This window comes from Pararge aegeria, chromosome 24 (assembly GCF_905163445.1).
Source record: "Pararge aegeria chromosome 24, ilParAegt1.1, whole genome shotgun sequence".
NCBI classification, from domain to species: Eukaryota; Metazoa; Arthropoda; class Insecta; order Lepidoptera; family Nymphalidae; genus Pararge; species Pararge aegeria.
In genome coordinates this window covers 9,365,556-9,437,644 of record NC_053203.1, presented here as the reverse complement: position 1 = coordinate 9,437,644, position 72,089 = coordinate 9,365,556, and the positions used below count along the sequence as shown (strand labels likewise).

The 72,089-nt window shown below is 36.8% G+C and overlaps 1 protein-coding gene across 1 annotated transcript; it reads right to left on the bottom strand.

Moving 5' to 3' along the window:
- Positions 1-53,203: 53,203 nt before the first annotated feature.
- LOC120634554 (serine protease snake-like) lies at positions 53,204-55,726 on the bottom strand. The gene is made up of 2 exons (XM_039905248.1): positions 55,463-55,726; positions 53,204-54,018 (listed from the first exon to the last, which is right to left on the bottom strand). The coding sequence occupies exons 1-2, from the start codon at positions 55,708-55,710 to the stop codon at positions 53,340-53,342; spliced, it is 927 nt and encodes a 308-aa protein (XP_039761182.1). The 5' UTR covers positions 55,711-55,726; the 3' UTR covers positions 53,204-53,339.
- Between the last annotated feature and the right edge of the window lie 16,363 nt (positions 55,727-72,089).

Sequence of the window (72,089 nt, the reverse complement as noted above, 5' to 3'; positions counted from 1 at the left end):
CAATCTAAACTAGGTTATAAAGTGTATTGCTTATGCTTTTAATGGCCGCTCCTATTTAGAAAACTACCTCCATTTATATTGATTTCAATGAACACACTGCCACTTAGGATTCTCTCTAACAATGTTCAGACACGTCGAGGATATGAGTTTGTTGAAGATACAAAGTTGTTTTAACCTATAGCAGCCTAATAGATAGATATTCTATAAACTTTATTGCATACAGTTTATTAAAGTTAGGAAAATACAGCGATATAGTAAAATAGCTGTATTTGCCTGCTTTTTAATAATTTTTTGAAACACAAATCTGTTGTACTAGATGTAGCCTGCGACTGCGTCCGCGTTGAAATTTTGATTTGCCCTGAAATTAGAAGAAAACCCGAGCCCGCGTATGCCCATCTCCAGCAGAACTTTAAAATCAGTTTCATAAATATACGTTATCAGGTCACAATAAGACTGAAATACGTACTCTCAAGTTTATATTATTATCTACATCTGATTTATAAAAGCAAAAATTTAAAACAAAATATTAGAAGTGTGCACCTCAGGGTGACTTAAGCGAATGCCCGCGTCCGAGCTTGAGACAAATTTCGTTAAGATGTAAAGGCGGTCTTATTGCTTAAGTAATGTATTTCATCTGGAAATAGCTCTTAGGGAGATAAATAATTCAAGGCAACATATGCCTATTAATCCTAACTATCCCTACTATATAATATTACTAGCTGTTGCCCGCGACTTCGTCTGCGTTTGATTTTGTTGTTGTTGATATAACATGTGACTGCCAATAAATTATAGACTAATAATTTGAAATAAAATAAAATTGCGACTATAATTAAAGATCTAAGCTATCCTATCTCTTAAGTTGGACCAGACTGCTCACGGTGTACCAATTTAATTTTAAATCGGTTAAGTAGTTTAGGAGTCCATCGCGGACAAACATCGTGACAGGAGATTTATATATATTAAGATAAATGCAAAAGTGTGTTTGTTTGTTTGTCCTTACTTTACGCCCTAACTAAGCAACTAATCGTCTTAATGTTTGGCAAAGAGTTATTTGCAGTGGCGTGCACTTCATACATGCGCAAATGCATTGCCTACCCTAATTTTTTTTTAACTCGTATAGTATTAGGATTTTTCCATTTTATGCCATCTTCCTAGTTTATGCATACCGGCATGATATCGGCTTCTTTTTATCCCAGGTTTTACAAAGGATTTGTCAAAAACCGTAATAAAGGCGGACGATGTTTAAAAAAAAAAAGAGTGCGTGTACTTATGTACACGCGTTAGAAGTTATACTTCTTTGAAATGTATGGAAAAAAAACTAAAATGCAGTAGTAATTTGCCATAAATATTAAAATTAATCAAAAAGATTTTATTTAAATAAAAAAGGTTTTATTAACGCAATAATATTTATTTATTGACACTGTTTGTACTGTTATGAAACACGTGTTCTAAATATAAAAATATTACAATATACAACATGAACATAGTTATCAATTTTCATGCCACCTAGAACTAACTTTACGATGTAGAATGCAGATGTCGGTGTGCGCGCACATCCTAAAAATTTACTCTCAACATTTTTCTCCATCGCGCCAAACTTCAAAAAGCTAAATAGTTTGTCGAGCTTTAAGCTAAAGTCTCAGAAATTACCTATTCGATTTAAAATGCTCTTTCATCGTGAAATCGTCCGTTTACCGAAAAAATGATTGTTAAAAGTCATAAACCTACTTATATATCAGCCGAACACCTTTACCAACTTTCATATATATAATATCAGTGTGTCTAAAACTCTTAATCTCAATTTTTGTTACTGAACAAGAAATTACCGTTGCAATTGTTTAAACCTAATTCCATGTGCTTGTTACAAAGCATCGCACACTTTTCACCCTTAAGAATTCTTTTATCTTTTATTTTCTTTATCAATGGTTCACGTACACTTATTAGGTTCTCTACAATTCCGCGCTGCTTACTTTCATTATTGTAAAGCATTCTATCAACATTTTAAACATCCATCGCTGTATTCGTTCCCACTTTGTAAACTAAAGCCTCAAGATATCCCGCAATAGATGCTGTGTTAGGAGATAGGCTCGCCATGCTTTTTTACAGGAAGGGTACGAGGTATGGAAGCATCTTTCCGGAGTTGATTGTGTTTGCACGGAGCAGTCAATAATGCTTAATTTTCTTCTTCTAACTTTACTCGGGTTAATGCTGAACTGTTAAGGACAAGTCTTAGGTGATCTGTAATGGCGAACATCGGAATGTACACTGGAAAAAAAAAGATTATCGCTACCGACAACATTTTATTAGACATTAGCATAAATAAATAATAAATAAATATACTACGACAACACACACATCGCAATCCAGCCACAGAATAAGCGTAGCTTGTGTTATGGGTATTAAGATAGCTGCTGAATATTTTTATGAATAAAATACACATTAATTAATACACTTATAATATACAGATAAACTGAGCGTTTACACTAAAAAACAATAATGTTCGTCACACAAACATTTTCCAGTTGTGGGAATCGAACCCATGGCCTAGGACTCAGAAAGCAGGGTCGCTGCCCACTGCGCCAGTCTCTGTCCAGAACTCTGTTCCGCGAAGGAGAAGCCGTTGTCTTACAAACTAGGCTATCACAAAAACATTTCCAGCTAATTCTAGTTTGACATAAACAAGCAAATCCTTGATTACATTTCATGGCACATTTGGGAATTTTAAAAGCCTACACATCAAATTACACACTCTATGAATCACCATCTGTCAATTAGATGGACATATAATTGAGAAGAGCGGATAATGGGAACATTGAACCATAAAATACATTACTATCACATTTTAAAATAATCGCATAGGACTGTCATTGCTAGTGATCTATCCCAAAGTGATAGCCTAGTCTAGGGAGGACTTACGACCCTTTAATGGGGTATTTAATCCCACGTGCATTTTATTTTTCTCTAATTCTTTGGTAAGCCGGTTATAAATTCCTTATACACACAAGCGTGGCATCTTTTAGTTACCCTATTGCTAGGAGGTTGTCCTTTGGTACACTTACGACTTCTCTCGTATTGTCCCTTTGTCCTATCTGTCACTTATATACGGATGAAGTGTCCTTGTGCTCGAGCGATTCTAATATATCACAGCAACAAAACATGCCTCAGTCACATTCGCAACCCATAAAGCCTATAGAGGAATTGGCCGGAATTCCGAATATTACCCCCTAAACTATCATTTGCCGATACCCCTGCCCTGCTACCTCTACCCCATTGCGTACGGAAACGAATGAATTGCCAATTTCAGCATCCATTTCTGTTTTCTTATTGGTTTTGGCCAAACATAGCATTACGTAATCGCCTTCTATATTGTTACTTATGTCCAATTCTTCTTTACGGATGCGAATCCTGGACCATCAAAGAGGATCTCAGGAAACGTCGAAAAGCATTCGATATGTGGGTCTATCTACGCATGCTAAAAGTCAGCCGGACTCAAAAGGTTACCAATGAGACGTCTTGCGACTAGTTGGGAGTCAGCGCGAATTTTGGAAGGCTGTCAAAAAGAAAATTTATCTTCAAATTTTATTCTGTATTAGTATGAAGAATATTGTTAATTTTTAGATATATTGGATATTTTTAGTATATGTACGTACTATTATTTTACGTGGTATACTGGCTGAGTTAGTGAGTTGTTATTATTTTAGTTGACATACATCCATCCTCACAAAATTTCGCATTTAAAATATTAGTAGTACGCATGCATTCGATCGTCGTCCCATATGCCTTGCGACTTGCTGTTATTTGTGAAGACGTTCTTTATCTCCGACAACATTTATCAGATCTTCATTAAAATTAGACAATACATGTTTGATAGTATGAACTTTGAAATAAAAAAGGAATTAGTCAAATCAGTTAAAATTTAACGGAGCTATGAAGTAAAATTGATAAAAAATAACATCCCATTTCCCGGTGGAAAATTATTGTTTATCGGGATAAAAAGTATCCTATATGTTGACCCGGAATACCAGCTGCCAGTATACCAAATTTTATTTAAATCCGTTCATTAGTTTTGACGTGATGCCCGGACAGACAGACAGACAGACTGACAAAAATTAAAAAAAAATCTAGTTAGGACTCAGTATCTAGGGATACTGAGTCCAAAATAGATTTTTTTCCCTATCCCTACTAATATTATAAATGTGAATGTAAGTTTGTTTGTTACGCTTTCACGCAAAAACTACTAAACTTATCATGACGAAACTTTGTACACATATTCCTGAAGGTGTTAGAAGTAATATACGATGCTTTTTATCCCGAAATTAAGCTTAGCTATTCTAAATACATAAAGTGCTGCCACATATATCCCTTTCCCCCCGGACCTCGGTATCGAGTAGACGTGCGATCATAGTGTAAATTTTTATATATATTAATATTAAATTAAATTGTGTTCAAAAAATAAATTTAAAATAATAGGAGTGCATAAGTGTTCAGGAGGTCTACTAGGAAGCCACAGGCCCCGTCTCAGCGGCGACGTCAGAGTTAAGAGTGTATGCGCCGCCCCTTCAGGACAGCCATCTTGCTGGAGGGCGTGATTCACTGCTGCGCAAGCGCCTCCTTCATTGAAGCCATCTTGTTCCGAGGCGTGGCCGTTAACGTTGACCTGCGCTGAGCTCATGCAACCCTGGTACCTGACAATTACTAACTGTAACGATTGTGACATTTGAACATCCAGACTTTTGTTATTGTTTGTACAGCGAATGGAGCACATGCGCATTTGATCTCTTAGTTGGGGTATTATAATGCCTGAGCCATACTTTCGACTGATATGATTGGTAATGCTTGTCCCACACTGTCGAGGAGTTCAGATTTGATAAACTAAATTACCTTCTAAGATTATCAAAAGTTAATATAACATAAATTAAAGGATTCAATATGAACAAATCATTCTCTGAATCTAACATTGCGGAAGATTCGCCTAACAAATCGGACTCAACATCAAGTTTTGTCTCATTGCGTAACAAAAGAAAGAGGGAAAAAGAGGACTTTAGTTTTGAATTCTCTGTATTCAAGGAGGAAATGAAAAGCTTGATACACTCTATGGTGTCCACAAATAGTGAAGAAATAAAGAAAATTACACCGACACTAGCAGACATTCAGCAATCAAATCGAAACATAGAAAATTCTATTGCATTTCTCACATCTCAAAATGAAGAATATAAAAAGAAAATTGAATTATTGGAAATGCAAGCGCAGGAAGATAGAAAATACATAACTATTTTGGAAGATAAAATTGAAGACATACAGAAAGGGATGAGGAAAACTAGCTTTGAAGTTAAAAATGTGCCGAGGAATGATAAAGAGACTAAGGAGGATTTGCTTGACATGGTAACTTGCCTGTCCAAAAACATTGATTGTGAAATAAGTAGGTCTGATATAAGAGACATATATAGAGTACGTCCAAGAAAGGAAGGACAAAGGAATACGCCTATAATAATAGAAACAATGTCAACAATAACCAAAAATAACTTCCTTAAAATGAGTAAGTCTTTTAATATAAAAAACAAGACAAAAATCTGTGCGAAACATTTAGGACTACGCCGTGAACCAGACACTCCGGTTTACATATCTGAAAACTTAACAGCGAAGGCCTCCCGACTATTTTTTCTGGGAAGAGGGCTTACAAATTCGGGTCTATATAAATACTGTTGGACGTCTTATGGCAAAGTGTATGTGAGGAAAGACGACAATTCGCGAGTGATTCTGATTACTAACGAGGCCCAAATTCAAAAACTGCAACAAGAAGACTGACTATGCTTAGTGAATACAGTGTCAATCACTCTTATAAATTTACATTGTTACTACATCTATCTGATTGTATATAATCTTAAAACATGCGAGCTAAATACTTTCATACACACATCACTTACTTTACTCACACATATCTCTCAAAGGTCACATTCCATAACTTACAATTACAAATTACTACCAAAAATCACCCTATATAGTTTGCTATACACACCAAACATACTCAAACAATCTTTACCTAAAAAATCTATGTTACTACTCTGGAATATCATAGTTGTAACACATGAATTGCTGCTAAGAAGGACGTATATTACACTACACGAAAAATACTGTAAGCTAATCTTTAATCATACCGTGGTGACGAACACTTGCTTCACACGCATACAGGGAAAAACATTTCAAAATGGATAATACACTATCAACAGTGAATGAAATAGACAAAACTGAAATAGCTACTTCAATAAATTGCGATATCGAAAACTTAAATGAATATATACATATAAATAAAAAAGATTTAACTATTATCACCCAAAATATACGAAGTATATATAAAAACATTGATGACTTACAAGTAACAATATCAAATCTAAGGCATGAAATCGACATATTAATACTAACAGAATGCAGACTTGACGACAGTAAAAACTTACCTCAGTTAAATAACTATATATCATTTGCTACAGCTAATCGTCTCAACCAAAACGATGGGGTAGTAATATTTGTTAAAAGCAATCTTAATCCTAAAATAAAAGAAATTATCTTAGATCAAGCATCATGTGTTCAGATTGATATTTTTAATCATATCATACTAGGTATATATAGGTCACCTTCTAATACTAATACTGATAGATTTACTGAATCACTTAGAATGCACCTTGACATAATCAAAACTTGTAAAAGTATTGTAGTAACTGGAGATATTAATATTAATCTTATCCAGAAACCTAATGAAAGTTCCACAGATCATAAAAATAGACATAATTATCTAAATATGCTATCTACGTTTGGACTTTTACCAGGGCATATATTACCAACTAGAGATAATAGCTGCTTAGACCACTTTATGCTAAAACTGGACAGAAAAAAGATCAATGCTAGTGTAGCTGTCTTTAACACAACCATCACAGACCATCTTATGGTATTTTGTAGTTTAACTAAAATTAAATATGCTAGAGAGACTACTAAGAAGAAAACTTATATTGATTTTGACAAAGCTCTTATAACACTAGCAAATAAAAACCTATCTTCTTTACTGCAATGTGACGACCCGAACAGTTTACTTGAAACTCTAACTACTAAAATCACTGAATCTTTACAAGAAAATACACATACTATGAATTTACCTAAAAAACAAAGAACATTAAAACCATGGATAACTCATGGTATCTTACGCTGTATTCGTCATAGAAATAATTTGCAAAAACAACTAAAACGTAATCCAGATGATAACATACTTAAAATAACATTTAAAAGATATCGCAATTACTGTAACAATTTAATTAAGAAAGTAAAACGTTTACATGATAGGAAATTATTACTTGATAAAAATCCAAAAGTGCTATGGAACAATGTAAGAAATTTAACTAATTCAAAACCCAGTAAAACAACAAATTCCCAATTACTAGACATCGACCCATGTCCTGCAAAGGCAGTTAACTCGGTAAATAACTTCTTTGCTAATGTTGGACCAAACCTTGCTAAAGAAATTGAATCAAACAATCAATTATCACTCCTTCACAAATCAATAGAGATACCTAACGGTAATAATCAATTGTCATCCTTTGTTATCTTAAATACCGATCACGAAGAGGTAACTTCAATTCTCTTGAAGTTAAAATCAGACAGTGCTTCTGGTATTGATAACATCCCTACAAAGTTTTTAAAACGCTCAAAAGACTTAATAGTTCCCATACTCACTTATTTAGCAAATCTTTGTTTTACAAAAGGTGTTTTCCCTTCACTTATGAAGCAATCAATTATTACTCCTGTGTATAAAAATGGGGAAAAAACTCAAATCAATAACTACAGGCCAATTTCAGTATTAACGGGTATGTCTAAAGTAATGGAAAAATTAATTAATAACAGACTAATTCACTACCTAAATAAATTTAACATATTATCTACCTCGCAATATGGCTTTAGACAAGGGAAAAGTACGCAAGATATCATCTTAGATTTAACTTCGCGAATTACTGACCATCTTGACCAGAAAAATAAATGTCTAACTGTCTTTTTGGATCTAAAAAAGGCGTTCGATACAGTTTCTATCCCCATCCTTGTAAAAAAACTACATAACATAGGAATTAGAGGAAACCAGCTTAACCTGATGAAGGACTATCTAAGTAACCGAACTCAGCGCGTAAAAATAGACGGCTCTATCAGTTCTGATCTTGAAATGACCTTTGGTGTTCCACAAGGTAGTGTCTTGGGACCTACCTTGTTTTTAATATACATAAATGACTTATGTGATTTTAAAATAAATTCTGGACATATTTACTCTTATGCAGATGACACTGCTATAGTATTTTATGGGAAAACTTGGATAGAAGTTCATAGCGCTGCCGAAACAGGCTTAAGAAAAATATCAAGTTGGCTTAATGCTCACTTTCTCACACTTAACACTAATAAAACAAACTATATATGTTTCGCAATAAATAATAAAAGTCAACCAATTACATCAAATCTAAAAATACATTACTGTGACGACCAGAGCGTAATTTGTACGTGTCCTACCATTGATAAAATAAACTCAACCAAATACTTAGGCATAATTATTGACCAAAGATTATCCTGGCATTCCCATCTTGAATTAATATCTAGCAGAATTAGAAAATTAATTTGGATCTTTAAAATCTTAAGACATGTTGCAACAAATAAAGTTGTTAAACAAGTCTATACAGCTCTTGCTAAATCCATACTGTCTTACTGCGTTCCAATATGGGGAGGAGCATCAAAAATTAAATTCCTTGAATTAGAACGTAGTCATCGCGCCTTGTTAAAAGTAATGTACTGCAAACCATATCGATTCCCCACAATTGAGCTATACTCCATAGATAACTTGTTGAGTGTGAGAAAGCTATATATATTACAACTATTATTAAGGAGGCATAAAACAGTAACCATAGACATAAACACAAAGACGAAAAGAAGAATAAACATTAGAACAGGTTCAAATATTGTAAAAACTACATTTGCTAAAAAACAATATACTAGACAATCGACTTATATCTACAAGAAGGTAAACAGTTTATTAAATATACACTCACTTAATGCTTACCAGCTTAAAAAGACTCTAACTGAGTGGCTTGGAAAACTAACATATGAAGACACTGAGGCATTACTCGAAGCAAACAAGTAAAATCCCAATCGCAACACAAACACTCACACACACACACACACACACACACACACACACACACAAACACTCACACACACACACACACACACACACACACACACACAGAAACACACACACTCTCTCCCGGTTATTGATTTGATTTTATATATATAAGAATATATACACAGATAATACATATTATATACATTTTACGGAAGGCGGGACACCCTGGCACAAGTAAAATAATTACTTAAAAGGATGTCCCAACAACGGATAAATGTTAAATGTAAAACGTATTTTTTGAATAAAAATTTTTTTCATTTTCATTTTTGAATAAAAATTTTTTCATTTTTTTTCATTTTTTTTTCATATATGAGGCACAAGTCTTTCGAAAAACAAAAACAAAAGCGGACAAAGTCGCGGGCAACAGCTAGGCGATTATAAAGCATCCCCGAATCAAAATTTTCAAAATATATTAAATGTACTATGAAGGTCGTACGGGGCGACTAGCTAATTATAACGGAGACCGGGCATCAGCGTTGTCTGTGCTACTTCTACCATCTATCACCAACCCGTCTGCCCAGCGTGGCGATTATGGGCAGAAAAAGATATTCCAATTGATACTTAATTCGATAAAACTCTAAACTAACTCTCACACACGCAAGCACACAGTAAATTGAAAGGCCGGAGAGTAAAATAAGCTACTTTCTATCCTAGGAAAACTAACAGGGATACGAAAACAGAATAGAATAGAATAGAAAAACTTTATTGCAACACAAAACAATGGGAAAAATACAAGGAAACCAGTAATAGTACTTAGTGCTAGGATGCAAAGGCGGCCTTAACACTAAAAGTGATCTTTTAAAGGCAACCTGACCGTACGAAGCCGATAAAAAAGTGGAAAGTGAGTGCATTAATTGGAAAGTTTATGTTACAAAAAATAAAATAAACTTACATTCATACTACATTTACATATAAAAATACCGATATAAATTTATATATATATTAATAGATATTTACGATATATATTTATGCTATTATAAACTTACATAATACTCAATTACATAGATAAATAATCATTTTTTAAGCAAATCCGGGCCACCGCTAGTCTTCTATATGATGATATCGCCTGTATCGATAACAAGTAATGTACGTTCAACAATTTGACCATTTCGAAGTAGATTCTTTGGGAACGTTGTATCGAAATAGGATTGATGTATAGTCACAATTACCTTTTGTATGCTTTTCGGAACATTTCATTACAGCAAGATCTTTATGATGACACCTGTACCTAACTCTCCTATATTTAAGAGTCGTCTGAAGGACTACTTACTACCTCTCTTTGGGTGTTGGCAGTTGAAATTGTTGCTTTATTACTGTCTGTAAATTATGTATTAAAATGGTACTTAATTACAATTACGTATATTTATTTAAATTATCTATGTATTAGTATCTATACATTTTAGTATTTATGTATATATTACAACACTCTTGGCACTATCCCGTTCTCTTGCTCTAACTCCTTTCTACAAAGGCTGCCTGTAAGAGATTGCTTGCAGCAATAAGGCCGCCTTTGCATGTCTACATTGTTTACTGTTTCATTTCCTATATGTATGTTTACGTGCAATAAAGTGTTTCTTCTTCTTCTTCTCTCCCCACCCACTAACATTAAGGTAAAAGAGACCTAATACAGGTTGTGTTAAAGTTGTAACTCCTTTGAACATTTTTTTACAAACATTCTAATGCAAATGGCAACTTTATGGTTCTTTATGATCTCCTCATTTCTGATTTGACCACGTAAAGATACTCCTAGCATAGTTCTGTCCATCTCCCGCTGAGTGCCTCTGAGTGTTCTTAAAAGCCGAATACCTGCTTTTCATTCTTGGTTTAAACCAAAAACTGAACTGTAGTCTCTACATCGAAATCTTCTATTTCGTAGCTATTTTCTATTACAATTAACAATCAACCTAAAGTAGTATATCAAGTGGTATAAAAACTAATATATTTTGCCAGCCAGCCAATTTGTTCAGCTTGTAGGATCGAATCAGCCAAATCTCGTATCTTATTTCCAGAAATCGAAACCAATCTAACTTGATCCAGCGAACACTTTACAAACAAAGAAAATAGAAATACAATCTTTATAAAAGTAGACATATAATAATTTGTGTGCATACTTAGTACCAACTAATAAATTTAGTCAACATTGTATTGGAAGATAGCCCAGCGGGTACAACTTCGACTTCACTTTCGGGGGGCCGAGTTCGAATCCTAGCACACATTATATATATATTTCTTGTGTGCGTGTGTATGTCACTGAACTCCTTCTATACGGCTGGACCGATTTGAATGAATTTTTTGATATACGTTTGGGTGGCACCCTGGATGGTTTAGATTCACAAATTAGCCCGACAGATGGCGCTGGGGTCCGCTAGTTATGTATATATATTTCTTGTGTGCGTGTGTGTCACTGAACTCCTCCTATACGGCTGGACCGATTTGAATGAATTTTTCGGTATGCGTTTGGGTGGCACCCTGGATGGTTTAGATTTACAAATCAGTCCGACAGATGGCGCTGGGGTCCGCTAGTATATATATATTTCTTGTTTGCGTGTGTATGTCACTGATCTACTCCTAGACGGCTGGACCGATTTGAATGAATTTTTCGGTATTCGTTTGGGTGGCACCCTGGATGGTTTAGATTTACTAATTAGCTAGTAAATATATATGTTTTCACTATGTATATGTAGTATTAGTATGTATAGTATTTTAATTTTTATAAATAGGACATTTGGACATTGCACTATCACGTTTCATTTTATGTTTTTAAACCAAAAGTTGTCTGGAGGAGATCGCTTCAAGCGATAAGGCCGCATTTGTAATATCGTTTGTTTTCTTAACCGAGCTTTCTATAAGTATGTGAAATTATAAACACTTCTTCTTTTAATTCTTCAGTAACTTTTCTTAGTTATGAGCTTTTAAAGCAATTTAAATATCACTTGCTTCGGGAAAACATCTTGAGAAAACCTGCATGCCTGAGAGTTCTCCATAACGTTCTCAAAGGTGTGTGGAGTCCACCAATCCGCACAAATCCGGCGTGTTGGACAACGGCCTTAAGCCCTTCTCATTGTGGAAGGAGAACCCTTTAGGGGCCCGGAATGGGTTGATATGATGGCGATGATTACGATTGCATCAGGATAGCAATATCAAAAAGGTGTATACTTATTTATTTTAATATTCCTGTATTATAAACGATAAAAAAGCTTGGGTGTGAATTGCTCTAGCTTCATAGCTTAATATAAATTTACTGGATGATGGTGATAACAAAAAAAAATACCCGACTAAGTTTGTTGTGGGCTCTTCTTAGACCAGGGCGCGTTTGGAACCCTCGTAGCTTTAGGTTTAAGTTGGCGAACGAAGTTATCACCATCTCCTTACAATTATGTAAACATATATGTATGAACGCTTCATAAGTGCCTGTGATAGGCCTACATGACTAAAGAATTTTGAATTTGAATTTGAATTTATAAAATACTTCACGGAAAAAGCAGATGATCTACTTGAAGGTAAGTGGAAAACCGTACCCTTTAAACGGATCAAAACTTCGCAAGGTATGCTGGGGATACGTCCTGCAACGTGCCGCAATGTGTCCTCAACCTTAGGCGTAGGTGTTAAGTCCCATGTGCCTGTAATTACGCCTTTCCAACCGGTACACAGCAATACTTTTTAGTGGCAATAATAAACATGGTGGTAGTTTTTCCCTATACAAGCTCTATCGCAGCAAAATGTTATACTACTAAAATCGAATCCAAGACCTCGATATCGTTAATATTACATACTAACCTTTTAACCAGCGACTATCACCTGACCAAGATTTTTATTACTCGGCGACTTGGCCATTCTTGTCCATGCACCCACACAATATGTATTGTTCTTGGTACCTACACGATAAATTTCATCAAATGTTACATCTATTTTATAACACACTAATATAGTGTTTTGGTGCCAAGTTAGGCGCCATTTGTCACAATTCGGCGTGCTTGGCCACTTTCTTGGCATGACTCCTTTTCTGCAGTCTAGACTTTTTTGATTGCGTCAATAAACAAAAGTGAAATTTATTACGTAAACAATGGTGTTTTAATAATATTTATAATAATAAATGCTTTTACATACTGGTTTATTTATTTATTACTAAAGTAATTAATAAATTAATAAATTTTCTGACGATTGCGACATTCTATAATATTCGATTACAATTGACAAGTGCTGATCTAACCTTTAATTTTCTACTCTCAATTTATTCTATTTAACAAATTAAAATATTTATCAAATGTGAAAGTTATATTAATGAATTTTAAATAGAATATAAAATGAAATAGTGAATATTAAATGAAATGGCGGAGTCTCTTTCATCAATGAATAATAATAAAAGTTTAACTTAATCGCGCGTAAATGTTTACACGCATACACTTTTTATATCATGAAAATGACATAACATGGTGTGACCTGAGCGATTATGGTGGCGTAAAAAATTGTTATTAAAGATGAAACTTTTTAAGTTAATAGTAGTATGAATAACAAAAAAAAAGAAGTAATTAAAAAATAACGATACCGACTGACGTATTCTATCGTTTTATATTCAGTGTACTTTTATAACTCTAGTTTGCGCCACTGCATTCCCGGGAAGTTTGCGTTGTACTCCTTTTGAGTTAATGTAACGAAATGGGCCTTGAAATTTCCTTCTCACTTCTCTGATCCGCACCGCTAGGATCTGGAATGCCCTTCCATTTTCAAAACATAACATTCCGCCTAAAAAGGTTCACTTCTAAAAGTATTGCTTTGACTTCGCATTGGCTTTAGGGGTCGCTTATTTATGAAGATTCAAATCCAAATAAAATTCTTTATTTGGAAAATTAATGGTAGGTACTGAATACTTTGATATATATACGAGTAGTTGTTATTATTTTGTGTTTCACGCATATTTTGTAATTAAAAATCATAATATTAGGCATAATGTCAGTAAAGGTGTTCAAGACAGTTGTTACAGTCAATTTATAAAGTGGGTAAATAATTAAACTTTGATTAACAACCAATGTTCATGTTGGTGGGTATTATGACATAAATACGACTGCATTATCGATGCACCTCAGTCCCACATGGACTCCAACGATGCATAGATACCTCCCGGTGTCTTTGTCGTTTAACAGTCAGAAGTGGTAGGAATCAAATGTGTAGCCCATGCGGTGACCTTGTTCGATTTGACTGTCAGCTGAAATGACGATTGTTCTTAGTGACTATTGTTTTTCAGACTGTGGCCATCTTTAACGGTTGTCTAATAAGCTTTTGGCAAAAGTGGTGATTGTGCTTTTAATCATACGGTGTCAGCAATGTGTCTGTGTGACCTATTTACGAGAAAGTCTATGTGGCCGTCTACGATAACGTCTGTGTGACCGCGTAATTGCCCGTTTCATATTAGCTTCTCAGTACAATCAGCATTATCAGTACAAACAGAATCGGTGGTAGATTCACAGCTTTAGCTTCTCGATTATAGGCAGTACGTTTGCGGGGTCGCAAACTTTTGTCAGGAGGTTCGAATGTTACACTAAATTTATAATGTGGGTAAATAATTAAACTTTGATTAACAATCAATGTTCATGACATTGTGTTGGTGGGTATTATGATATAAATACGACTGCATTATCGAAGCACCTCAGTCCTACATGGACTCGAGCGATGCAAAGATACCTTCCGGTGTCTTAGTCTTTTAACACAGTATTGCGCACCTGGATTTATATCTGCTGGACCTATATACGCGGGTAGCGGTATAACTTCGGCCGCTACCAGTATGCGGGGTTCGGGGGGAAACAACGCTCCGAGCGGCTACTTACGAATGTTACGGACGTTGCGCGTCTTACCTTCATACGCATAGCGATCACTTTATTATATTTGTCGGATAACCTTTGTGAACTGTGTTACTTAGTATTTCTACAATAAATCTATTACTACAGTGCTACCGAACCTAAATAGCGTGCTTGCTCCACCAATAAATAATTTTGTATATGTAGGTATTTGTAGCTGTTTAGGATTTTTCAGTCTCAGAAGAAATTAACGTACACTCTTCGTTTAACATTTGTCAAGTGTGGCCAATCCCACGCTAAACTTCTTGAATTATTTATTAATTAATTAATATTTTCCAGCGTTGGGGAGTAATGTCTCAGACATGCAAATTAAGTTGAGTTGAGTAAAAGTGAAGTATTCCTAGTGTCAAAGACATTGGTAGGTGCTTGCTTTATTTAAATGTCACGAAATAACGCTTTGTTTAAATCCTCAGGTTATTTACACTTTAACCCGCGAATATATATCGAGTCAAATGACATCAGAAGGTTAATTCACTTAAATTTGTAAATGGATAAACTTTGTTACAGTATAAAAAAAAACTTAAACAAATTGTACCTCATCATATCAACCCATTACCGTCCCACTACAGGGCACGAGTCCACCAATCCGCAAGAAGCCAGCGTGGTGGACTGCGGTCTGAACCCTTCTCATCCCGGGAGAAGACACCTGATGATGATGTTTATGACGAATATTATGTAAAAGACCGAATAATTAAGAAGAATTCAATATATTAGTTTATTTTTATATTTATTTATTAATTATATTATTTACTTTTGATCTATTTGTGTACACTAGTTTATGTATTAGCATGTAGTTATTCGCATGTATGTATTTTAATATTTGTACCACCAGCAGTCTATGCTCCTCTTCTTTTTTCCCTAATTCAAAGGTTGCCTGGCAGAGATCCCTATTAAGCGATAAGGCCGCCTTTTGTATTAAATTCAAATTCAAAATTTCTTAATTCATGTAGGCCTATCACATGGACTTATGAAGCGTTCATACATATTTGTTTACATAATTGTAAGGGAATGGTGATAACTTCGTTCGCCAACTTAAATCTAAAGCTACGAGGGTTCCAAACGCGCCCTGGTCTAAGAAGAGCCGATAACAAACTTAGCCGGGTATTACTACTTCTTTCTATATGTTTCTGTTTTTGTTATATTTTATACATGTTAATGTTGTGGTATACAAATAAAGAGTTTAATAATACATTGTAAAGCGGCGATAGCCCAGTGCGCAGGACTTCGAATCCATTTTCGGAGGGACCGAGTTCGAATCCCAGCACGAAGCTCTAACTTTTCTTAGTTATGAGCGTTTTGAGCAACTAAAATATCACTTGCTTCAACGGTGAAGAAAATTATCTTAAAGAAACCTGCATGCTTGAGAGTTCTCCATAATGTTCTCACGTGGACTACGCCCTTAATCCCTTCTCATTGTGGGAGGAAACCCGTGCCCCGTGGTGGGGCGGTGTTATGATGAAGATGATTCTATATAATGTTACCAGTTGTTGCACGCGTTCTTCTTCTGCTCTTGTAACTTTTTTTTAGATCCCGTGGGAATCCTTTATTATCCTGGGATAGAAAAGCCTCTGTCTTTTCAACTGACTCCATGCATAAATCAAGTGGACTGGTTGTTGAGTTAGAACGTAAAGGTTCCCACCTTTACGTTTACCCAGACAAACACAATTTCGCATTTATAATATTCGTAACGTTACTATGTTTCCAATGCTTCAAAACAATTGAATTCGTGTGAAAGTAGATACTGTAAAACAAAATAAACACCACAACAATTTATCCTATAGCCACCCACGGGAACCATATAAAGTTTCGTGGAAAATTAATTCGAGCATTCACTTGCAATACTTTTTTTTTTTTTTTAAATAAATAAATATACTACGGCAATACACACATCGCTATCTAGCCCCAAAGTAAGCGTAGCTTGTGTTATGGGTACTGAGATAGCTGATGAATATTTTTTTATGAGTATTATCGTAATACACATAAATACTTATAATATACAGATAAACACCCAGCACTGAAAACCATTCATGTTCATCACACAAACATTTTCCAGTTGTGGGAATCCAACCTTGGACTCAGTAAGCAGGGTCGCTGCCCACTGCGCCACTCGGCCATCAACTGTTTATTATTTGACGACAGCTATAGTGCTGATTGTTTTATCCGGTAAGGAAGTCCTGGGTTTGAATCCCGGGTAAGGATAAAAAGTGTTAGTTATTATGTTTTTTATGTTAAAACTTTCAGTACCAGCCCGGAGTCCGGTAATTGTGAGAGCACGTTAAACTCGGTTACCACCGTACCGACAAAGACGTGCCACTAAACGAAATAGCGTCCCGGCACGATGTCACGTAGAAACCGATTAGGGGTATGGATTTAATATACCATACCCCAAACAGATTAGCCCGTTACCATCTTAGATTGCATCATGAACTTACACGCGGTTTAGAAACGTTGAATGTTTACATTTGTATAATAGGCAGTGTATTTGTGCATATATGAATTGCACGCCACTGCATATAGATGATCATAACAGAAGCTGTATAACTCAAGTTGTTTGGTACGTACTGTGACTTGTACTTACCAAGAAAACCTCGTAAATAACTATTTTTCAACTTGACGCGGGAATAGAACCGTGATTCTCGTGATCCCTAGTCGAAGATGCTAACCAATAGACCGACGAGTCAGTTTCAGTCGCGTGTATGAAAAACATCAATCAAATCATATCAAATTCCAGAACCGTAATGAAAATTGGCCGAACAGAACTATTGCTGCGGTTTTAAATATGGACGCCAGTCACACTGTTTATGAACTTATTATTATTTATTTAATTTTTTCCAATTATTTTTATACATTTTTAGTCTCAGTCTCAGTATCAAAAAAATATTTATTTTTAAAGAAATTAATGGTTTTGTTGATATAAATTGCAAATTTTTCATAGAAAAATTAATATTTCCCGCGAAAACGCCAGTCAGGTGGCAAGCACTCGTGACGTCGTAGGTAATTTAGTACTTCGATAAGTCCTTGTAACATAGCTAAATAAATATAAATAAATAAATATACTAGGACAGTACACACATCGCCATCTAGCCCCAAAGTAAGCGTAGCTTGTGTTATGGGTACTAAGACAACTGATGAATAATTTTATGAATAACATACATAAATACTTAAAATATACATATAAACACCCAGACACTGAAAAATATACATGCTCATCACACAGACATTTTCCAGTAGTGGGAATCGAACCCACGGCCTGGGGCTCAAAAAGCAGGATCGCTGCAAACTGCGCCAATCGGCCGTCAATGAATCCCACTAATATTACAAATTAACTAATAGCTCTCAAAGTTTTGTTGAGTCCACCAATCTGCACTGGGTCAGCGTGGTGGACTGTGACTGTGGGACGAGACTCGTGCCGTGTAGTGGTTCGGTAATGGGTTGTTGTGATGATGATAAGGAATGATATATGATTCATGTATAACTAGAAACGTATTTTTTTTATATTCAAAGTAAGATTAGTATTTATTTTCAATAAATAAAACGCTGGATTCAAAATTATGATGACGTCACGTATATACAAACAAATTTTGTACATACCGGTTTAACTTGGAAAATCTCTGCGTACGTATTATATGATATATTTAGTGATAGTATTTTGTGATTTAAGTTTTTTTTATATTGGTGGACTCCAAACAGCTTGAGAACATTATGGAGAACTCTCAGCATGCAGGTTTCCTCACGATGTTTTCCTCCACCGTTGAAGCAAGTGATATTTGAACTTGGTCCCCCGAAAGTGAAGTCGAGCCCTACCCAATGCGCTATCACCGCTTCAATTGTGTAATATACCGCAATCATATATCATTAGATAAATACAATATTTTAGCAATTCTATATTGTTATCATCGTCGGTGTGCAGTGGCGTGCACTGGGTTTCTTACCAGGGTATGCATACAGCAGGAAAATTGCATAAAATGGAAAAAATCCTCCTCTTATACGAGCTATATTTCAATTTTAGGGTATGCAGTGCTTTTGTGCATGTATGAAGTGCACGCCACTGTCGGTGTGATAGTTACCTCCAAAGGGATTTATTAACCGAGTCAATTGCATTTTGGAGAAATGAAATGGATTGGAAGTAACATGACGAGCGTATTGAATTTTGCGTTTGTTATAATTGAACAATAACTAGCGGACCCCAGCGCCATCTGTCGGACTGATTTGTGAATCGAAACCTTCCAGGGTGCCACCCAAACATATACCAAATACATTCAAATCGGTCCAGCCGTTTAGGAGGAGTTTATTTATTTATTTATTTAAGGGACAATCAACAGGTTACAACAACCACTCTTAAAAACTAAACTGTTGAGTTGAAAAAGCATATAAATGTAATATTGTAGACCCACTTAAAGACTGCCACAACTTGCGAATACAAAACTATATTGTCAGTTAGAAGGAGAAAAAACGATTAAAAGAGACATGAGAGTACTTATAAGCAGTAAGATCCATCAGGCTGTGACATAAACATGAGTTCAGTGACATACACACGCACACAAGAAATATATATACATATAAGATAGTAAAGCTCAAGAGTTTGTTGGTTTGTTGTACCATAATTTGGACTTACCAGTCGAATTCGAAAAACCTTTATTGCATTCTATTATCAAATTCTTATGTTACGCTTCGAAGTATATATACAATTCGTGAATAGTCTTTTCTTTTTTAGTTATATTGACGATCACCAGTTACCATCAGGTGTGATTGCAGTCACGGACTCGTCTATACATTTAAAAAAAATTGGTAATTATGTATGCCGTTCAGAAAAAAGAAAAAAAATCTTAAAAAATGCTTTAAAATGTTTTCAGTCTGTAAAAAAACCTACCCCGAAAAGGGTCAAACGCAATAAAAAAATAATTATAAATAATTCGGATATAATTGTAGCATCGGTATTTTCAAACACCGTCAGAAAAATTTAAATTACTCACCTACGTAATTAAGTGAAGTGAAAGTTTAATATGACATATATTTATGTTATATATGTATTTTAATATTTATATATAATATATTAATGTTTATTTATGTAGGTTTATTTTATATCTTTAAAATCTGCACCATCGTACGTACGTACGTTTTACTGATAGCTTCTTACGTACGCTTAGGTTTCCTTTAAGGCACTTAAGTTGCCTTCACAGGCAACCTTAAATAAGGCCGCCTTTGCACAACACTAGGTACTTTTCTTTGTATTGTTTCCTTGTGTTTTGTTGCAATAAAGTTATTCTACCTATCTAAAAAAGACGAATAATTCGAAAAATCCAACTTTTCGGGCAACCTTATTAAAATCTTTTTGTTTAAATTATTTATTTAAAAAAGTAATAATATAAAAGCCGTATACATAAAATCCATTTCTGCGGTAGAATTAATTGGTATTCTGCGGCAAAGGATGACTTTTAAATTTAGAATAGAAGCTCGCGTTCGGAAATGCAAACAAAACTTAAAGTAAATAGGATCCTAACCGCTGAGTGAGACCAGTTTCAGAACTAAAATAATATACTTAAGAGTTGTCAGGTATACTATCTTTGTGTTCAATTTATATACCTTTATTTACATATGCCTCTTTGATCTAGTGGTTAAAATGTTTAACTACGAATCCCGAGGGATCTTCGGGTATTCGAATCCCCGGAGTTAGGAAATATCAACACCCGTGCCTCAGAGAGTAAGTTAAGACGTCCTTCGCGGTAATTATCATAAACTTGTGGCAATAGTCGTTAAGGCCCACCAACTTACATTGGCACAGCGTGGTGAGTCTGAGAGCCCTAACCACTAAGCTACGGCTCTCGTACCGCCGATAAGTATATGACATATAAGCATATGTCAGTTTGATAGCGACTACATCCATGAAAACGCATATATTAAACAATCATAAATACAAAAAAACACACTTTTAAAACAGCATAAACTAAGAAAAACCATAAACAATAGAAACTAAAAATCACAGCGTCGCTTTTTAAATTTCAAACTAGCGTTCGGAAACTTAAACAGAACTGCGGGTAAACAGGATTCTAAACGCTGACTATGTATTTAGTTTAGAGCCAAATCACACTCCTTCAACTAAAATGGGGGGAGAGGGGGGGTGTATCTCCATTTATACGTTGCTTTTGTTTTATCTTTGCAAATAAACCCGCTAAACGGAAACTAATTTCAACTGCTCTTTCTAACAGTAAAATAGTATTTTATACTATACTAGTAAGTAATTTACTTCGTACGCGTTTTTCCATGTTATTAAATCTCTGTTTGGAAAGAATCATATTCCTATCTACCTACTAGTCACTAAGAAAAATGTATCAAAGCATCAAAAGTAGGTAACTTCCATAGGCATTTGAATAATGTTTAGATTTTGACTGTATTTCGTTAGATCATCATCATTCATCAGCATAGGCCTCCCCTTAGATAGGCGAAAATGGTTTTGGAGCATAAACTCACCACGCTGCTCTAATGTAGATGGGTGGGCTTAAACCATTATTATAACACGTTAATAACCGTTAGTACCGGAGTCACTGCCAATTCCCTAATTCCGGATTGGTATTAAGAATTTAAACAAGAAAACCCTCTGGATTCGAACCCAGGACTTCGCGTCGCTTGAATATGCCAATCGCTAAATCAACGAGGCATAAGTAATCGTGTTATACTTACCGACGCACAGTAAATACTCCAACATGTAAGTTGAGCTAAATTTTTTCTCTACAACTTAATCAGGTTAAAAAAAGTCAGGACAATCCGTTTGTCTGTCCGCGCAATGCCGGGCGAGAAGCAAATCGGCGATGAGCTTGCTTGTATCTCTTTCATATTAAAATATAGGGTTGCCGACACCATAGAAATGGTTAAATTATTAATAACAGCCTTAGAAATAAACGTAGTACATTTAATCATTGTTTTTTCCCACTTCAACTGATAACACGATCTTAACAAATTCTACGTTTATTTGTAAGACAATAATAATTAATTATTGTTTAATCCTACTAATCTTTATATATATATATATATATATATATTTCTTGTGTGCGTGTGTATGTCACTGAACTCCTCCTAGACGGCTGGACCGATATGAATGAATATTTCGGTATGCGTTTGGGTGGCGCCCTGGATGGTTTAGATTTACAAATCAGCCCGACAGATGGCGCTGGGGTCAGCTAGTTATGTATATTATCGTCATCATCATCATACCATCCAATTACCGGCCCACTACAGGGTATGAGTCTACTGAGAAAATGATAAGCGGTTAAGGCCGCAGTCCACCACGCTGGCTCAGTGCGGACCGATGGACTCCACACACGTTTGAGAACATTATGTAGAACTCTCTCGCAAGCAGGTTTCCTCACTAGTTTTCTGATGCATAGACGTTGGGGTCCCAAGGTGACCCTAACGTCTATCCCTTCTCCGAACTATCTGCCCCGCCCATTGCCACTCAGCTCCGCCACTCGTTGAGCTGTCATTAACTCTGGTTCTTCTACCACACTCGATATAGGTTGTTCGGTATTCACGTATTGTATGAGTGAGTTTTTATAAGTACGTTACATTACAGTATTAAAAATATGAATCCTGTACATGCCACTAGTCCGCGGTAGAATATGTGATATCCTAAATACAGTTATAACTAGTTAGGAGTCAGATACTCACCCACACCAGGGCCAAATTATGACTTTTACCTAAATATATTCAAATATTTGTGGGTCATAGTAAACCTTGTTTTGATACATATATATAAATAAAAAAAATAAAAAAATAAAAATAGGATGGTCCTTTTACATAATACTTATTATTATTTTTGACCATTCAATAATATCTAGAAATGGGATTTATTAACTGGGTAATTGTTGTGCGACGAAAAAAACAGATATATGTATCGAAATCACTGGCAAAAACTCAATAATATATACTTTCGAGAGTGGCAACCCTAAAAATCGTCCATTGGTCGCTGCGAGTTAGCAGTTTTTCCGTGCGCTGCTCCAGCACGACTCGGATTTATTGTTTTTACTGTTTTTACATTCCCCGTTCCCGGCGTTTTACTGCGCCAGTGAAAGTTTAGCTCGGCGAAAATTCTTGCGAAATAATAATGTTGTTTCGCTTATATTTATTTCGCGTAAATGACTCGAAACGCGGAACCTGTATTTTCATGGAGATTTTCCAGGTTTTCTCTGTCCGTCTAATTTGTATGTTATTGCACATTTTATTGTACGTTCATTATTTTTAACTAGATTATACTACGGTTTGAACATTTGCATTGCGCGTAGAATTTATTTCTATAAAAATATAGTTTTTTTTTTATAATTTACTAAAATTTCTCGTAAATGAGACAGAACGCGAAACCGAATTTCAGCGTAGCTCTTGCTCTTTTTCATCATCATCGTCATCAGTAACCAATTACCGGCACGGGAAGGTTTCCCACAGAAAGGTAGAGTTGCTTCTGACCCTTCTACCCTTCTGAAGAAAGAAGGGTAGAAGGGTCCAAAGGGTTCAGGCCGTAGCCTACCACGCTGGAAAAGTGGTAAACTTCACACGCCCTTGAGACGTTATGAAGAACTCTCAAGCGTGCATGTTTCCTCACGATCTTTTCCTTCACCGTTAATGCAAGTGATATTTAGTTGCTTAAATAAATACGCTCATAGCTCCGCATAGTTAGAGGTGCTTGCCGGGGATAGAACTCGGTCCCCCTGAAAGGAATGCCGGAGCCTTTAGGTTATCACCGTTTGTTAAAAGCTAAAAATTGGTACAAAACACTATTGATAACACTAAGATTGATCATAAAACACGTTGAATATTTTAAACTAATATTTTCGGTTAATCAACATTTCTTAAATATAGTTCGAAATATAGTTTATTTGTCGATATTTCGACCCAGTTGCATGGATCGTGGTTTTTCCCCGACTTCTAACGTCAACCGGACGTGGGCTCGCACCACGTTCTCGGAAGCGTGCGGATTAATCACCGTCCGTAACCCTTTCACTCCAATCGTCGCCTGAGCCGAGGTTCGGCCTCACATGAGGCGCCCTCAGGCCGACGATCCCTTCGCTTCTTCGAGCCCTAGGGTTCAAACTCTTCCTGGCAGAGCCCCATTCCGAGGCTCGCCAACAAGCCCGCGTTACGCTGTTAAAATCATTAGGGTTAATCAGCTACACACAATCCGAAAAAAAAAAAAAAAAAAATGGATCGTGGTCACGACGGGACTGCGTAGGTACGAAATGTCAAGTTGGATGTCACGGGCAGAATCTGACTACCCGCTTTCGTGTTATTTTTGTCGGTATTTCACGAACTGACAACGTCACTTGTAAATTGAAGCTGTACGATGCTTTCTTGGTTTGCATAATTCTACCACTTGGTTCCACACACTTGCTAATTTAAAACCGTCCTCCGCCCGTTCCATCTTTGATTGCATTAACATACCGCAAGTGCAGTTAAAGCCTTACTTTTAGTAGATTAAAAAAAATCAATTTTGTCCACTCTCCATTATTTCTGTTCATTATTTCTGTCTTCCTAACTCGGCGAAACACTCAAATGGCAAAAAAGTATCAGCGTAAATAGAGTTTCTTTTAAAACATAAAATGTTTTTTCAAGAAATATTGCCCTGCCTTTTCCCGGACCGTGAAAATTTTGTTTTTCTTGTCAATTTCATCGGCGACAATCAAGTTGGCGCAATCCAATTGTGTTTGGACATCGTGTTCAGAATCTGTAGCGTTGTGAACTAAATTATTATTTTTCAAGAGACCATTTTCTTTTCTAGAGACTAGTATAGTTTCTATGTTACCCGGCTAAGTTTGTTGTGGACTCTTCTTAGACCAGGGCGCGTTTGGAACCCTCGTAGCTTTAGGTTTAAGTTGGCGAACGAAGTTATCACCAACCCCTTACAATTATGTAAACATATATGTATGAACGCTTCATAAGTGACTGTGATAGGCCTACATAAATAAAAATGTTTTTTTTAGATTTTATGATGTGCCGTGTCGTTGAGTCACTGCTATGGAGGGTAGAGGTAAGGAGAGTCATCTGTGTATATGAAAAAGTGTCGTCAAAATGTATTAAATTAGGATGGCGCCACATTTGCATCAGGGTAACTCTTAAAAGAAGCGCCAAATATAAATATTGTTAGAGTAGGCTTGAAAAATAAACAAGGAAGTATGGAGATACAAGGAAGTAAGGTTATATTTACCACAATATTTTGTACAACGTAAGTTGTTGAAATTCTCAATAATTAACTACTTTAGTCGATAATGACATTAAATTTTGTAACTCGGCATACTTCAATTCATCTACGATTGCTACATTCATACCATACCCTGTGCATCCACCAGCGCCATTGAGGAGGATTTTTGAACTGTTATTTAGCGCAACAACTGGACACTTTTTCAACTTTTCTCCCATAAAAGATGACTCTCCTTACCTCTACCCTCCATAGTCACTACAAACAGACTTGACGTTTTAAAAGTACTTATAAACTTCCTACTTGAATTTTGAATTTTTGTTTGCATTTATAATCCTCACTATCCTAACTAATATTATATTTAATATAAAAGTGTATATCTCCGTTTTACTCTCCGTTTACTTTACTCTCGGGATATTTGGCATTGTATTAGTTGAAATGGCTAAGAGTAATATAGGCCGGTTTTGTCGACCTCCCTGGCGCAACGGTGAGCTCTGCGAATTTAAGTAGGAGGTCCCGGGTTCAGGAACAATTTGGGAATTTATAATTTCTGAAATTTCTCTTGTCTGGTCTGGTGAAAGGCTTTGGCCGTGGCTAGTTGCCACCTTATCGACAATGACGTGCCGCTAAGCGATTTAGTGTTCCGGTGCGATGTCGCGTAGAAACCGATTAGGGGTATAACTATCATTCTCCCTAACAGTTTATCCCGCTACCATCTTAGACTGCATCATCACTTACCACCAGGTGAGGTTACAGTCAAGGCATCACTTGTAGTATAATGTTCTTTATGGATGGTGGTCATGGTCGGTGTCTTATTTCCATTGGCAAAGTTTTTCATACTACCACGCGAGCAAAGCCTCGGTTAGAAGCTAGCGTTAATATATACTGATGTTATTTACCTTTAAAAAATATTAAGTATCTAGGCATTATAAATTGATGGAGTACTGACAAGTAAAAATGGGAACTTCGTAGTTTGACCCGCGTCAAATGTCGGCCAAGAAGCGAGCGTGGGTAAATAAAATATTAACTTGTGACACTGTTACATATTTCAAGAGACTCCATCTTTAGGGTTCATAATAATTTATCTATCTATAACTTTTTGACAGCCGATTGGCGCAGAGGGCAGCGACCCTGCTTTCTGAGTCCAAGGCCGTGGGTTCGATTCAATTGGAAAATGTCTGTATTTAGAACAACGTTTTTCAGTGTCTATTATGTGTAGTATTCATAAAAATATGCATCAGCTATCTTAGTACCCATAACACAAGCAACGCTTACTTTGGGGCTAGATGGCGATGTGTGTATCGTCGTAGTATATTTATTTATTTATTTTATGGTTATAAATAAAATCATAAACAAATACAGCTGAAACGGCATAACGTAGAAGCATAGAATTAAGAACATACAGAAACCGTGTACACGACTTATAGTTTCAAAGATTAGCTGGAACAAGACAGATATACACAGATACACTCCTAAAATTGTTGTTATTTATTTTAAGTACCCTCTACACAATATCATATGCATTTAGTAAAAAAGATGTTATGTTGACAATAAAAAAGGGCACCTTCTTATTTCAGTCAAATGCTAGTTTGATACCACATCCACATGGTCCTACTAACTGAGGAAAATAACCTTGACATACTGACGGACGGACGGACAGAAAAAGTACAATGATTGCATACACATGACACATTTTAAACAACAACAGCAGTGTGTTTGATTGTTTGTTTGTCCTTCTTTCACGCTCTAATTAAGCAACTTATCAATTTGATTTTTGGCATAGAGGCTCTCCAATAAGCTGCTATAGGCTCTTTTACTTACTCCAACACAAAAGGGATACAAATGTTTATGATTTCATAACTAAACAATACTTTATAATATTGATATTAATATGCAACGTGTAAATGGAAACCGAAATATACCTTACAGACTTCAGAGGTACACTATGTACTGTCTCTGAGACTCATCTGTGAAACATAAAATCTAATAGTTTTCAAGTAAACAATTGTCCTAGTTTTGCTACTGAAAGTAAACAGATACAGCCCAAACATCACATGATAAATTTAAATCACCCGCACTCTCACAAAACTGTCACTTTATTACGTACGCGTCGCGTAGCGGAGGTACTATGCGAGTGTCGGTCTTTTATCTTCAATAGGGTTGTCATACGTAAACACTCATATGTTATGTTTCCTTCAACATTATTTCGAAATTCGGCTACACGTCGCGTTGTACAGATAGATAGAAAAACTTTATTGCAAAAAACAAAACAATTGCACGAAGAAATAATGCAAAAAAAAAACAGACGGTGTTGAGGTACAAAGTCGGCTTTATCACTTAACGCAATGCATCCTTCAATAATATTTCGTAATTCTGTTAGAACAGTAACACAGAAAAAGTAATACTATTATTTATCTGTATTTCCTTTATAACTTGCGGGACCCTAAAAACATTAAGCTTACAACTCAATTAGTCGATAAAAAATAATTAGGTTCCAAACTGATTATTATTTATGGCTTATAATATAATCAGTAGGGACACACAATAATCAGTCAAGGCTCGTTTCGGTTAATTCACTTTTAAAGCTACCGGCCATCTTATCTCATAAGTGCTGAGTAATAAATTAACATATTCGGCTTTTTATGATTGAGATGTAATTAGAGTAGCGTCGAGAATCCGTATTATGTGATAAGGAACCAGACAGCCATGAATATAGCCTGCTTATATTTTAACTAGAGCTCGTACTCCGGTTTCTTACTGTCCGATAATACAGGTGTATAGGTGGGGCATCTTATGAGTTATTGGATAGAAGCAGGCGTTAATTGGCGGAATTCCATGATATATTATGAAAATTAAGCTTAATTTGCTTTACTCCGCGAAAAGCAGGAGAATCTGTATGGTGTCATTTATAATTTCTTCACTCTTCGCTCCGACACCTGAACATCCTCAGGAGATGTTGAGTTTACAATGATAATTGGTAATACGTGCGTCCACCACGCAGGCCCAGTGCGGATAGGTGGACTCCACACACCTTTGAGAACAGTATGGAGAACTCTCGGGCATACAGGTTTCCTCACGATGTTTTCCTTCACCGTTGAAGCAAGTGAAAGTTGAATTGCTTAAAACGCACAAAACTTAGAAAAGTTAGAAGTGCGTGATGGGATTCGAACTCGGCCCCCCGAAAGTGAAGTCAAAGTTCTACTCACTGGGATATCACCGCCGACAAGTTAAAGGTGTCGAACTCCCTGTAGCACTAGTCTATCACAGCTTCATTAAAAATTCAGACATATCTATTAACTAATGAGACAGTCAAATCCATTTAACAATACGCTTCATTGTGTGATCTCTCTGTACAAAGGATCAAAAACATGATGCCTCTTACGAAATAAAAAATGTTCTGAAAAAAAACAAAAAGACCCCTAATGGCCGCGCGCTTGTGACAGCTGTCATATGCAAATAACCTGGGGCGCCCGAATTAATGTTTAAAGTGACGACAATGACGTACCGTGTTGGAATTAAGAGATATTTTACCACTAGCTTTAGCGTTTCTCACCCAAATCATTAGGCATCCGATTTAAGCGTTTCCTAGGTTTAGAGAAAACGGGCATCAGTCAGCAATGAATGTTAGATTTCCAATTTACGGTTACACGGTTTCTGTAGTTCTATAATATGTGGATCTCTTCTTCGCCCGCTGAGCTACTCTAAGCATTCTTATTAGACTTACAGTCAGCGACGATTCAGAGCCATAAGTCATCACTGGCAAAACGCAATATTCGAAGAATTTGATCTTTAGACACCAAGGTGATCCAATTAGCAACGCATTCATACTTTCATAGCTTTATTAAATTATGATTTCTTGCTAACCTTCTCCTTCATTATATTTTTCTACCTGTAAGCCAAATTAAAAAATATATAGGTCACCGTGAAGTGTTTTACACGTTCTAATACGTAAACGAGTAGGTATTAGAATACTTAATGATTTTATATTTTACCTACACCTTTTTAATTGAACTTTTTCGATTAAAAAAATGAAAACAAAAAAACAATGTTTTTCCATGAGTACGAAATATAAGGTCAAAGGAGCGGTGATAGCCCAGTGGTTAGGACTTCAACTTCACTCTCGGGGGCCGAGTTCCAATCCCAGCACGCACCTCTAACTTTCCTAAGTTACGTGCGTTATTAGATATTAAAATATCACTTACTTCAACGGCGAAGGAAAACATCGTGAGGAAACCTGCATGCCTGAGAGTACTCCATAATGTTCTCAAAGGTGTGTGGAACCCAACAATCCGCACTGGGCCAGTGTGGTGGACTACGGCCTTAACACCTTCCCATTGTGAGAGAAGACCCGTGGCCTGTAGTGCGCCGGTAATGGGTCGATATGATGTAGAAATTAATTTCTAGTAGAGTCAAAGTCAAAAATATCTTTACTCAAGTAGGCCCATAGGTGGCACTTTTGATGCGTACATAAGAATTACACGGTAGTGAGATGATGGCGATAACCACATTCGTAAACTTCAAACTAAAACTACGAGGGTTCCAAACGCGTTCTGCTTTAAGAAGAAGCCCGCAACAAACTTAGCCGGGTGTTTTTTTTTTGTTATCACCATATAACAATGTCATTTAAAATTATTAGAAAAGCAACCTGGTTAGAGCAATAATTCACACCCAAGATTTTTTATCGATTACGTTGTCCTTTATACTATAATAGGACTTTTCTATAAGCTTACGTTTAATACAAACTTTGAACTTTTTAAGAGACATCTCCAAGATTGAGCTTTTTGTCACCCAGCCCGTCTGCGGAAGTACCTACTGCCGCCATGCTAGTTTCTGCTGCCCAAGCCGCACTGCTGTATCTCGGTCTGAAGGGCGTATTTGCCAGTGTTACAGGAATGTTAGAAACTCTTCCTAGGTATGCCGCCCTGCGTCCATCGATCCCCTATACAATTGCTCTTCAGATTCTTAGATAAAGGAACTGTAGATATCGCCTTATATATCGATAGGTATCGATATCGGTATCCATATACTGATATGTAATCGATGTAATCACTACAAAGCAATATCGGTAAGGAATCTCCGCGTATCCCGGACTACAATATAACTCACGCCGTACCGATCCGCAGCGAAAATTGTACGATGAGGAATCGCGCTAAAACATTTATTCACGACGCTTTCTTGCGAGATATTCGCCGGGATTGCAGCCTGGATTGTGCACAGCTCTGGACGCATTGGTTTGTTACACGTTCGACCGCTTTTTATTAATGTACTGAGTGCTGCGAAATGAATTTCAAATAGCCTAAACTTTTTATAATGTGAATAGATTTACACATCGATGCATAAAACTTATGATGTTTTTGACTTAACTGAATGGGTTATCCGTAATTTCGGTGGATAAAAATGTCAAAGTTAATGTAACGATAATTCGAAGTTAGTTAGTAATTTACTAAAATTTTTGCATAAAATAATGCATTATGTCTGCTACATATTGTGCGTTTTAAACTGTTGAAATATCACTTGCTTCAACGATGAAGGAAAACATCGTGAGATAATGTTCACAAAGATGTGTGAAGTGGCGGACTACGGCTTTAACATTCAAATTGTGGAGACCCGTGCTCTGTAGTGGGCTGGTAAAATATGATGATGATGATAAAATTACAGAATATTTTGGTTTGGTACCATGTAGTTACGTCAAACTGTTGATGAAGACCAAGGATCGCCACCGAAACTACACAATAACAAGTATTACACTAGTTGCGCTTGCGATTATGGTATATAGGTAGTAATAAAGGTGATGGTGAAGTGCCGGGAGAACTCCTCACCCATCAACGCCCCGGCTTCGAGAAAAGCAATAATTATGAAGTAAATGAATAATTACTTAAAAGCCTGAAAAATTATCTGTTGAGAAAAAGAACAGTCTTTGTAAAACAACTTTTTTTTTATTGATCAATAAAATATAGGTACAATTTACATTACATCTGCACAATAGGTATAACTTATATTAATGTTATAATTAACACGGATATACAGAAATCAACTGTCCCTAAGCTAGGTATAAACCTGTGTTATAGGCGACAGTGCTCTCCTTATAAATATGGCTCGTTTAAAACAAAAAGAAAAAAATATAACTTAAAAGCAAAATGTTACACTACCAGCTACTAAACAGCAAAAAGTAAAATGTAATTTTACTTTTACTTATATGTAGGAATTTCTACATTTTGTTTGGCACCAAATTAAGAACGTTCTAGAAAATTATATTTATTTCTTGCCCTTTAGTTGTTTTAAAAAGTCGGTACTCAAAAAATTTTGTTTTTCACCTTTATCAGTTACGTCAACAGGGCTCGGTAAATGTTTGTTACTAACCCGTTAAAATAATGTTCTTTGAATTTTGTTAAAAAAAAAAACCGTACGCGCACTCCACTTCTGGATCGGCGCAATTTGTGTCGTAATTGACGGCTCTAGTCAACTCGGGCTTTGTGCGGAATACACTTGGATTTATCCCGGGAGTGGTTTAACCGGCGAGCGGTAGTCTCTCGTCACTATTTTCGAAAGGATTGCATTAGCAGTTTTTGATCTAGACGTTTCTAGAACATTATCGGACAGAAGCTAGTTTGTATAATCCATTATAAGTTAGCCCTTGATTGCAATCAAATCATCATCATCATCATTTCAACCAATGGACTTCGAGTGCTGGAGATGGGTCTTTTGGTAGGGAATTCAAAATACCATGGTCTTGCCGCTTGGGTCCAGCGACTCCCTGCGACTTGCTTATCATCTGATCCACCTAGTCGAAGGTTTATCAACGCTGTTTTTACCGACTGCAATATCGGACTTCAATCTCATCTGGTTTTAATTGAAGCGGGCTAACCTCTACACGACAGTGTACCGGAATGCTAAATCGCTTATCGGCACTTCTTTGTTGGCAGGGTAACTAGCTATGGCGGAAGCCTTCTACCAGACCAGAGAAAATTCAAAATTTTCAAATACTACAATTGCCCCTCACGGGAATCGAACCTGGCACCTCTGATTAAAAACCACAGCACTCACTTTTACAATTATTATAATTATAAAAAAATAATTTGTATTGAATAATTGCTAAGATATTGCCTTAGCTTAGGTATTTCCGTTCAGTTCATTGTTTATTACGGAATTCTTCGAAGTAACCTTTTTTGATGACCTCCTTGGCACAGTGGTGATCGCTGTGGCCTTCGAAGTGAAGGTCCCTGTTTCGATTACTAATTTATAATTTCAGAATTTTCTCCGGTCTGGCCTGGTGGCTGTTTTAAAGTTAGTATTCCGGTACAATGTTGCCCAGAAACTGATAACCAGAATTGATTTAATATAACTGCAAAATCCCAAACAGGTTAGCCCGCTACCATCTTAGATTGTATTAATTAAAAAAACAACTCCAACCAAGATGTTTAAAAAACCGTAACAAACGCTGACCAAATTACGGGCAACGGGTAGTACACCAAATAATTAAATTATTTGAGGCATTTTAACAGTCGGCCGATAAAGAATGTTGCATACTGTATTTTGTATGGAACATCTGACATCTGAGCATTAATCAGTACAAACGATTTGCGCCGGGAAGATTGAATTTTAGTCTCTACATGTATTGTATTAAAGACTATTATTTTATTCGTTGAAGTTTTGCATTGACGGGAGGAGCGGGAGCGGACAATCGTTTTTTTTTCTCTATGAGATAGCCCTTGACAGAGGGCCGAAACAAGGGATCTATTGAATAACATATCCAGCGAGAAATTAAAGTTTGAATTACTCCCCAAACTACATTTCGTCATCACTTCAACCAATTGAAGTCCACAGCTGAACATAGGTCTTTTGTAGAGAGTTCCAAAATCCACGGTCCTGGGCCGACTGTCTCCAGCGGCTCCCAGCGACTCGCTTTATGTCGCTGTCTACCTCGTATTTAAATATAGTTCAGAGCACATAATTAAACAATAAAAAATGTAACATACACTAGTAAAAATAACAATTAAAAATACATAGATCACTTCCTTTGTATCATAAATGTTACTTCATTTGCCAGCTGAAGCGGTTGTACTTTTGTTTTAGTGTCTCATGGCAAAATGGGCGAAAAAATTCTGGGGGCGGGGTGAGAATTTTCGATTCGTTTCGATACTTTTCTAAGTTATGTACATTTTAAGCAATTAAAAATCATATCACTTGTTTCAACGGTGAAGGAAACCTGCATACCTGAGAGTTCTACATAATGTTCTGAAAGGTTTGTCAAATCCACCCAGCCGCACTGGGCCGGCGTGGTGGATTACGGCCTTCTCATTTCTGGAGGAGACCCGTGGACATATTCTTCGGGGAAGAATACGGCTATAATTGTGATAACATTCTTTTTGGCGTGGTGGAGCTTTATGGCTACCTCCAACCCTTGGGCAGGACGGAGGTTTTGTTGGAGTCCCCCCTCTAAATGGGGTATACCCAAACTAAAAACCACCACGGCATGTCCCTCTTGTTGGCTTTGTTAGACGCCCGGGGAACCCGTTGTACCTCCTGGACGTCTCCTAACCACCCCAACCGATTGTTGGGGCTCCCGCGCGAGGAGGGGATCAGGACAGCTTCAGCACCTCCTCAGATCGTAGAGAGGCAAATTGTGTAGTGACTGGTAGCTAGCCCAATAGCTCCCAAGAGAAGCTGGCGAGCGGCAAAATGCCGCCGTTTTATTCCCACTCGTCTACGCCGGAGCGGATGCGCGTCTGGAGAACAGCCTTGAGGCCTAGGTTTAAGCGCCATATATTTCAAGCGCAAGTCTGTGATAACATACTGACAAATCATTGATGGCGTTTTATTACCCGCTCTCGCGCGCACGCCGCACGTGCCCCGGCCCTTATTGCGGAGTGTACGAAGTCGGGCCGATCATCAGTCACACGCGGCGTTTGATTTATCGCGCGTACGTATTCGGAACGGTTTTCTATACCGGCGGAAACGATCGCTCGCAGCACGCCACATATTATTGAACTGTTACTGGACTATATCGGGTATTCTTATCATATCAATCAATAACGGTTTTATAACGGTATTAAATATCATGATCAAAAGCCTATCGTCCCATTTAGTCCACTGTTGGACTAAACGGGAGTTTTTGCCCATAATCACCACGCTGGGTAGACGGGTTCGTGATCGCAGTAGAGGACTTTTTCCAGCTGTTCGAACTCACGACCTTGGACACAGAAGGCAGGGTCGCTGCCCACTGCGCCAACCGGTTGTTGAATAGCTAGATATCACAAGATTTTACTCGCTCCAGAGCAATCATCATCATCATCATCATCACATCAACCGATAGACGTCCACTGCTGGACATAGGTCCTTTGTAGGGAGTTCCAAATTCCACGGTTCTGAGCCGCTTGGATCTAGCGGATACCTGCGACGCGCTTAATGTCGTCTGTCCACCTCGTTGGGGGTCGACCAACGCTGCGCTTACCAGTTCGGGGCTGCCATTTCAGCACCTTGGGACCCTAACGTCCATCCTTTCTCCGAACTATGTGCCCGGCCCATTGCCACTTCAGCTTCGCGACTCGTTGAACTATGTCGGTAACTCTGGTTCTTCTACGAATCTCCACATTTCTGATTCGATCGCGTAGAGATACTCCGAGCATAGCTCTCGCCATCGCCCGCTGAGTGACTCTGAGCCTTCTTATGAGGCCCATAGTTAACGACCATGTTTCAGAGCCATAGGTCAACACTGGCAACACGCACTGTTCGATGACTTTCGTCTTCAAGCACTGAGGGATTTTTGATGAAAAGATGTCACGAAGTTTCCCGAACGCTGCCCATCCGAGTTGGATTCGGCGGTTCACCTCCTTCTCGAAATTGGACTTACCTAACTGGTGTCCTGGGTATACGTATTCGTCAACAATTTTGAGAGCAATAATTGTTTAAATTAAAAGCTAACTCGATCCTCAGCACGCTCTAATAGAATAAAGTTGGGACATACAATTGACGTGAAAATTCCATATAGATTACCGTACACTTCGGAACAATAGCCTTAATGCATGGCTACCATACAGGCATGGTAATCGGACATCGAAAAGCGATGCGACATCACGGACATCGGATTACGATTGCATTCGATTTTGTTACTGTACACCGTGGGACGGTGAAATTGGTAACTTAACATCAAACAATTAAGTTAACAAATTAGTTTTAAGACTCTGGTATTGAGGTACTGAGGTATTTTTATTTGGTTAGGGATTTGAGGTCAAAAATACCCCAGTAGACCAGAGATTTAGAACAATCTTGTTGCCAGAGATGACTTGTGGCTCTTAAACGTGGTCGCTAACAATAGTTCTCATCAAGAAGGCTTAGTGTCACTCAGCGGGCGTTGGACAGAGCTATGCTTAGAGTATTTCCACGTAATCGAATCAGGCAAGAGGAGATCCGTGGAAGAACCAGACTGACCGACGTAGCTAAAAGAAAGCTAAAGTGGCAGTGGGTGGGATCCGTAGCTCGGAAAACCGACGAACGTTGGGGTTTCAAGGTACTGGAGACTGGCTGGAGGAGCGTTGGACGACCCCCCCACGAAGTGGACGGATGGCGTCACGCTAAACTCAAGCGGCACAAGACCGTTATATCTGAAACTCCCCAGGTGTATTAGGTTAAATGTAAGATTAATCATTTGTTACCAATCTTAAAAATTATTTAATATTTTCATATAAAATTTTTGTACAAAATATCTTCAGTGGCCTTGGTAACTAAAACAAAATAAATAATGTTTTGTATCTCTTTTTTGCTGTTTTTTTTTTACCGTGACGCATTTTCGCTTCATCTGCAGTTGTGGGAATCGAACAAACAGCCGTGGACTGGAAGGCAGGGTCGCTGCCCACTGCGCCAATCGGCCGTTAAACTACCTTTACTAATTACTTATTATATAGTAAGTCTAGTGTCGCATAGTAACAAAGGGGTTCGTATGAAACCATACAACTGTTGTAATCTGTCGGCGGACATGCAAATCTATGCGCAGTCTGGACAAAAGGATTACCATTATTATTGCGTTGTCTTGTTTAACGCATTGAATTATATACAACGTGTAAATGAAAACCGAAATATTACTTCAGATGCTTTAGAGTTATGTTATGTGTCTCTGAGACTTTTCTGCGAAACTCTAATAGATTGCGAGTAAACCACTGCCAAAGTTTTTACTGAAATAAATCAGATACAGCGCTAACATCACACGCGAAATTAAAATCGAGTCGCTCCTGTCACTTTATTAAAAAATGCTTCTTTTGTTTTAATATATGTATTAGATGATTCCTTATGAAATATACTTATTTAGCCTTCAACAGTATCTCGTAATTCGGTTACACGTTGTATATAGAGACACTATTAGAGACAAAATGTTGCGCCCATCAGCTGTGTGTCTGTCACCCGTACGTACCATGCCGTTCGTATTTCTTGTATATATTAGTATATTAATAGAAGAGTTTTTGGGACAGAACATATAAGGGATCAATGTAAGCAAGAACATCATGGGATGTACTATCGTCATGTTTATTTCTGCCGATAAGCATTGGTTACATTGGTGCACGCCGGAGATCGTACTCGCCGGAGATCCCTCCTGAAAGGCAGGCATAAGCTCTTACCACTAAGCTACCACTACTTATCACTCACCATACCCTATTCTATATTCAAACCCTTTATTAGTTCGCTTAATAGCAAGCATGCAACTACACATAAGTTATGTCTTCTCTATTCATATAACTCAATGGTTGTACACATAATTGCTAAAAAATGCACTAATTTATTAAGTTCATATCTTTTTCAGTGCATGGAAAATTCTGTAGTGTTTATCTCTGCGTGCGTATGTGTGTGTGAAGTTGTGTGCGTGTTTTTAAGTAAGCTACTTTATTTAAAGAAACATAAGAGTCCCACCAATTGTAAAAAATAGCAGATATTTTAATCCTAATCTAAGAAATAAATAAAAATTAAATGTTTGTATATTATTTAGAAATAATTGCCTCCTAAACCTTCTCCATAAAGCTCATATAATTTTTTAACGCTACTATTTATTTTATTGTGAATCTTTTTTTTGTGCATGAAAAATTCTGTTAACTTTGAACTTATCGAATTGTGACGGAGAAGATAATTCTATAGATATACGGCATACGAAGCGTTAAAAATTTAGTGTTTACCTTTGTGTGCGTGTGTGTATTATTATGATAATTAATAATAAGCTTATTTCATGGCTCATATTTATATTTTATTTATATTTTTTTTGTTATTAAAAATACATTATTTCTATATAGCTAAAATATAATTAAAAAATAATAAAAAAAATTTAAAACACAATATTTAAATTTACGGTTTATTGGCGCGGTTTGCAGCGACCCTGCTTTCTGAGTTCCAGTAGTCGTGGGAATCGAACCCACGGCCTTGTGGGTTCGATTCCCACTACTGGAAAATGTTTATCACTACTGGATTATGTTTATCAAATATTCATCATATTATATTTACGAGTATATTACTCATAAAATATTCATCAGTCATCTTAGTTAAGCTTAACACAAGCTAAGCTTACTTTGTCGTAGTATATTTATTTATTATAAATAAGCGTGGTGTTTTGTACCTGTTAGGACTAACTGAGTTATTCACACTATTAAAGGAGCTCTTACGAGTAATATAAGCTATAGTGAAATCGGAAGTTAAATTAACTTGACCCACTAAACTAATTCTTACGTTACTGCGAAATCACTTTTCGCGAGTTTTCACCAAATCCTATTTAATTTTTCACGTTGCGGCAAAGTGGATTAACATGGCACCCTCAAATTAAAAGTGACCTACCTCAAAAAGCTTAGAAACTAAGCTAATGTAGTTTTCAAATGATTTCCGGTAGGGGATTCATAATTGATGCTTCTTCTTAACTCCAAATTATAGTATATTTTTTATATTATGAGCTGCTCACAGAGGCACTTTTGGAACGCTAAACCTGTCTGTATTTAGTTACTTATCACTGATTAGGAATACAGTTTCTACAGAGAAGAGGCTGGTAAGAAACTATGCAACTAAATCGAAACAAAATCCAAAAAAATTGTGCGTGTACACACGTAAGAAGTTAAGCTTCTTTATGACCTTATTTGTTAAATAAAGTTAAATTAGATAAAGTTTAACAAAAGGCTTTCATTATCATAGCCATTAATACAAAAAATAAATACCATAATCACGCCCGCGTGTTGGTAAACTGAAAAAGATGGTAACAGATAAAGGTGACGCGTAACCTAAAAATGTGACGGTAAATCAAAAAAAATGTTCCGAAAACTGTTGTCAACTGTGTGAACAAAAGTGCCGATTTCTTGTCAAGTACGGTAAAGATTTTTCAAAGATTTGGGTGTACACAAAAATCGGGCCACTGTAACCGAAATGTATTAAAGTTGGCTTAGGCCAATATCATCCCGCATTAGTAACGTGACCCAGTTTGAAGTGATTTTGACGTTTTGCCAGCCAATAACCGCAGCTGCTGCAAAGCGAACAAAACATAAGATAAAATATTACCAATACGAGATGTTATTAATGCAGTTTTCAATATATTTTCCATAATATCCTATGATGCGTTTCGGCTTAGCGCAGATAATCTTAGTACTAGAAATCCGAAATTTGACATGGGTATAGATGAGAACTGCCTCGTTGGTCTAGTGGTTCGCATGTTCAAGTACGGATCACGAGGTACTGGATTCGAATCCCGGATCAGGCCAAATACTATAAGGTACTACCTGTCCCGGCGAACTTCGTACCGCGGATAATTTTTTTATGAATGTTATATTTTAAAACTTATCATCCTATTCCGGTCTAAGAGAAATCCAAAAAATCAAATATCATAAAAATTGGTCCAGCCGTTGTTGAGTTATAAGTGGTGTGACTAAGACAACTTTCTCTTATATATATAGATTGTGTATTTTCTTTTAAATAATTTTCAGTACCAGCCCAGAGAAGCATTGGAGAAGCATGGTGGGTCTATACTCTGAAACCGTCTGTCCTATGAGAGACGAGGTCTATGCCCAGCAGTGGGACGTTAGTATACTGTGGGTGAAGATGATCAGTGGCGTGCACTTCATACATGCACAAAAGCACTGCATACCCTAAAATTGATATATAACTCTTATAAAAGGAGGATTTTTGTCGTTTTATGCAATTTTCCTGCTGTATATTTCCTGTCGTAAACAATTTAAAATTTTCCCTCTGGAACTACTTAAGGAATCGGGATAAAAGGTTCCACGTCAAAGGCTACATGCATGCCAAATTTCATCCAAATCCGTTCAGCCGTTTTTGTGTGATTGAGTAACAAACATCCACACTTTCACATTTATGATATTAGTAGGATTTTTGGCCTCGAGTGTATAGGAATATGTTTGCATTGATTTTAAAATCGAATCGAAGTGGCGTATATATACGTGACAACTTTGTTTGATTTAAAACCTTTGTGGATCTATCAATTGTTATTCGATTTGGTTAAACCATCTCCTTTCTACCATCGAACTGCGAGGCATGGAATCTGCACCGTAACGTTGTTTAAATACCATCAACACGAAGGAAGCGTTTTGCTTCTTCCTTTCTGAACCGCACCGCAAAGGCCTGGAATGCCCTCCCATCTGCCGTCTTCCCCGATACCTATAATCTGGGTACCTTCAAATCAAGAGTGATTGAGCATCTTCTGGGCAAGCTCGCCCCATCTTAGGCTGCATCATCACCATCAGGTGTGATTGCAGTCAAGCATTTGTGTATATTTTTAAAAAAAGAAAATCTTTAGAGTTCTTCCAAACGCCTTTGAGAACTCACAATGTTTTACTTCACCGTTGAAGCAAGTAATATTTTAAATATTTGGCCCTCCAAAAGTGAAACCGAGGTCCTAACAACTGGGCTATCACCGCTACTAGATTAAATACTTAAATACAATATGACTTCATTACGAATTCAATGGGGGAGGAAAGGGAGGTGCGCAACATCAACACGAGGTGGCGCGCACTTCCCTAATATCAGATGTAACTGTCAAAAGGTCAACAACCCTAAAACAACATCCGTGTAGAATATGCAAATGTAACTAAATAGTCTGAGCTTATAATTGATCATAGACCAGTTGTGGGATAGATATGTCAAAAAACAAAATATTAAGAATGTTTGCGTCTGTCATGAGGTATGGAGTGGAGACGTGGTCATTGACGGGGTCTTATCCACAGTCGCCTAGTGAGCTGGCAGACCATTTGGGCAGGATTTGATCTAAGGACACTCCCAATCCGGAAAAATGGGATCAATTATCTGACTAAGTAGTCACTGCTGAGTCGATATCCTGGTCTGAAAAATCGGCTTTGAAAATCCTAGCCAGCGTGTATCAACTTTGAATTAAAAAAAAATTAAAACTAAATGTAATTCACCGGTTATGAAGTAAAATTGATATTCAAATTCAAAATTTCTTTATTCATGTAGGCCTATCACAGGCACTTATGAAGCGTTCATACATATTTGTCATAATTGTAACGGGATGGTGATAACTTCGTTCGCCAACTTAAATCTAAAGCTACGAGGGTTCCAAACTCGCCCTGGTCTAAGAAGAGCCCACAACAAACTTAGCCGGGAAAAAAATAAAAATTTTCATCCCGTTTCCCGGAGGAAACTTATTGTTTATCGGGATAAAAAGTATCCTATATGTTGACCCGGAATACCAGCTACCTCTATACCAAATTTTATTTAAATCCGTTCAGTAGTTTTCACGTGATGCAAGTGGCAAGGATTGTAGGAATAGAAAGGAGGAAGTTGGAATTTGTGAAAAAAATATGACTTCGTGATTTTGTGGTGACGGCTATCTTGGGTTTGAAATTAATCCTTGTTTATGGTATTCAAGTTGTCATGTCCTTTCATTCAATACTCATATTGAGGGAGTTGTGAAAAAGTTTATAATCCGGCATTTTGTGACGGCCGTTCCATTTGAACAAAAACCTTTAAAACAAAAATAACGAAAACAAAATCGTTTCATCCGTTCGGCGGTTTCGATGCTACAGACAGACACACACCGTTGGGGTACCAATGTGTTGGAATGGCGATCACGCACCGGTAAACGCAGCGTTGGTTGGCGAAGTGGACAGACATCAAACAAATCGCTGGAAGCCGCTGGAAACAAGAAGCCTGGACGGTGGACTTTGGAAATCCCGACAAAATACGTATGTCCAACAGTGGACGTCAATCAGTTGATATGAAGACGACGAGAAGAATCGAAAACGGCTTCTTGGTGCATAGATCACTTTTTTTTTCTTTTTATTTTTTCAAATCATAATTTTACGTTATCACAATAAAAGCTACGGCCGTGTAAGTGATAATTGATGCTCAATTTGAGCGATTAAATCGTTCAACGCCATTTTTAATGCTTAATCCGTACGTATATTGGAGCGGTGTTAAAAACGATTGTAGGGATTACATGAGCCAGTGGCATGTTATATATGCACAAAAGCACTGCTTACATAAAAAAAATTGTTTAAGTAGTGAGTTGTTTTATACATGCTATTATCTCAAAACCCAATATGTCTATCGGTATTCTCGTCCTATCTCATCATAAGTTAGCCTTACAGAAGTTGGCTCTACTTTCGTAGGACCGCGTTCAAATCCCAGCAGGCATCTTAAACTTTTCTAAGTTTTCAATAGGGTTGTCACTTAGAATATTTGAACTATGGAAAAATAAATATGGTTCCTTTGATTTAATATTTTTACAGGGTGATTCCTTATGAAATATACTTATGCATGCTTTAATATTATTTCGTAATTCTGTTAAACGTGTATATTTTTCATAAAAATATTCATCAATCATCATAGTATCCGTAACACAAGCTACGCTTTTTATAAATTTAAAATACATATAAAGAAATTCGGAACCGACAGGATTTGAATCTGCGGCTCTCTGGCAACCGCGGCCTGAGCGCTCTTTCCAATTAGGCTACGGCTCTCCTACCGTCGATGCCGAAATTAGTATATGCCTTTTACATCAATCTTATAGCGACTGTAGCGTCATCTAGTAGGAAACATTGCACTTTCGATCTACTTTCGATAGGGTTGTCATAAATAAACACTTAGAATATTTGAACTCATATGTATAGAAAAATAAATATGCTTCTTTTGATTTAATATTTTTACAGGGTGATTCCTTATGAAATATACATATGCATGCTTTAATATTATTTCGTAATTCTGTTACACGTTGTATATTTTTCATAAAAATATTCATCAATCATCATAGTATCCGTTACACAAGCTACGCTTTTTATAAATTAAAAATACATATAAAGAAATTCGGAACCGACAGGATTTGAATCTGCGGCTCTCTGGCAATCGCGGCCTGAGCGCTTTTTCCAATTAGTATATGCCGAAATTAGTATATGCCTTTTACATCAATCTTATAGCGACTGTAGCGTCATCTAGTAGGAAACATTGCAGTTTCGATCTACTTTCGATAGGGTTGTCATAAATAAACACTTAGAATATTTGAACTCATATGTATAGAAAAATAAATATGCTTCTTTTGATTTAATATTTTTACAGGGTGGTTCCTTATGAAATATACATATGCATGCTTTAATATTATTTCGTAATTCTGTTACACGTTGTATATTTTTCATAAAAATATTCATCAATCATCATAGTATCCGTATCACAAGCTACGCTTTTTATAAATTTAAAATACATATAAAAAAATCGGAACCGACGGGATTTGAATCTGCGGCTCTCTGGCAATCGCCAGAGCGCTTTTTCCAATTAGGCTACGGCTCTCCTACCGTCGATGCCGAAATTAGTATATGCCTTTTACATCAATCTTATAGCGACTGTAGCGTCATCTAGTAGGAAACATTGCAGTTTCGATCTACTTTCAATAGGGTTGTCATAAATAAACACTTAGAATATTTGAACTCGTATGTATAGAAAAATAAATATGCTTCTATTGATTTAATATTTTTACAGGGTGATTCGTTATGAAACATTCTTATGCATGCTTTAATATTATTTCGTAATTCTGTTACACGTTGTATATTTTTCATAAAAATATTCATCAGTCACCTTAGTGCCAATAACACAAGTGAAAGCTCAGAAGGGTAATTTGGAATAATACTCTGATAAAATTTCATTAAATCATTTTATTATTTATCTCCTATTTATCACACATTAATCACATTAATTATTCACAGTAATATATTTTATGTCCACGTCCGAACGTGATCACAGCCGAGAATAGACTGCCGTCCGCCTCAATCATTCAATGCCAACAAGCCTCATCAGTATGTACCTATACACAAATCGGTATCACTACCTGTCAATGTACGTCATGAAACGTATGCAACAAGGGTATATTGACATGGTTACACTTATTATTTCATGAGGTACATTGACAGACACTAATCATATTTGAAATTGCTAACACAGGCTAATCTTATTTTAGGGGCTAGATGTTGATGTGTATATTGTCGTAGTATATTTATATTTATTTAACTTCGATGCGGTTAAAATGAAATAAAAACCCACTAGTGATTTTCCATTCTGTGGTCCACTAGTTATTAATACTAAATAGATTCAACAGTGTTTGTTTTTACTACACTCAAAATGTACTTTATCAATTGGAAACCGCGATGTTCCATATCAGTTGACACGGTTGCAGCTTTGTTTAATAGTTTATTTATTGTGACTGACCTTTTTTTATGGTAGATAATAATTACCGTACCTAGCAGATGGCTCACCTGATGTTAAGTGGAAAATGACAGTGTACCACTTTGTGGGATGTGTTTCTGGCATTATCTCCGAAGTGTTGCTCTGTTTGTAACTAAATAATTTAAAAAAAAAAAACCCCTGATCAAAAACTTCTCATTCCGCATTTCCCTTCTGTACAAAACTCTACAAGTCAAGTCCTTTCGTTTGGTATCTTATTATTTGAAGTAGTTTATTAGTCCAGCTATTTTGTACCACATATTGAGGCAGTAAAGATAAAATCTTCAAAAATTCAAAATCATAATCTGACCATCCATTAGCTTCGAGAGCTACGATGCACACACACACTCGCACACACACCCACACAAATGCGCACACACACACACACATACACAGATGCACATACACACACACACATACACAGATGCACATACACACAAACCAACAATAATTGCTCCTCCCCAAGCATATAAAACCCCGTGGTTTTTGCGTCGCGGTTGAAAAAGCAATGGTTTTGAAAAATATTGCAATTGTGGTACAAGCTAAATGTAAACCTACCATTTGCACAAGTTTTTGACCTAATTCTACTTGTACGAGCCTTCCCTGATGCCTCATCTCATTGAAAATAAGTCATAGCGTTTCCAGTGACGGATTTTTTTTATAGTTTTAATTTACGGACCAAACAGATGGCCCACCTGATGGTAAGTGGAAACCATCGCCTATAAACAGAGCAACACTTCTTGGGGATGCATTCCCCGGTGAACTTCTTGCAACGTGCTGCCTGTGTCCATCAACCTTATAACAACCTGTTAAACCACATGTGCCTGTAATTACGTTGGTCTGTCCAATTGGAAATCAGTCGTAGCGTTTCAAGCGACGGAGTGCAAATTTCAAATTCAAATTCAAAATTTCTTTATTCATGTAGGCCTATCACAGGCACTTACGAAGCGTTATTGTTATTATTATAACTCTTTATTTGTACACCTCATTAAGAACTATACAAGAAAAAAAGAAACATAAAAATAGAAGTAGAATACAAAAGGCGGCCGTATCGCTTAGTAGCGATCTCCAGCCAGGCAACCTTAGAATTAGGAAAAAAAAGCGTTCATGCATATATGCTTACATAATTGTAAGGGGATGGTGATAACTTCGTCCGACAACTTAAACCTAAAGCTACGAGGGTTCCAAACGCGCCCTGGTCTAAGAAGAGCCCACAACAAACTTAGCCGGGTATTTTTTTTGTTATCACCATCTTACAGCTAATTAAGCTAAGCTATGAAGCTGGAGCAATTCACACCTAAGCTTTTTTATTGTTTAAGTAATCCTTAATATTATAAGAGGATTTCTATGTAAGCTTACGTTTTATATAAACTTTAAACTTATTGAGAGTCATCTCAAAGATTTCATTTGGTAATTTGTTATAAAATAATATACAATTGCCCTTGAATGAATTCGCAATTTGGTGTAGCCTAGTAAACTGCACAACGAGTTTATTTTTGCTGTGCCTGTGAATAGGGGCCTTTATCTAAGTCTAGGGCCTAAGTTATTCGCTTTTGTCTGACATGCCTTGCCTTACCATGTCAAGTCGGGTTTAGTCAGATTAACCCGGTGTTGCATGCATATTCAGAACTGCCAGCATGTTAAAATATTAAATGGGATGTACATGTTTGTTGGTATGTTTGCACATTAGTTTGTCTATCTAGATTCTGAAATCTGTACTCGATATTAATATTATGAAAACTTTGTTCTTTTGTTGATTAGTTTAAATATATATTTCTTACCTATTACGACACAGCTTTTGCGACGATCTTAATTAAATTGGGCAGGACTATAGCTTCCTTATAAGTCATGATATTCTAGTGCATAAGACTCAGCCTTCGTTCGGGAGTATCAAAAATCATTTATAATATGCGCTCTTTGGCAACGTCAAGTCTGTCTGTTTGTTGTGACTCTTTGTGGTAGACTTCGGCCAAAACCCTCATACCATCTGTTCGAAGACATTTGCCTTGTAGTGGGACGGTACTATAAATCAAATACAATACACACAATGTCTTTGCTTTTTTTTGTAATAATTGATGGACCTAGCAGGTATCCCACTTGATGGTAAGTGGAGAACCATTGCCTTTAAACGAATAAACACTTCGCAGGGCGTACATTTTTTGAGATTTCGCATTATTCTAAGACATCCTGCGATGTATTGCCCTGTATCCGTAAACATGATGCGTAGATGAGAAGCCTCATGCGCCTGACCAATACTACACTACCACAGCATTCCAACATTGCTGCTAAGCGGCACAAATAAGCATGGTGGTAGTAGGTACTTCCCCGGACGAGCTGTGTCATGAAAAGCTCTTATACTCCTACAATTCCAAACCATCATAAAATTGATTCACTCGCCACACAAACAGCCAGGCAAATATTAACATAAATAAATATATAAATATACTACGACAATACACACATCGCCACCTAGCCCCAAAGTAAGCGTAGCTTGTGTTATGGGTACTAAGATGACTGATGAATATCTTTATGAATAATATACATAAATAATTAGAATATACATATAAACACCCAGACACTGGCAAACATTCATGCTCATCACACAAACATTTTCCAGTTGTGGGAATCGAACCCACGGGCTTCGGCTCAGAACGCAAGGTCGCTGCAAACTGCGCCAATCGGCCGTCAACATATTACAATACACTTCATTTTCCTGGCGGATAAACCATTTTACAAAAACAATCATCTCATCACAAAGACTATAGAAAATTAAGTCTTTGATTGAATTTTCAATATAAAAAGATGAAAGGAGGTTGGGGAATATTTAAAAAACGCTCATTTCAATAGAACCATATTACTACGTGTAAGTGGAGTTAATGCACACTAGCGACTTGTCGTCCGAAAGAAGTTGCTTGGAGATCTTCTAAGTCTTCTCACTTCGCTGACCGTCCTTGTGCACCTTTTGATACTAAATAAATAAATAGGTAATATAAGAGAACGAAAATTTGTTTAATTTTTTTTTTTTTTATATTAACGATAGGCCAGCGCTTGACGACAATCATGCCCGCTAGAAAGCAATGATGAGGTCTAGGTTGGAGCACGCCTGCCTCGAAAAAGCCATGAAAAGAAATTATACGTGGCAGGAAACACAGTTGCCGGGAGGGCGTTCCACATCTTAGCGGCACGTATCAGAAACGCGGATAAAAACGTTTCGTGCGTGTTGATGGAATATCAACCACATAAGGATGCCACCGCTCACGGTGTCTCGCTGTTCTGTGGTAGAACAACTTTTTTTTTTTTTTTTATTTACAACAAATATAGTAATTTGCGACGTTAACGTTGCTTTACGACTATTGTCTTAAGGAATGTGACACCTGCACAAAAAGTCTTATGCAGAACAAAATGTCTCTAATGTGTGCTGATGGTGTTCGAACAAGTCACCGGATGATTGAAAAAGTTTAATTCAGACACTCTGAAATAACCCAAAGCTAATCTTGATGCTATTAAATTTTGAAATTTTGATTATTTCGGAGCAAATATTTTTGTTGAAGGCACTTTTTATACACTATTCCAGTCAGTTAAAAATATTTCGATATATCGTATAAATATTTTAGTTGATGACACAATTTACCAAAAATTCTGTCAATTAAAAATGTGATTTTAATTTAGGTCGTTTAAAAATGGAACGAACGTTATTAGCTACGATTATTCCGAATGATATAGATACACTTCAGTCTTGTATTTAGACTCGAACGGCACGAAGATCCTAATGGTGGCACCCAAGTCGTCTCAATATATTTGGCCTTTGATTCCGACATTAATGAGTTTGCGAATAGCCTCACCCAGATGGTATTTAATTATGAAAATCTAATTTGGTGCGATCTGATTGTGTCTAGGTTGATTAAAGATACCTAGCCGTCCAGGGTATTGATTTAACAATGCCAGCTTTCATTGATATGCATTGAAGCTAATTAGACCATAGTAATTGAAAAGACACATCTCACTCTCTTGTTCCTCATTGTTGAGGGACGTGACCTCTTCCAGTTCCAACCTTTCGGACGATTTTGTATAATAAACTCTGGTGTCGAGGTCAGTGCGGAGTTTTATTTATTTATTTAAGAGCACTAACAACATGCACATTACACGTTTTTTAAACATAGCACACACACGAACACATGGACTGATATGCACGTCAATGACAAGTGCACATAGCATTGACAAAGCGTCATATAAACTTAATTTGCAAAAAAAAAAAAATTTACACAAAATTTAACTCACCGATAAATGTTCGGTGAGTTTTTTTCTAAAAGCTGTGGGTGAGTCATGGAAGATATCGATGCTAGGTATCTTTTTAGATAAATCGTTGTATTTCGCACAAATACGTATAATAGGCGCTTGTTTTCCGAGATGGGATCTAGTAAATGGTATATGAAAAAAATTTGTGGATTTGCAACTTCTGGTGTACCGGCGCGGGACAGTCAGAGATATATGATTGAGAAGGTTGTTACATTTAATTTTGTTTTGTAATATTTTATGTAAAAAACACAGATCAAGAATATCCCGCCTGTTACGAAGAGATGTCATTTTAAACACTGCCAATCGCTGATTATATGGCTGTCTGTGTGAAAGGCCACTGACATAAAAAGCCAGGTTTGTCAGGAGTTGATCAACGAATCGGGCTACATCCTCGCGGTCTCTTTCCTTTCACTTTGCTAGTGACCACTATATTTTCAAGATTGTCTCCATCTCTTCTGGGAGTGTGACCGAAGTGCTCGAGAATCCTCTGAAGACGTAGTGGATAGCCTTCTTGTAATTTTAGGCTGTCTCAATATCGATGTGTTGGTCCTGTCATTCTGAGAGAAGACCCTCGCCCCTCCCTTGGAGAGGCTCGCGTTGACAGCCAAGTTCTACCAAGCGGTCAAAGCCCAGTCGGCAGGACTCCGACTGCACTTTCGCGGGGCCGAGTATGCTTCCCAGCGCGCACCTCCAACTTTTCTAAATTATTTGCGTTTTAAGCAATAAAAATATCACTAGATTAAACGGTGAAGAAAAACATCGTGAGGAAACCTGCATGCCTGAGAGTTCTCCGTAATGTTCTCAAAGCTCCACACACCTTCTAAGTCCACCAATCCGCACTGGTCCACAAAATATCACTAGCTTCAACGGTGAAGAAAAACATCGTGAGGAAACCTGCATGCCTGAGAGTTCTCCATAATGTTCTCAAAGGGCCAGGCACCTTCTAAGTACACCAATCCGCACTGGTCTAGCGTGGTGGACTACGGCCTTAACCCCTTCTCATCATGGGAGGAGACCCTTGCCCTGGTGATGGTGATGATGCTGATAATATCCTTTTTAGCTTGGTTGCTTGGCAGACATGGCTAGCATAGACTTGTCTGGGGTGTTTATCTGTATTTTATAAGTATTTATGTAAACAACGTGTAAACGAAAACTGAAATAATACTTCAGAGACTTTAGAGGTACATTATTTACTGTATCTCAGACTTTTCTGTGAAACCGAAACGCTAATTGTTTTTTGGTAAACCGACCACAGCCAAAGTTACTGAAAGAAATAAGATCGCCTTATAAGTACGTGTCGCGTAGCGTAGGTACTATGCACGTGTCGGTCTTTTATCTTCAAAAGTGTTAACTTATGACAACTCTTGTCATACGTGAACACTTTTGAATTGGTTTGTATGGAAAATTAAATATGCTTCTTCTGAATTTCATATTTTTAAAGGATGGAATATACGTATGCACCCTTCAATAGTATATATAGATGGCCATGTGTGTATTGTCGTAGTATATTTTTCTTTTTTCTTTTTTTTATAGGCTGGAGACAAAAACTATATATTTCGATTAAATCCTCTAATAACGGATAAACTAACGTGTCCACCTAAATACCTGGGGCTTAACCCCAAATATTTTACCACGCGAACATCACTTGTCGGTCTGGATTCTCAAAATTCCGGGGATCGACAGTTAATGAAATAACTTAGGGTTTAATCATGCTACTATTGTCCATCCACCCTAAAACCTAACCCCATTCGAAGGGTTGGGTTAAATGCAGACTAAAGGGCCCGATGGATGGTACCTTTATAAAATACCAACTGACCCGCACAACTTCGTCTGCACCAAATCGTTCATTACCGGTTTATATATTTAAAAAAATCTAGAACCTAATTGCAGCGTCACCTGTCGGGTCTTGTTTTATTTCTGAACTACCGAACTGGCGCGGGCGGCTCGCAGATTTTTTTTTCATGTTTATGCAATCCCTGACGGTAAGTGATGATGCAGCCTAAGGTGGAGCGAGCTTGCCTAGAAGCCTATTCAATCTTGATTTGAAAGTAGTCATATTGTAGGTACTGGGGAAAATGGAAGCTTAGTTTTAAAATATGTAAAGATATTACGCATCCATAAAATTTAACTTCTAAATTTATCAGCGTTTTATAAGGATATCTGTCTTGTTCTATTAACATTTCTGCTATAAATGTTTTAAAATTAAGATGAAAGGAAGTGGGAAATTAAAAATTTCTCAATGGTGAAATCGCAGACAACTCTTACGTTTATATATCAGAATATTGTAATCAATACCAACCGACTCTTTCTCAATACCTGTTTATTTTGACTTTATAATGCAGATTTGCTTGCTGTTTTTTTAATTATGTATACTGTTTATCAACCGACATGAAAAAAGCAGAAGGTAAACTAGAGAATAAATGTAACGTTTAAATAACAATTACACATAAATCGTCAGTAGGTAAAAATTTAAATGCATGTCATAAAGTTTGAAAACATTTTAAAACTAAAATCAACCGTCCCATGATTGCACGGTGCGCTGAAAAAGCGAAAGTTTAAATGAAAAATTACGTAATTTCAGTGTAAGTTGCAAATTGTGTTTCTCGTAATAAATAGGATGACTTTCAAACTCTGTTAAACTTAAATTATCCATTTTTCAGCCTTTTACTTTTATTAAATAACCGACCAATAACTTCCCTGTTTGTCCTGTGGTTAGCATGTTCTACTGCGTATCATGAGGCCTTGGGTTCGATACTACACGGTTATTAACCAATCGTGGTTGCTACACAATTAATGAATTCCTTAACGACAAGGCTGCTTGGAAGCAGGCAACTCCACTCGCATTTCTCACAGAACAGAAAAACTAAATATTGATGAGATATATATAAGTCCTATTATAGTATAAAGGACTACGTAAACGATAAAAAAGCTTGGGTGTAAATTATTGCTCTAACCAGGTTGCTCTTCTAATAATTTAAAATGACATTGTGAGATGGTCATAACAAAAAAAAAAAAACACCCGGCTAAGTTTGTTGTGGGCTTCTTCTTAGACCGGGACGCGTTTGGAACCCTCGTAGCTTTAGTTTTAAGTTTACGAATGTGGTTATCGCCATCATCTCACTACCGTGTAATTCTTATGTACGCATCAAAAGTGCCACCTGTGGGCCTACTTGAATAAAGATATTTTTGACTTTGACTTTGACTTTGACTTTGACTTTATAAAATGATGTTGGAAAAGAGCAATCTGCTGAGTTTCTTGCCGGCTCTTCTCAGTGGAATCCGACTTCCGAAACGGTGGTAGAGTCACTACTAACAGACTGACTTGACGTTTCAAAAGTGCTTATAAACTAGGCCTACTTGAAATTTTTTTGAATTTTGATTGCCAGGTAATTTTTTTAGGTTAACAGTTTTTTTAAGATATTCTTTAATGCCATACCCGGGATTTCAAACCAAGCCACAAGGGTTTCAGTACTCGACATGCGTACAACGACATACAATGACAGTTTATATATATATGGGTTATATGCGGTGTGGTGACAGCAGATCGGAATACAGTAACACTGTATTCAATATTTCGTTCATTCATTCATTACATCATTTATACCAATTACCATTAACAGTTACCAATTTAAATTAATGTATCTATAAGTTTATGTTAAACAAATGTATCTAATTAGTGTTAAGGATAGATTGTGTATGTATTTATTACAAACACTCACGCGTTCGTGGAACTTTATGGAAGGGGAAATAAGTAGAAATAAATGTAATAGTGAAAGTGAGACGGGCCCGTTTTTGCGATGCCATTTTTTACCTGTGTCCCCGGCGGCCTCAGTTGACGGGTTTTTATATAGTTTCCCTTTGTTTCAGGTAAACCTATCCTTTTGACTGGAATATATTTCATAAGTAAAAATACGGACGAGTCTGTCACAACTGATGTCTAGTGATCCGTGATTTTGTGAGTACAATATTATTTTTATAACATCGACAATCTACCTGGCGCAACGGTGAGTGCTCTGAATTTAAGTAAGAGGTTCGATTCCCGGCAGGGGAATTTTCTCTGGTCTGGTCTGGTGGGAGGCTTTGGCCGTGGCTAGATACCACCCTACCGAAGGCGTGCCGCTAAGCGATTGAGTGTTCCGGTGCGATGTCACGTAGAAACCGATTATTGGTAGGACTACCATACTCCCTAACAGGTTAGCCCGCTACCATCTCAGACAGCATCATTATTTAAAAGTATCCTATGTGAGATTGCAGTCGAGGGCTAACTTGTAGTGGGATAAAAAATAAAAAACACTTTGCGAAATATGGTATACGAAATACTAAATTTGCTTAGGTTGATTTTGGTATAAAAATAAGAAACACGTGTACTTAGAACACAGTCTTGTGAAAGTTTAATGAAAGTAGTACGTTTTTCAACTTGTATCCACGAGCATTTTTATTTTTCATTTGCTTTTAGCTTTGCTTGGAGCTTTGTTTAGGCACGGCGGGCATATTTCTTTACCTCATAAGATATGAATTGTACTCTAATATTTCATAATTTTCAAAATCAACATTTGCTTTTGTGTCAACATTCTATACAAAATAATCCCAATATTGCACACGAAAGTCCCAAGTCTGTAATTAATTCAATCTGCGACCTAGACAGACACAGTGACATAAATAGAGCTTAGTTTGGAGTAAAATGAAAAATCAGAATGGTCTTATTACCATTTTACATCTCATTTACAAAAAATAATATAAAAATTTTGTATTTCTAAGTTTTTTTTTTTTTAATTTAATTAACGATAGGCCAGCGCTTGAAGACAATAGTGTCTTTTAGATAGCAATGTCTGTGTGATAAACATGAATGTTTTTCAGTGTCTGGGTATTTATATGCATATTATAAGTATAAGTGTATATTATTCATAAAAATATTCAGCACTCATCTTAGTACCCATAACACAAGCTACGCTTACTTTGGGGCTAGATGGCGATGTGTGTATTTTCGTAGTATATATATAAAAATACGATGAGGTCTTGGTTGGAGTACGCTTGCCTTCAAAGAACCTATTCACTCTTGCCTTAAAGCTACAAGTTATACGCGACAGTTAATAAATCCTTTAAATAAAGAAAATTAATAACTGGCATTATCTGGCCACACTATATCCTCAATCCAATCAACGTATCTAGACACCCTGGTGTACACTCCAGGAGCCATTTTCCTCCCACAATCCCGACCAAACGAAGTGACACCAACTATCTTATGCAATGGAAACGAGCGTTTACAATCAACTGTTTCCGGCATCATCTGTAATGGCCCACCCGAATCACCTTGACAGGTATCCTTACCCCCATGCTCGTAATCCCCAGCACATAGCTGATCATCAGTTATCCCCTGAGATATAAGCTTCCTCTTCATCAGATACCTCATTGATCTATTACAGACTCCGGAGTCTATGATCTCCATATCAACTTTCATTAATGTTTCACTACCGTTGGCATCCGTTGAACCAGTTTTACCGAACCCAATAGCTGTGAGGTTCATATCGTGAATGTTGTCATCTAAATTCAAACAAGCTATGCGTATGTCTCTGCTGAGTACAAAATCTGTTTTGCTCCTCATTAATGCTATATCGTGGTATTTGGACGGTGGTTTGTATTCGGGATGGGGTACGACTTCATCAATTTCTCTCTCCTGTGCCAGTTCTTCGACCTCGTCGAATTCGAAAGTGGCTGTACCTATTCTTAAAACACTTGCGGTCCCTTCTACTGGGTCTTCGATACAGTGTGCTGCGGTTAGTACCCATTTCTCACTGTAATGATAAATTAAGAATTTACTGTTAACTGTCGCCCTCTTTGTCGCAGTGGTACGCGTTGTTGTCTTGTGAGTGACAGGTCCCTTGTTGATAGACTCAAAATGGCAATTAATAATTTTTGTTTTTTCCTCGGTTGGTTGGCTTCGGCTGGACAAAGACGCGCAGCCAAGCGATTTAGAGTTCCGGAAAAAAGGTGTATGGATTTAATACTACTACTATACACCTAACAGGTTATCCCGGTACCATTTTATATAAATATATATCAAACATATATCAAAACTAAGATTTTCGTGGTTATTCAACATTTCTTAAATATAGTTCAACGGTTACCATTTTTCATAGAATTTGTCGATATTTCGAGCCCGTTGCATGGATCGGGGTCCCGTCGATCGATGCAACTGGGATACCTAGGTGGATACCAAGTTTCGCAAAGTATTTTTTTTTATTCCGCTAAAAGTTAGCCCTTGACTGCAATCTCAGCTGGTGGTAAGTGATGATGCAGTCTAAGCGGGAGTCTGGTAGTCATAATATTATCGTGTTATACTATATCGTCACTCACAACCTATTGAAATGGCCGTCAGAATAAAAAAGAAAAATACTAGACCTACTGTTGTACTTTATGTGAGTTATCCAACATATTAGCAGATGGAGGGCCACCCCCAGATCATATAACATGATGATAATATAACAACATGAACGATAAAATATGTGAGATTTTAAAGTTCTCTCTTACGTTTTCTAGAGTATCTTTTTTTAAACTTATCTATAGTAAGAAAATACAAACTTGAACTGAAACAAAACTTATATTATTTCTAAACCTGATCGATGCATCATGCTTAAAAATTTCAACTGAGTTACGTTTTAATCCCACTATATAATATGATAAATGTGAAAGTGTGGATGTTTGTTACTCAATCACGCAAAAACGGCTGAACGGATTCGGATGAAATTTGGCATGCATGTAGCCATTGACATGGAAAATAACATAGGCTACCTTTCATCTCGATTCTTTAAGTAGTTCCCGAGGGAAATTTGAAAATTGTTAGAGCTAAGCCGCGGGCAAAAGCTTTGAAATTGGATATGCATGTCAGTTATGCTATAAAAGGACATTTACTTTCTATACTGATCTCTTAAATAGTTCCCGTGGTAGGATTAAAAATTGTTAACGAGCGAAGCTTTAGACCCATTTCTGAAGTCCACGCAGCCGAAGTCGCGGGTAGAAGCTAGTAATATTATAAATTTGAAAGCGTGGATGTTTGTTACTCAATCACGCAAAACGGCTGAACGGATTCTGATGAAATTTGGCATGCATGTAGCCTTTGACATGGAAAAGAACATACGCTACCTTTTATCCCCGGAAATAAGAGAGTTCCCGCGGGAATAAAAACCAAAATCCACGCGAAGTCGCGGGTATCAGTTAGAATTAATAATAAGTAAGTACCTGATTAATGATCCGCCACATTTCCAAGCTGGTTTCTTTTGCGCAGCCTTCCTGAATCCAATCAAAACCATGTGAGGGTATAGAAGTAAGTCGATTGGTACTCTGATTTTCTCAGAAGGGTAAAGTATATTGTGGCATTCTAGCATCGTCTGTCCATAGTGTTTACAGGCTGCTAAAGACTTATCTCCTACACTCAATGCTCTTACTATTACAGCTGAAAAAGTAAAGGTAAATAATTTAATAAACATGTCCCATAAAGTCTGATATGACGCGGACAAATAAAATGCTTATTTTTATTTTTTCTTACTGGTACTCGACCGTTTGTCGCCGAGTCCACATCAAGCGACTTAGGTAGATTAGAGGTTCGGATCGCACATCTGTCTTAGTGATCCTCGGTACCCTAATGTAAAATAGTTCAATATTATTCGTCTTAATGATTTCTATTGTTTTACATGTTTGTAGTTAATATGCGTACAATTTGTAACTTTTATTTTATTTTATTATAAATAAATATACTACGATAATATAGCCCCAAAGTAAGCGTAGCTTGTGTTATGGGTACTAAGATGACTGATGAGTAATTTCAAGAATAATAAACATAAATACTCATAATATATAGATAAACACCCAGACACTGAAAAACATTCATGTTCATCACACAAACATTGTCCAGTTGTGGGAATCGAACCCACGGCCTTGGACTCAGCAAGCAGGGTCACTGCCTACTGTGCCAATCGGCTGTCGAATTTGAATTAATAATAATAAAATAAAAGCTGTTTCCATAACATTACACCATATATTTATTTATATTATAACATTGTTATATAAACTAAACCTACATTGGTTTTTTGGTAGTGGGATGGCAAGTTGTCTTCAGTCTTGCGACGTTATTTAAGTTTGAATTGAATGTAAAACACTTGCAGTTCGGATGGTCACAAGATGAACTTTTATTTTAAAATATATGGGTTTGTTGTTGAAAATTCTACCAAAAACAATCTAAAGCGCCCTTCATTAAAAATGTCCTTCCCAAAAAGAAAAATAAAAGAAGTAGATGCTTGTAGGAGCACAGAGGACGCTGCTGGCCATTCTCCATTATATTGTCTTGGTCGCCTCGTACGACAACAGAGTGCAGTTATTGAGAAAGTAAAATCACTCAGGCCTGAAGCCTTCGGCATGACCACACCTACCAACAATTTGGCTCGCGAGCATTCAGCGCCAGCCCGTTAGTGTGGACACGGTTACATTATGGCTGCATTATCACTAATTCGTTGCGGCGACTTAATGGCACATGAAAATTTGCCACATATGTAATCAAAGCGTATCAAATCGCTGTACGCGACATGGTAATATTGCATGATTGCGTTTGCCACATTAGCAGCGGTTCTTTTGTTTCGTTATTACTTTTGTTACGATTTTTTTTACTTAGGTACTGTGGGAATAGTAGTGATTTGTGTTACAAAGGCAAGGTTTAAACTGTCAATCATTTTCGAAATTACGTTTCGTTAAAAATTTGTGAAATTGATTTGGGAAAAAATTCACTTTCGGTAATGTTAGAAGTTTTGAAAACGAGTTTCATCCGTACAAAAAATATGTGACTAAAACAAAAAAAACGGCAATTTCAGTCATCATCATATTTATCATTTTTACCCATTAACAGCCCAATACAGGCACGGGTCTCCTCCCACAATGAGATGGGGTTAGGGACATAGTCCACCACGCTTGCCCAGTGCGGATTGGGGGACTCAACACACCTTTGAGAACAGTATAGAAAACTCTCAGGTATGCAGGTTTTCTCAAGATGTTTTCCTTCACCGTTTAACTAAATAACAAGCAAGAAACTTAAAGGAGTTTTCTGAGATTCGAACTCGGCCCCCCGAAAGTGAAGTCGAGCTCCTAATCACTGGGAAATTCCAGTAGGTACCTATAATATTACAAAAAAAATATAGCTCGAGACTAATGTCCGTCTGGCAAGCTAACCAATTCATTAATGTCACTTTGTGTGCGCAAAAAATAAAAGTAACGTAAGTAAACAAAATGGCTCGGTCAAATCAAAATCACAATTTATTATAACAGTGACCTTTGTGCTCGCTACAGGAAAGGTAAAGTCCGTCTACTATAATAAAAGTATGTTACGGGCAAAGTTAATATTTCACATATACTTTTGTCTAGGGTGGTTAGGTTTATTCGCAAAACACGAAACTGAACTGTAACATTATCAAATTCTTATTGAAATAGAAGTTTTAAATTAAAATTTCAGGAAAATTGAATTTTATTTCTAAGTCATTATATCATTTTAAATTCAAAATCAATATTGACCTAGTTTATAAGCACTTTTGAAACGTCAAGTCAGTCTGTTTATAGTCACTCTACCAGCGGTTCGGAAGGCAGATTCCACTGAGAAGAGCCGGCAAGAAACTCAGCAGATTGCTCTTTTCCAAGATCATTTTATAGTGTAACAATAATAATTGTAATAACACTTATTTATTTGGTAACTATGACCCCTTCTATTCTATTATTTAACAGTATACAACAATAATTAAAATACAGTAATAATCAAAACTAAATAACAAAAACATGAGATATTATAATATAAAAAATACTTACAAATTAGAATTTTTGTCTCCAGGCAGCCCTCTAGGAGTTTAATATATAGCTTAATAAATCCTCTGAGGACAGAATAATAAATATAAATAGATAAATAAAGATACATATTTAATAAATTTAATCCCTCAAGTAACGCACGCTATCTAAAATTGAGAGGTAAAATTTATTTTACGAGTCAGGAATCGTCGAAATTAAGATTACAACTCCACAGGTAAAAAAAATAAAGATTCAATGTTCGATCAATTCCGGGATTTGTGAATCCTACCCCCAGGGTTAGGTTAGGTTAGCAAAACTGTACCGATTCGGTTTATGGTATGTTTTTCGGGATGAAAAATATACTATAACGGTTACTGGACGTAGGAATTTTCTCCTGTATTCATTAGTAGGAGTTTCTATTTATTAACCCCCGGTGTAAAAATAGCAATGGTAATAAGTTAGATGTGTCTTTGTGTGTGTGTGTGTGTGCGTGTGTGCGTGTTTCCCGAACAGATAAACCGATTTAGTTTTTTTTTTTGTTTGAAAGGTGAATAAGTCGGAAGTGTGCAACAAAATTGACGGCCGACTGGCGCAGTGGCAGCGACCCTGCTCTATGAGTCCAATGCTGTGGGTTCGATTCCCACAACTGGATAATGTTTGTGTGATGAACATCAATATTTGCCACTGCTGGGTGTTTATATGCACATTATAAGCATTTATGTATATTATTCATTAAAATATTTATCAGTCATCTTAGTACCCATAACACGCCATTTTGTAAATAAATTCATATACACGTATTGTATATGAATTTATTTACAAAATGGCGGATTACATATCCTTCACAACTCCCTCAATATGAGTATCAAACGACTCTTTCACCAGTAGAATAGTGTACAGAATATTGAAAGTCAAGAGTTTAAATTTTTAATTTATGTGATATTTGTTGCGTGGAATTTAAAGTTATTCCTATTTACAATAAAGAATTTATCTTTTCGGGGCCATCTTCGCAAAGTAAACATTACCCGGGCAATGTTGGCTTGGCATACAAAATGAACTTTGCCCGCAACATTATACATCACAATAATAGCTTTCGGGACCCCAAATATATCTCCAACGTGACATTCGACTCCGCGAGTGCCACCATAAAGTTTTAATAAGTTTTGAAACCGCCAAAGTTGGTTTAATGAGAATCTCGCTGAGTCAATAATGGGAGATTTAGGTGCCCCGTCAAAAATTTTCTTATAACTATTATCTAATGGAATTCTATTAGGGCTAATAAAAGTGAAAAAATATAATTTAATATTAACAGGTATAAAAGTTTTGCCATACCATACCGGTTAGCCCTCCACCATCTTAGACTGCATCTACACTGCGTGAGATTGTAAAAGAAAAAGAATATTTTGAAGGGATTACATAAATAATACCAAGATTCACATTCAAAAACGTGTGGGTTGCTAACACTTGTGACCATTAAGTTATATAAAATCGATATCGCTTTGATTTTATATATTTCAATTCAATATATATACGAATCTTGGGTATAGTACCAGCCAACCAACTGCAAAACCAAAAGGATTCGATTGGAACGAGAAAATGGCAGATTTTAAAAGCCCAAACATCTTAGTCCGCTAAAATTTGTAGGAGTGTTGAGAATAGGATAAAACTAATACGAACTTCTATTTGCTGTGCCGTCAGCGACTTGCAATTTGACCCGAATATACTTTTGCATATAGGGTGACCATAGCTTTATTGTATTTAAATTTTTCTCAACGTACGTTCGGAGAGTTTGCGATTGATATGAACTGACTGACGTTAGAATTAGAACTGCCTCGCGAATTGCTTAACGCTACGAATATGGGAAATAACAGGTACATGAGGCTTATCACCTACGCGTTAGTTTAATGGACACAAAATTTCTAGAACGTGTTTCTAGTGTCTGTGAAGTGTTGCTCTGTTTATAGGCAAGGATTAGTTACCACTGAATGGGACATCTGCGTTACATATTAGTCAGCACATTTGGCAGCGAGGTCACGGATTAAATTCCAGGTCAAAAATTTTAGGTGTTCGGATGAATGTTCCCATCACTGAGTTAGCAAATTGGCGTTTTTGACAGTGAAGAGCACTACAAGCTGCCTCGATTTTATCGCTAGCGAGTGAAAACAAATATTAAAAATTAAGATTAATTTTCTATACTCCGCAAAAAAGCAAGAGAATCTGTATGGTGTTATTTATAATTTCTTCAATCCTTATACTTCACACCAAACCGATCTTCGGCAATGTACCCTCTTCGCTCCGATACCAGAGCATCCTCAGGAGATGTTGACTTTACAATGAATAATTGTTAAGAATTACAACTTAAAGAAATTATAAATTACACCATCCAGATTCTCCTGCTTTTCGCGGAGTATAGAAAATTAAGGTTAATTTTTAATATATATCATGGATTTCCGCAAAGTACCGCCTGCTTCTATCCAATAGTGAAAACCGACGTTAAAGCTGTCCCAATCCGTCGTCAATGAGAAAGGCGTCCCAGCTGTGGGTTTAACTTCTTTACTAAAAATATAAATGACAGAGAAAAGTTTGTTTGTTTGCTGGTTGTTCACGCACTAAAGAATTGATCAATTTTTTTTTTGGCATTGATTTGACGGAAAGCAACATAAGCTACTATCCATCCCAGGGAAACAAAAGGTTTTCACGGTATTCTTCAATTTATAAAGAACTCTGGCAATAGCTAGTAGGTTGTTTATTAAAACAATGAGCACCTAAAAGATCATCATGTCAACCAATCGACGTCCACTGCTGGACATAGGTCTTTTGTAGGGAGTTCCACAATACATGGTCCTGGGCCGCTTGCCTCCAGCGGCTCCCAGCGGCTCGCCTGATGGCATCTGTCCACCTCGTTGCGGGCCGACCTACGCTGCGTTTACCGGTGCGGAGTCGCCATTCCAGCACCTTAAGACCCCAACGTCCATCGGTTCTCCGAGCTATGTGCCCTGCCCATTGCCACTTCAGCTTCGCGACTCTATGTCGGTAACTCTAGTTCTTCTACGGATCTCCTCATTACTGATTTGATCACGTAGAGATACTCCTAGCATAGCCACAGCCCCTAGTCCCGCCAGCCCCGCTATTCCTGGGTCTGGCAGCGGTTATGGTAATGGCGGGGCAGGGGTGTCAAGAATCTCCGGAACAGATTCCGCTGCCACACCCGACCTAAAAGATAATAATCATTTTTTTTTTAAATTTCATTAACAATTTCATTCATAACTTAATTTTTACGCTGAGACCTCCTTTTAAGCATATAATATACTTGTACCAGGAGGTCTCGCTCTTCTATAACAAAATTTGTAAATAATTTAGCTACTCATTTTTTTTTTTTTGCATGTAAACTTGTGGAGTGTGTGGTATGAGTGTGTATGTGTGTCTATGTGTGTGTGGGAGTGTGTGGGTATGTGTGTGACGGTTTGTGAGTTTGTGCTTATGTAATAGTTATAATTTATTTATTAAATAAACTTATTATTTATTTATTAAATTGACTTATGTAAAAATACTTTTAAATCAATTTGAATGGGCTCTCTAGTAGAGATGATAAAGATAGAATGGCACATTTAATTTGATCTTGTAATATTTAAAATCAATTACTGAATTATGTCCTAGTTTCCCACGAATTATGGGTAACCCACGTATTATGTACCCATGAAGTGCAAGCTTTCAAATAAAGAGTGCAAATCTCGGAAATTTTCCTGCGAATTTTCACCGAGTCTGCTCTCACGTATTACGGTATTAGAGCTAAAAAAGATATCAAACAGGTATTTTAGGTGTCACGTGAAAAGGACTAACGGTCAAATTGTGCAGTGCATGATTTATACACAATGCGTCCGATTGTTTATATTATAAATATTTAATTTATTTTATATATAGTATTTAGTATATTTTTTTAAATTTATCTCTTAAGTATTATTTTCTTTATATTGAAGAACGTCTATATTTCATAATACATGCAGAGTTCGCCTGTAAGTGGGGTATACAATGTATAATTCAATATTATGAATTACAATAACAACTATTATGTTTATAACAAATTTAAGGCATTGTATATAACGTTGGCTTCCCATTAAATAAATAAATAAACAAATAATGAATACACTTTTATTCTATTCCACAGAGATAATTCACAGAGATACATATAAAACAGCACGATAAGGCAGAACGTACAATTTTGCGGCCTTATCGCTATATAGCGATCTCTTAAAGGCAACCAAAGGCATACGAGAAAACGCTATATAGGAAATTGGTAGGTGGTGCAACATATATTGGCAAATTCAAATTCATAATTCGAAATTGGAATCCCAGCACGTCTAACGTTTCTAAGTTTTATGCGCTAAGCAATTAAAATGTCACATGCTTTAACGGTTAAGGAAAACATCGTAAGGAAACCCGCAAGCCTTAGAGTTCTCAATAATGTTCTCAAAGGCATGTGGAGACAACCAATCGGCATTGGGACACGGTGGTGGACTACGGCCAAGGGGTTAACCCTTCTCATTGTGGGAGGAGACCCGTGTCCTGCTATGGGGTAAAATGATGATGATGATATATTTTATACAGAAGAATCCTCAGGCTTTCGCGGCCTTGGGACTAATTTGGAACCGTAAGAGTACCGTTAAGAGTTGAATAAGAATTTTGCTTGAAACTCTGTCTAGTAATTTCTTAAACATATTTGGGAATACCACATTTTTTATTGGTTTATTATCCAGCTGAACGGATTTAGAATTTCTCAAATAACGAATGTCTAATTTACTAAATTAACTATAGTAACTTATGTTATAATTAAGTAGTTGTGTAAGTATATATACCTATTTATTTCTTAAAGGTTTCACTTCAGTTTTTTTAAGTCAGCTAAGAACCATTTTATACCATGAAAATACTGACTGATATAAAAATAACATAATATAATCTGGATAAGTATTAGTATGTAATTTTTCGTAAGTACCTACGTATATAATAATAATCGTTTTCCCTTGGTTTTCCTAATCCTAAGGCTGCCTGGAAAAGATCGCTACTAACGATTAGGCCACCTTTTTTATTCTACATTTTAAGTGTCCTCTTGTTGTGTCCATTGTTTATAATAAGTTGAAAAAATAAGTTTTTGACAGTAAAAAAAAAATACTAATAAAAAAGTATTTTAATATTGCATATATATAAGACTTTACAATTATTTACTGTAAAATCAGTAACTCCTAAGGATCCTCCGGCTTCGGAGCTTTTGCCGAAGATCGGTTTGGTGTGGGTTACAAGGATTTAACAAATTATAAATTAAACCGTACAGAATCTCGTGCTTTTTTACGGAGTACAATAGCAAATTAAGCAGAATTTTCTAATTTAAGTATTTTATTTATACAGAATATATACATTTATTTATTTTTTTAAATAATTGTTTCATAAATATAACCTAAAATAAACTATTTAAAACTAAATAAAATCTAAAACGCCTTCGAAACCACCGCAGCGAGCTACAGTTCCTAAGATGCTGGCAGCATTGCCTCTTTGGATATACCCCCCTTTATACAGAATCGGAATATCATTTTATTTTATTTTATTCAGGTTTATGCATAAAAATGTTTATATTTAACTTCTTACGATAATATAATAATAGGCTTAGGGCAAACTTTCATACGGCAAACTTGTTGGGGAACGAAAACTTTTAACTCCACTCGAGCAGATAATGTTGAGTTTCATTAGAGTTTAGAGTTTCCGCAGAGTTGCGTTTTGAAACGTGTTGAATGTTGAGATTTTCGGAAACACGGAATGTAAACTTCGAGAGTTCTACTTGAACAAAAATATTTATTGGTATAGATAACCTAGATGGTTACTTCAGTAGGTCTTTCATCTTTCTTTATTCGTAATCCGTTTTCTGTGTTGCATCGTTAACCCCCACCCCTAAAACGACGGGGTGTTATAGGTTTGACATGGCTTTGTGTTTGTGTGTGTATGTGTGTGTGTGTCCGTGTTGTCCTGTCATACACGCAACCACGTGCAAGTATGACAGAGTCATCGTATTTTCCGAACAGATGAATCGATTTTGTATCAGTTTTTTTTTTAAATGTGATTTTTAGTTGTTCTTGTTCTTGTGTATGTTTGATGAAAACCAGTTTTGAGTTGAAAGTTTTTTGTGGATTACATATTTTTTCACGACTCCCTTAATGTGAGTATCAAATGGATATTTCTGGTAAAATAACGTACCCTATATTAAAACGGTGTTATTGCACACAATTGACGGCCACTCTTACAAGACTGTACATCTTTGAGGTTCGTATATCAACGGCATGCGGGCAAAGTTTCATACTTCTTGCGTTTTACAATGTGAAAAGTTTGGGATACATCAAACTAATTAGGTGCGTTGTATGATTGTAATTTGACTAATATGACTAAGGAACTTTGTTAAAGTGTGACGTGTCTGTGTATGTGTGTCTGTCTGTAGCGTTGTATTTCCCGAACGATTGTACCGATCTTGAGTTTGGTTTTTTGTCTGAATTATTAATCGTGAGTGAATTAGCTATGTTTGATTAAAAATGGTCCAAGATGGCCGCCGTGAGGTACATGACTTATTTATTCACTACTCCCTCAATATGGGTATCAAATGAAAGGGCTTGACTAATCGTTTAATGTACGATATATTCAAAGTCGGGGATTTATTACATTTTAAAATTTTCAGTGTTAGTTTTTAAGATAAGCCTCAATCGTTCGAAATTGGTTATTTCCATTCAACTACAAGTAAGCGCTTGACTACAATCTCACCGGCTGGTAATTTTTTCGAGAGATTATCAAACATATTTAAACTGTATTCAATGATTTTAAACTGACCCGCACCGGTACACCAGAAGTTGCAAATCCACAAAAAAATTTCATATAGGTACCATTTACTTAATCCCATCTCGGAAAACAAGCGCCTATTATACGTTTTTGTGCGAAATACAACGAGTTATCTAAAAAGATACATCAATATCTTCCATGACTCATCCACAGCTTTTAGGAAAAAACTCACTGAACATTTATCGGTGAGTTACATTTTTTGTCAAATTAAGTTCACATGACGCTTTGTCAATGCTACGAGTATGTGCACTTGTAATTTACGTGCATATCAGTCCATGTTTTTGTGTGTGTGCTATGTTTAAAAACGTGTAACATGCGTGTTGTTATTGCTCTTAATAAAAAAATAAAATAAATAAACTTCATAAAGTTTCTAACGAAAACTATAGTAACTATAGTGCCGGGGATTGAATCAGTCGACCGGAAAAGGAAGCCGAACCTTACCGACCTTAAAAAAAAGTAAAGTAAAGTTTTATTGTGTATAGGTATGGTGTACAAAATAATATAAATAACTATATCATGGCTGGGGCAGGCTATCTGGTGCAGTATCTGTATTAGGCATGCGGCCAAACGTCCTGCACTATTACGGAGTTAATACACTTGGTAGCATCAGCAACAACATTTATTTTTTGTTATTTATTTTACACATCTATAACAGTGCACTACTGGACTAAAGGCCCAACGGGAGGCCACCACGTTGGGTTGGATTGGTGATCGCAGTAGATTGTAGTAGTCGCACAGATCTAGCTGCCCGTTCACCGTTACGATTCCTTAGTCGCCTCGTACGACGACCGCGGGAAGTGGTGGGGACAACTGTACGACACTATTTTACAGAAGCAAATTAAAAGCACAAAAAACAAAAAAAAACATGTCCAATCTCGACTTTATCTGTATTTTTTTGAATATCTAACTTACTTACATATTTTAGTTCTAGTAGATATATATAGAGGAGGATAATGGAGTGCACTTTGGAGGGGCATAGAGGCTGAGGACGACCTAGGGGTCAGTGGAGTGATGGTGTTGATAGGGATATGAGGGTTCTGGGAGTTCGGAGCTGGAAAGAAGCAGCTTCTTACCGCCTTAAATGGCGTGGCGCCGTCAATCGGTGGGCCTTGACCAAGCCAAGGTCCACACATTGTCGCTGTATTGACGCTGACGCTGACGCTGTATTGACGCAGGGCTGTAGAGCTTTGATGATGATGATGAGATATATATAGATAGATAGATAAAGTCTTTATTGCACAAATTAAAAGTAAAAACAAGAAATAACAAAAACAATAAAAACATATGTACAAAATGCGCAAAGGTGGTCTTATCGCTTTAAGCGATATCCTCCAGACGACCATTTTTGGTAGCGAATTGAGTTAGGGAGAACGGGATAGTTCAACAGGTTAAAAACAGGTGATAAAATTAATAACATACACTTTTCAAACTAATTATAATCTATCACGGCACTATCAAAGGCACTTATGAAGAATTCATACATATATGTTTACATAATTGTAAGGGGATGGTGTTAGTTTCGTTCGCCAACTTAAACCTAAAGCTACGAGGGTTCCAAACGCGCCCTGGTCTAAGAAGAGCCCACAACAAACTTAGCAGGGTATTTTTTTTTTTACACCATCTTACAGTTTATTTATATTAAGCTATGAAGCTATTCACACCATAGCTTTTTTATCGTTTAAGTAATCCTTAATATTATAATAGGAAAATAACTTAAATACATATCAATATAATATATAAATATATAAAAACATACAAAAGAACATACATACACTATATATTGGATAAATGAAATTCGTTCAGGCAATTTTTAAAAATTAAACTTTTTTAGAGCTTTTTGCCATTAGCTACCCGTCCCTATATGAGTCTCCCTACTGTCTGAGGGGGGGTCAAGCTGATCCCCTCCTCCTTAGCGTAGTAGCCCTGGCAATCAGTTGGGGCGGTTGGTAGACGTGTGGGAAGTATACAATGGGTTCCCCGGACGTCCTATAAAACCAACGAGAGGGACATGCCGTGGTGGTTTTTAATTCGGGTAAACGAGTCGCTCATAAACTCTGTCCTGCCCAAAAGGACAGAGGTAGCCATAAGCTTTTCCACCACGACAAAAAAAAAAGAAAAAAAAAATTGGTTGTCTGTAAAGTCGGCTTACTGACGATAGTTGAACGTGACAACGTCGTAAGAAAATACTGATGGAATGGTTGCATTTTTCAAAACAAAATTTTAATTTTATTTGTTTGATAGATATTATCGTTGCTATAAACAATTGACACCACAATCACTTTTCACTGCACTTCATCCTTGCCGAAAACATTTAAATGTATTATTGTATAGAAGCTGTCCACTCGGACGCATCGCTCACTCAAGTAGGAGAGAGGCAGATGTCGAACGCGGAGGCCGACTGTGCCTCTTTGTCGCTCGTTCCGCGCTCTCGCTTGCACTTCAAGCTTTGAATGGAACGCCTCAGAGAGAGGTAACACCGCATACGTCATGTTTTCGTGCGTGCAGCCGACTCCATCGAATTATAAGACGTTGTCACGTCAAAAAAAGAGCTTTTTGCCATAGAGCTCGTCCGGGGAAGTACTGCCACAGTTATTCACGCTCCACTGCTGTGTTCGGGTCTGGAGGGTATGGTGGCCGGTGTAATTACGGGCACATGAGGCTTCTTCTTCTTCTCTATGGGCAGTTTCCGCACGTAAGCGCTTCGCTTGTTGTACGTAGAAATTTCCCGCTGTTGCTCGCTACTCCAGCCATCCAAGCTCATTCCAGAATTTCAGCATACCGCCACGGTTGCTGGAGACTTCCGGGATAGTGGCTGGTGATCCCAGGTAGATCTCGCGTTGCTCTGTCACGCCCGTGCACTCCAGCATCACGTGCGTAGGTGTTTCATCTGACTCCATGCATGCTCTGCAAAAAGGGGTGTCGGTGACAGCTACAATGGAAAGATGTCTGTTTAAGGAGCTATGCCCTGTTATGAGTCCCACTACCTTCTTAAGTTTTCTTCTATCCAGGCGGAGTAGTTTGTTAGTTAGATGTTGGTTTAGGTTAGGGAAAGCTACTTTGGTTTGTTTACAATCTGTTGCATTGGCCCAAAGTTGTGAATGCTCTCAACATGCTTAACAAATCTGCCGCCTCTGGTCAATGGGTACAAATCGGGACGTGTGTCACATGCTCTTTGCATAACCATGTGACACACGTCGTAGCTTTGTTTACAGGCGTTGGTCACTTCTATCATGTGACTTGGGCCGAACGGTGCAGTGGGCAGCGACCCTGCTTTCTGTTTTTCAGTGTCTGGATGTTTATATGCATATTCTAAGTTTTTATGTATATTATTCATAAAAATATTCATCAGTCATCTTAGTACCCATAAAACAAGCTAACGCTTACTTTGGGGCTAGATGGCGATGTGTGTATTGTCGTAGTTTATTTTTTTTTTTTTTAATTACTATACTTTAGCCTACGACCTTCGACCGCGCTTATTAGGGTGTTTTCACAAATCTTGTTTTTTTTTCACAAAACCTTCGTTAACCTGCAATAAAAAGTAGCCTATGTTAAACTCCGTCCATGAAACTAACTCTACGCCAAAAATCAAGATTGGTTGCGGAGCTAGGGCAATATGCGAGGACAAACAAACAAATACACTTTTACAAAAATATATGACAGCCCAGCTTTACAAAATTTTGTATAGATTTTTTTCACGTTTCACGATAAAACATGAAGTTTTCAGTCACGAATTCTTGAAGTTGCTAACATTGCCATACACAAGCGCCCTTGGTCTGTTGATATTCTGAGAATTTACGAGACCTTTCCTTTATGACAAAAGTTCTTAACGAACCACCTTAGTAAAAGTCAAAGGATTAAAACACTCTACAGTTTTAATAAAAGCATTAATTCACAAGCATTTTGCTAGAAGCGAAAGTGTACTTGATAAACATTCGGCTCTTTTCCTTACCTTTCATGATTTTACAAAAGGTTCAGTGAGTGAATAACATCAAAGAGCATGAAAAGAATAAAATAAAGTAATAATAATCCACAATTCAGATTGAACCTGTCTTAAGTTCAATGAGAAGCACGAATTGCTCATGAACAAATTCTCAACAATTCGCGGGGAAATTTTGTGCGGCGAAAAATTATCAGCGTTGAATTTATAGCCCAAGAGATGTTCTTACGAACGGTAAAGTATTATAATAATATATGTTACAATAATTTTAAAAAGTGGATAAATAATTAAACTTTGGATAACTATAATTTGGTTGAGCCAGATATTTATAAATGTGCTTTATGACTGAGTCACTGACCGACCGACCGACCATCTGACCGACCGACCGACCGGCCGACTGGCTGACAGACCGCTCGACCGACCAACCGACAGACCCACCGACCAACCGATCAATGTAGCCCAAGAGATGTTCTTACGAACGGTAAAGTATTATAATAATATATGTTACAGTAATTTTAAAAAGTGGATAAATAATTAAACTTTGGATAACTATAATTTGGTTGAGCCAGATATTTATAAATGCTGTCTGACTGAGTCACTTACTGACCGACCGACCATCCGACCGACCGACCGGCCGACTGGCTGACCGACCGATCAACCAACCAACCGACCGACCGATCAACCGACAGTCGGACGGACGAACAAACGGACAGTCAAGCAATATATCATCAGCAATATATCAGCAGCCATCCTTAGGTCACCTTAAATCTACCTGAAGTCGGTCTGAAATCTACCCGGTCTACCTGAAGAGTGATAAATATGTATACGTAAAAGAACTAAGGAATGGAAGAGTAAATAATTAATTAATGTCAGCTGATAGAAGTAATTGGAAAAATAAAACTTGAGGGTTACAGTAGATTAAAGTGAGTTGACAGCAGAGAAGCGAGTGGAAGATAGAGATAATGTAGCGACCTTAAAAACAAGGGCACGAAAAATAAGAGTGCTACGTATTATTGAAAAAAGAAAATTTGATATGGAAATAGAGAGAGAGAGAGAGATTGAGAGAGAGAGATTTGTTTTTTGGAAAAAGAAAACTTGATATAAGCTTTACAGTAGATTAAAGTGAGTAGACGGCACAGAAGCAAGTCGAAGAAGGAGATGATATGCTGACTTTATAAAGCAAGGAATCTGGGGATGAATGGAAAAAAATCCAACATATATACATAAGTTTTCCATTATCTTTTCATCACAACATCTTTGTTGTAGAATTTCCTTCTTGGGAGCAAAGAGTGTTGTTTTAAGCATGGCCTTCCGGAAACTAACGCCCATTAAAATTAAATTTTATCAAAGTTATTTGGTGTTAAACCTCGTCACAAACAAATAGTATTTATTATTAAGATAGACAGAATTACAATATCGATAGTATGATTTGTTTACGAAATAATTTGGTCGTTGGTCTCTTATTCTATTTCAATGTAAATCTGATTCTATCGAAAAGGAATAATTAAATTCGCCAAGTTTTTCCCTCAAATCAAATAACTCTTGATTGATAAATGTTAGACGGTACAAAGCCTTTTAGAATATGGAAAAGTTGAAATTATTCAGATCTAAGGATTCAATATCTATTGTAGTTATTAGTTTTAATAGAATCATATTTAAATTGAAATGAATATTTGAACAGATTTTAATGTTTATTTCTTATTAGAATGTTTTCTTTAGATCAATTCTAAAAGTATCACTTCAGTAATGACATTTTAAATGGATTTCTTTTGTTCGTCCAATTATCGATACCGGATGTGTTATAGACATGACTGGGACCATCCGGTCCGCACCCAGTGTAGGTGATATAATAAATAAAATAATATTAATAATTTCAAAAACCCCCCACGCAAATGTACTAAAAGCTAAATGTAAAATAAATTGTTTGGTCATAGGTACCAGCAGTCATCACCCCACTTTCCTCATCAATCAAGGGCATTGATCAGCAAAAAACTAGTTTTCATTTGGTTAGTTAATATTCCTTATTCTCTATCAATATAGAACACGTCTAGGCTAAGAAATAAGCCAAAATATGTAGCCGCTCTTACAAAACATATATTTTTATGGGTAAGGCTGTGAGAGTGGAAGTGGAAGTGCCACAGCCACATCCACTCCACACGTAAAATCAGTAGGATAATTATATTATTTTATTAAAATTGGTTCAAAATGACGACCGCCACAAAATGGCGGATTACATATTTTTTAACAGATATGGGTATCAAACAATAGAGATTGACTAGTAAAATAATGTGCACTGTATTGAAAGTCGGTTGTTCTATATTTGTAATTAATATTTTATGCTATTTATATTGTAAATATTGATTCGCATTAAATATTTGTACGAAATATTATTAGTTAGCGCGCCTAGGCAGCTCCTAGTTGGAACAATATTTGAGAAACTACAATTTGTTAGACAAACATTTCACAGGTTAACGTGTAAAGGTGCTATTCCACTGTTGCGAACTAAACGTTACTTTCCGTCAAATGTTCAAATAATCTATACGTCGATAATGAAAACTTTTATCATCATCACCAGGGTTAAGGCTGTAGTACACCACGCTGGCAAAGTGTCGTTTGGTGGATTCCACACACCTTTGAGAACATTATGGAGAACTCTCAGGCATGCAGGTTTGCTCGCGATGTTTTCCTTCACCGTTGAAGCCAGTGATAATTTAGTTGCTCAAAACGCACGTAACTTAGAAAAGTTAGAAGTGCGAGGGATTCGTTTTGGACTGACTTCGACCCTCGACAGCCCATGACCACTACAAAGCACGGGTCTCCTCCCACAATAAGAAAGGGTTAAGGCCGTAGTACACCACGCTGGCCCTGTGCGGATTGGTAGACTCAACACACGTTTGAGAACATTATGGAGAACTGTCAGGCATTTTCGCGATCTTTTTCTGTACCGTTGAAGCAAGTGATAATTTAGTTATAGCACATAACTTAGTTAGAACTCACACAAAAGTTAGAAGTGCGAGGTGCTGGGATTCGTTTTGGACCGACTTGGACCCCCGAAAGGTAAACCAAAGTCCTACCCACGGGGCTATCACCACATAATGTGTGTATAATAATAAGAATTACTTAAACGATAAAAAAGCTTGGGTGTGAATTGCTCTAGCTTCATAGCTTAATATAAATTTACTGTGAGATGGTGATAACAAAAAATAAATTTACCCGGCTAGGTTTGTCGTGGGCTCTTCT

Bases quoted from the DNA above. Each gene is read 5' to 3' on its own strand.
- LOC120634554 (XM_039905248.1), bottom strand. From the start codon at position 55,710: ATGTTTATTAAATTATTTACCTTTACTTTTTCAGCTGTAATAGTAAGA. The intron at 54,019-55,462 runs GTACTTACTTAT...TTATCATTACAG, and splicing joins TGTGGCGGATCATTAATCAG to TGAGAAATGGGTACTAACCG.